This window comes from Beta vulgaris, chromosome 4 (genome assembly GCF_026745355.1).
Source record: "Beta vulgaris subsp. vulgaris cultivar EL10 chromosome 4, EL10.2, whole genome shotgun sequence".
Lineage (NCBI taxonomy): Eukaryota > Viridiplantae > Streptophyta > Magnoliopsida > Caryophyllales > Amaranthaceae > Beta > Beta vulgaris.
The window spans coordinates 17,276,999-17,349,087 of NC_079205.1; the positions used below are offsets into that span (position 1 = coordinate 17,276,999).

General features: G+C 39.6%; 2 protein-coding genes across 2 annotated transcripts in view; both read left to right on the forward strand.

The window, feature by feature from the left end:
• Window positions 1–11,055: 11,055 nt before the first annotated feature.
• LOC104891338 (uncharacterized) lies at window positions 11,056–42,561 on the forward strand. The gene is made up of 6 exons (XM_010677019.3): window positions 11,056–11,399; window positions 23,131–23,358; window positions 35,452–35,806; window positions 36,645–36,769; window positions 41,628–41,763; window positions 42,180–42,561. The coding sequence occupies exons 1-6, from the start codon at window positions 11,056–11,058 to the stop codon at window positions 42,417–42,419; spliced, it is 1,428 nt and encodes a 475-aa protein (XP_010675321.2). The 3' UTR covers window positions 42,420–42,561.
• A 22,736-nt stretch (window positions 42,562–65,297) lies between these two features.
• The window catches only part of LOC125496516 (uncharacterized), a 36,813-nt gene continuing 30,021 nt past the window's right edge, over window positions 65,298–72,089 (forward strand). Inside the window, exon 1 of the mRNA XM_048641997.1 lies at window positions 65,298–65,483. Within this exon, the coding sequence (XP_048497954.1) occupies window positions 65,298–65,483 (186 nt within the window). The remainder of the gene's footprint in view (window positions 65,484–72,089) is intronic.

The window sequence follows — 72,089 nt, forward strand, 5'->3', positions numbered from 1 at the left end:
CTGCCACATAGGGAACCTATACAAAAAGTCCTATACTCAACCACGACTGTAGTGTGTTACAACCTTCGAAGGTAAATACATCCTTCGAGAAATTCACGATGAAGCCTGCAGCAGACATCAAAGGGCTAGAATTGTTGCCGGGAAAGCTTTGAGAGCCGGGTACTACTGGCCTACTTTGAAACATGATGCCATGGAGTTGGTGAATAAATGTCCCAACAGCAAACTTCATATGCATATCCCTCGGGCCCCGACTAACCTCCTAACCATATTCAAGCAGTGCTACCATTTGACAAGTGGGGGATGGATTTAATAAGACCATTCCACACAGCCTCGGGGTAGAGAAGGTTCCTTCTAGTGGCAATGGGTAGAAGTATAACCACTGGCCTCTATCATAGACAAATAAGTAAAGAACTTCATACGGAATAACTTCATCAGCCGCTTTGGTATTCCAAGGACCCTCATTTCGAATGATGGAAGGCAGTTCAATACTGGCCCTATCCGGGATTACTGTTCCAGGTTTAGGATTCATACAAGGTTCACATAAATTTTCCGACCCAAAAAAAAGGCCAGGTAGAGGCCGCAAACAAAGTGGTGCCGAACGGGATTAAGAAGTCATTGGAAGGAGCTAAGGGGTCCTCGATTGATGATCTCCCAGGAGTACTCTGGTCTATACGGACTACAGTATAAGTGGTAATAGCACATTCACCCTTCAGTCTAATCTACGGCAGCGATGTTGTCCTTCCAATAGAAGTCGGGATACCTTCCCCAAGGATGACCTTCTATAATTACTATAAAAATGAAGAAGAGAAGAAAGTCGAGCTCGACTTACTGCCCGAGTCTAGGGGTAATGCTCTACTTAATCTACAACGCGCAACCAGGAAATTTAACCTAAATGGTGAAAGCCATGCCAATTCATGCTGGTGTGTGTGGTAAAAAAGGTCGAAGCCACAGGCCTGGCACATCTGAAAGGGAAGCTCGAGCCTAACTGGGATGAGCCTTACAAAGTCACAGAAGTGGTCAAGCCGGGAACATACCGACTAGAATTGCCCAAAGGAATTCCACTGGCCCGACCTTTGGAGACAATTTGAAGAAATACTTTATCTAATAAAGTAGAATGTAGCTTGGCCGAACATGAGCCTCTATTTGTACTTGGCCACACATGAGCCATTGCTTTTTATAAACATGGCCACACTTAAGCCAATAGTTTATTTTGTTAACCACAACTCGGGGTAGTAAATTGTACCTTATTAGAGTTGGCGGGATCTTTTGTAAACTTGGTTACGCTTGAGCCAATAGTTTATTTCGTTAGCCATAACTTGGGGAAGACAGTTGTACCCCACAGAGTTGGCATGACTTTGGAAATTATCACTACAAGAAAAGCTCCAGTCACCGACGGTCTAAAGTCGTCGTTGATCAGAAAAAAGTCGTTGGTGATATGATCAACGACGGCCAACGACGGACGTTGCAAATGTAGACGGTATTTAACACATCAACAACGGCCAAGCCGTCGGTGATGAATCACCGACGGTTTTTCACCCAATTAGCGTCAGCGCCTGCCAGCGGTCGTTATCTGTGAAATACCGACTGTTTGTAGCCTTCGCTGAATTACCGACCGTTCAAAGCCGTCGTTGCCTCAACGACAGCTCAAAGTAGACGGTGAATCGCCATCGGCTTTAAGCCGTCGCTCTTTTGTATAGCCGTCGTTAAATGATGCCTAGCCATCAGCAGCACCTTCTTTGAACAACGACTGTTTAGCCGTCGTTGCCTCAAGTTTAGCCGTCGTCATGTATTATTATTACGTTAAATTGTATTATAATATTATATATTATAATTAAACCTGAACCTGTACAATCATCCAGCACCGTAATATACTACATTAAACCTGAGCCCGCATTGCCTCCTTCGCATTCTATATGTTAAACTAAAAAAATATGTAATTTAAACATGAAATGGATTAGATTTATGTACACAAAATACATCCCGATGTCGGGAAATAAGTTATAAATGTCTATAATTAGACAAACTACCTAGATTAGTTATATGTATGCAAAATAGATCCCGTTGTCGGAAAATCAAGTCAAAATCGAGTTCCAAAAAAGCATACCTACACATTTAAAATCAAAGCTAGGTATATGCCAATATGTATACACTATAAGTTAGTAATCTAGTTGCCAAAACCAAAAAAAACTACACTGTCGTGGGTGTCTTGGTACCACCAGTCCCACTAGCAGACCCTGGGTCATCGTCTGGTCTTCGTTGTGGAGAGGGTCCTGTGTTGCAACCAGAGAACAAGTGTCCAAAATTAGACATGTTCCGCATCATTTCTTGGACGAGGGCCCGATTTGACTCTTCCAGCCGTGCTGCGAACCTTGCCTCCACTTCTTCCATCCGTGCCGCGACCTTTGCCTCCACCTGCGCCTCAAGCTGAGAAAAAATGGACGGCGCATATGGTTGTGAAGAGCCATCTCCTCGCCCTGATGCAGAGTTGTAATACAAATGATCTCCCTGACCCAACCCTTGCATCTGTTCCTCCCACCCACTGTCTCCCAATACAACAAATCCGGGTTCGGCTGTGACCCCTGAGTGGTACAATCATCCAGCTTCTTGTTGTATGTCTCCTGCATTTGGTTAAATAATGTACTCATATTCATGCATTTGCAAGCAATATGGCCTATATTGGGTTCTAACTTGCCTATATTTTGGAATTTCAATCTAAATTATAATCTAACACATTATACTAAGTATATATATCATATTTGAGTGTTTATGATTCAAACTAACTTAAAACAACTCATATTCATGCATTTTCAAGAAATATGGCCTAAAATGAGCTAAATGACCTATATTGGGTTCTAACTTGCCTATATTTTGTAATTTCAATCTAAACTACAATCTAACACATTATACCAAGTATATATATATCATATTTGAGGTGTTTATGATTCAAACTAACTTAAAACAACTCATATTCATGCATTTTCAAGAAATATGGCCTAAAATGAGCTAAATGACCTATATTGGGTTCAACTTGCCTATATTTTGTAATTTCAATCTAAACTACAATCTAACACATTATACCAAGTATATATATATCATATTTGAGGTGTTTATGATTCAAACTAATTAAAAACTCATATTCATGCATTTTCAAGAAATATGGCCTAAAATGAGCTAAATGACCTATATTTGGTTCTAACTTGCCTATATTTTGTAATTTCAATCTAAACTACAATCTAACACATTATACTAAGTATATATATCATATTTGAGGTGTTTATGATTCAAACTAACTCAAAACTACTCATATTCTTTCATTTTGCAAATAAAAAGCTCTAATGCTTAAATATATGTTTAAAGGTATGTACGAATTTGTTTTGCTTTCTTGTTTGCTGCGATTTCTCCTTTTCCAGCAACCGTTTTGAAATGAGTCTTCAAGAACAACTCGGGGGTGGTAGGGAGTACTCCTCCTCTACTCTTTTCCTGTACACATTGTTGAACAAAGGCTTTATTTTTTTACATATGCGAAAAAAATCATGAAATTCAAACTAAGTAATACATATGAAATATTCTTACCATCTTTTTAGTATGCTGTGCCGCGGAGATGGAACCCTGAAAGTGTGCGCGCTCAACTGGATTAGAAGGGAGCCACCTCTTCGGTTCTTCTTTGCCTTTTAGATTTCTCGAGGAATGCGGGCTCCTGACTTTTCTTTTTCATTGTTTCATAAATGGTTTTCCCCAACCATTTTGGCCTTTCTTTAGCTTTGTTGAGCACCCAATACCGCAAGTCTCTCAAACGATTTCAGCTTTCATTTGTATGCTTTTCTCACTTGGCCATCTAACTCAGGAGCCCATTCGTAAAGACCCTTTAACAAACATTAAAACAAGTTGTTAATAAACTAATATAATAAATTTAATTCTTCATAATTTGATTCATACATACCGTGAATGAGTTCCACCAATGCGTTCTTGTTGCATCGTCCACCTCACGTAGTTAAACCAAGGTTCTCGAAAATGACCCTGGAAAATGTCAGTGATGGACCCGCTAACTTTGTTATCATCAAACCTGAATTGAAAACAAACACTTAAATTGTCAATATCATTGAAAATATAAATATTATAATCATATATTAATTTAGAAATTTACCACAATCCAGTAGGGCTAAAACCCTTTTTGATGCACGGTTTGACCCTTCAGCTTCCTCCCTCTGGCTGCTCGGGTCTCTGGTACATGGTCACCACTGTCACGTGCCTGTGAATCATCTCGTTGTGTCTCAGAGCCAAGGTTCAGGGATTCTGGAGCTCCTGGTGACTCAAAAAGCTCCCTGCGAATCAATTGCCCACGACCTTGGCTTCCACCTAAGCCATCTCGACCTCCGCGCCCCTTAGGATTAGACATGATTACCTATATAAAACAACAAATTTATAAATCATGGTGGATAATTAATCGTTAGTCTACCATCATAACAAAATATCGTCTACCATCAAAGTGAAGAAAAATCTAGCATCATTACAAAATAACAAGTAATCTTCAACAAATCATTACAAAAGTCACGAATTTTATATAAATGGTGTTCTTAATACAAGTTATGATATACTAAAACAAATCAAAGTGGATTCCCATCCTCGCTTAGTTCATCATCACTATCGTCATCCCAAAAACCATCATCTTCATCGTCATCATCCTCGCTATCTCCAGACTCGAAACTAGACTCTTCTTCATCATCACCTGAGGGGACTTCGAAAAAATATCTTCATCATCTGCTTGAACACACTCGACATCATTACCCTCTTCATAATCGGGAATATCACTTGGATCAGAAAGAGTTGGAGTCCCAACACTTGTCTCCTGAAGGAAGTCGAAGTCAACAGGAGCATCAATCACAGACCTTGCCTTTGTCCTAAACACAGCCCACCATTGAGCACGATCTCTTTTCAAGCTTGGGTACGGTGCGAAGTATACTTGGCTAACCTGGTATGATAGCACAAAGGGATCAAACTTGGGTTATGGCAGTTGCATCTAACAAAATAACACATGGTACTCGCGAAATTATGCTCGGGAAAATTGCAAAATAAACCATTTGATCAAGTTAAAAGATGGAATACAACCTACAAGCCTTGGGAACATAACTCCCTGAGATCGAGAAACTAAATACAAGAGATTAAGCAATAATGGTCTTGACAAGGGAATGTCGGTGCTATCTTCACCAGCTCCCTCCGATTGATCGGTTGAGCCTTGTTCCTCGGGGTTAGCAACCTCAGAGGTCGAAGCATCTTCGATCGCGACCAAGGTCTCAGGGTTTCGATCCTTGGTCACCGTGACGACAAGATCTAAGGTGTCACCTTGGACTCGGGAAGCACCAGGGGTAAGAGCAGCATCACTATTTTTCTTTTACTCCTCGGCAATAAGGCGATCAAAATCAGCCTTGATACCTTTCCAGTCCAAAGAGGAGTTGGGCCCAGAAAGAATGCCCTTGAGGCCCTCCTTGGTCTCTCGAACCGCGAGGTGGTAAGAAGTAGAGGCCATTTTGCCGAGGAACGCCAACCCCTCGGAGGATCTCTCCAACTCCGTCTAATGCTTCTCCCTCACCTTTTCAAGTTTAGCCTTGGCCTTCTACAAGTTGTGCTTAGAAGACATGTCCTTCTTTAAAGCCCCGGTGAGCTGGAGTTGGAGATCCTCGACACTCTTTTGAGCGGCATTGCGCTCAATAGTGGTGGCATCAAGAGTAATCTTGTTCTGCCTGTTGAACTCCTTCAACGCGTCCATCTCCTTAATCGCTTTGCTCGCTTCCTCAAACGTGGCCTTTTGACCATTAAGCTCAGTGATGAGCTTTATAATATTGACCTCTTGATCCGAGACCTGCTTTTTCATATTGAGCCCGACAATTGATCACCAAAGTCATCGAATGGTGGTCTGCACAAAGAAGTAAAGTTAATTAATTTAGAAATAAAAGGCCAAGGTCATTCACTCGGGATAGCCAAGACTTATAAAAGGCATTGACCTCCCCGTGCCCAAGGGCCAGAAGCGCCTCATCATCGGCGACAGCATAGACTGCCTTGACAGGATTCCTCACTCTATGGTTAGTGATAGCAGTAAAAGGGACGTTGGACTCGAGCTGATCAGCTTAGGATTTTTTGGTATTGCCTACTTTGACGTCCTCAACCCTTCTCTTGCTGCCTGTAAACACGCCTGAGAAGATTTCTCTGACGCCACTTTCCCCTAAGCCTGAGCCTTCTTTGTATTCCCTCTTCAGCTTCCGGGAGTGCATATGGGCCGGGGCTTCTTAGCCCTTTGAAATCAGTATCCTGGACATTGGCAAAATTAGGATAAGATGGGAGTTGACGTACCTTTGGAGGCGGAGGGATCGACATAGCCTCCGCATCTAGCTCATCCAAGAGCTTAGCAACCAACGCAGCGCTATCAACGTATCTTTTGGCCATAGTAAGATCTAGTCGGTGTTGGGTAATAGTTGAAACAAGAAAAATGTCAAAAGGTTAGCATAAAAGCGAATTCATGCATTTGATAAAGGGAAACTACCCTTGTCACAACTACAACTCAATTTCGCTACTACCAATAACATCTTATTCCGCATCTCACAACGGGTGGGCAACCAGTTCTTGGGCACATAATTAAGGGCTCCTGTGAATGTCCTCGGTGTTGTGAAAATATATATCCCCGCCACTGCCTCCTACAAGACATCTCAGGGACTGTCTACTTCAGTCTAAAGCAAGACCCCTCACCGGGGGGAGGATGGAGATCTCATTCACCACTAGTGTAAACATGATAAAACATCTGTCTAAAACCCTTCTAATTTGAGGGGACTCACTGAGGACTTTGAAGATCGCTCTACACTGAAAGCGAAACCACTTCGGGCCATGAAGATCGGTGGGGACTAACATCAAATTGAAAATGTTGAGCCACAAGAGTACGCTTGGGGTAACACCGAGAAGGTCACAAATAGATATGAAGCCATTTATGGTCAACCAACTATTAGGGAGAAGATTGGTGAGTGTCTGTTGCTAGGCATCTGAAGGTCTTTGATGAAGGAGTGCAAAGGGAACCTAAGTCCCATCTGCATACTTTAATGATATACTAACACGCATCATGTTGGAGAAGTCAATACCGACTTTGTATGCTTCGCTCGAACTAAGATGTAAGGGTCATCAATCCAAAAATTTGTCCCAACATACTTGGCGTTCCTCTCCATATATTTCATAAATTTGGGGTCGAGATAGTAGGTGTGAGGACCACCCTCGAGATCTAAAAGGAGGGTACTCTTGCACTAATGTAGTCGGCACTTCATCCTCCGCCTCTTCGAATACCATTACAACCCCGTTCGAGAGAAGTCGGTCGAGATATCTTGCACTACAAGGCTTATGGGCTACAGAGACCTCCCAAGGGCCTAGAATCACTCCCTCGTCTTCCTCATTTAGTGAATCTAAGGGACTAGGTGAGGGAACCGCCTCGAGAATGGATGACAGATCCTCACACGGGATGCGGGTGCTATCCAGTAACCCATCAAACCTGCAAATCTCTTCTGGTAATCCATAAGGAGGTGCGACGGGAAGATTCGGATCGGACACCGGATCCATCCTAGGGACGTCTACTTAATTACCAAACAAGGTAATACATAATACGACAAAGAAAGAGCGTACCTTCTCGGGAATTCTTGATCTCGGGAATGGAGCAGACACACGGGCACTCGTGAACTCGAAATCGGATCAAGCAATAAGATGCATAAAAAATTAGAGAGAGAATGAGGAGAGAGAGTGAGAAGATCACAAATGATTAAAAAAAGGTACATAAATAAGGCTTATGTCCTTCTCTATATAGCTAAATCCCCATCTCCACGTCACGACAACCTCTACACCACCCTAAACGGGCTTCAAAAGACTGGGCCTACAGTGAGAGGACCATGGATAAAGCTTTAAACCAAAGGATCAATTTACTACAAAGGCATCAAGTCAAATAGTAACCGGTTAGCGGTCAACAGTCAATGACCAACCACATAACACCAACAAAAAAATAAGCCCAACTCAAATGAAGCCCCACCGCGAGGTTATTAGCATCTCAAAGACCCCCAAGTCAAGCACTACTTAATGTCCTCGACCTTGCCAATAGTCCCCAAATACCAAACTAAAATACAACTAAGTACTCCAAGTACCCATCTCGAGGCTGCAACCATGGAATGCTTATTAGTCCCATAAGGGGCTCATTACTTAGCCAAAAAATTGCTAAGTACCTCAATATCCAACTCGAGATTCTCATAGAAGGGCTCTTTAGCCTCCGAGTTGGTGCATCCTCCTTCTCGACCTTGCCATGGGGTTCACTAGTTAGCACAAAAATGGCTAAGTACTTCAACTTCCAACTCGGGATTCTCATAGAAGGGCTCATTAGCCCCCGAGTTGGTGCATCATCCTTATTGGCCTTGCTAGGGGGCTCACTACTTAATAAAATAATAGCTAAGTACTTCAGCTTCAACTCGAGATTCTCATAGAAGGGCTCATTAGCCTCCAAGTTGATGCATCACCCTTCTCGGCCTTGCCAGGGGGCTCACTACTTAGCAAAAAAATGGACAAGTACCGCAACACCTAACTCAATATTCTCATAGAAGGGCACATTAGCCCTCGAGTTGGTGCATCACCCTTCTCGGTCTTGCCAGGGGGCTCACTACTTAGCCAAAAAATGGATAAGTAACTCAACATCCAACTCGAGATTCTCATACAAGGGCTCTTTAGCCCCCGAGTTGGTCCATCACCTTTATTGACCTTGCAAGGGGCTCATTACTTAGCCAAAAATGGGTAAGTACCTCAACCCCAACTCAAGATTCCCGTAGAGGGGCCATTAACCCCATGAATGGGTACGTTACCCCTGTCGCTCATAAATGGATCAATACTACGCCAAATATTGGCCAAATGCCTCAAGCACCCAACTCGAAGTTGTCACGGGGGACTCAATTACCCAACCGAGTCGGTACAGAACTATCTCTATGCAATTGGATTCTTTACACCTCGATGAGGGGAAGTGGTGTTGCCTCTCAGGACTAGGTGGGCTCGATCTTAGATCCCCCGCGTCGTTTCGAAGAAATAACATCCCCCTCGTATTAATCGAGCTTAGATTTGGGGCTCACATGTCCGAACTCAGGGGAGCAGCGCGCCATCTCTCGGAATTGCGGCTAGAGCTCGTGCTTCAACTGCAGAAAGTAGGTCTTCTCCCCTTGGGATCATTGGAGGCATGTCCATGACATACACTCGGACTTGGGGGGAGGGGGTGTTATGCCCCACCTCTCGAGATTAGACGAGATACCTAGCTAAATGACGAACGATCCTCGGGGTCCTCCTAGGTCATTAGTGACCCTACAACGCCCACAAATTTCGCTGGACAACCGCCTTTGAAAGGAATTATCCTCCCTCAGCCCGTTATCCAGCATGGGGCTAACTGTTTGGACCTATGATCTGGTCCAATATTGTCATGTAAAGCCCACCTAAAAGATCAACCTATCAGGATCCAATGAGGCCCACTAGCTCTTTAGGCAAAGAATAACTTTACCATAAAAGGGAGACACCTTTCCTAAAAATAGGGTTTTCTGTCTGGAAAATCCCCAGCATTATAAAAGCACCAGACCAAATCAATGGACGGGTATTCAATTTCTCACCTACCAAACCAGAACATCTCTTTCTACAATTACTCACTTTCTCTCTCTCTCTATCTCAACTAACTTGAGCGCCGGAGGAACTTTACTGGAAACACCCCCAGGCCAGTTTTCCTTGTTTTGCATGATCTCAAGTGATAAAATCGGGATTATACTCCAACTCTGGATTTTAGTCTCTCTAATCACACATCACTTCTTTGACTAGTTTATAAGCAGAAATAGCTGCAAGTAAGCGGTGGTGGTAGTGCGAAAATGCAGACGTCGTGGTGGTACAAAGAGACAGTCGTCATGACAGTGCTAAGATGCAGCGAAGTAGGCGAGCAACCCTTGCTAAAGTAGGAGAGGAAAGAGAAACTGGTGAGGATAAGATGCACATGATGGCAAGAGCGAATCATAAGCGAAGGTGGTTGTAGTAGCAGTTTCGATTTACGAATATTAAAACGTTTTAGAATTTAGAAAGGAGTTAGCAAACTTGTTGTGAGACGAAGAAACAGGTTGTGAGATAAATTTGTGGCGATTGTGAGGCTAAGAGTATTGTGGTGGTGGTGGTGGTTTAGAGGAGACTGAAAATGAGAGATGGGAGTGGATATGTGGATGGTAGTGGAGGTTTTGTGGAGTCGGAGAAGGAGAAAACACAAAAGGAAGATAAAGGTTGGGACTTTGGGAGAGTGTCTAGAGTTTAGAGGAAAAGGGAATGCGTGAGAGAAGTGAGGAGTGTATGAAAGAGTTGGGCATTTTAAAAGCACAAATTCAATTACTGATTCGGTTATATGCGCCAACAAGATTAGTTAAGTGAGGGGAGAATTGACACGCTGGCCAAAATTGATAATTGATCCAGATATTTTGGCCCACCGGATCAGTTGAGCTTAAATGACCCGATTTGGGACACAATCGGATCAGTTTGTTTATGTCATTTATGGTTTTTCCACTATTGCATTATTGTTGTGCTTGGTTTAGGTTTTTGGAAGTTTTCTGCGTGATTTCGTGAAATTTTGTACGGTTTAATGAAGCGGGTTTATTTTATCCATTTGGTTTGTACGTGAGTATTTCTTATATCATAAGTTATGGTGTAACATGTTATACCCAAGATGAAATTTATAAACAATTGCTTAGTATCTTCACATTTAAATCATTAATTTATTGACAGTGGTAAAACACTTGTGCGTACATAACATAGAAGTATCTTGCTACATTCAATGAATTGAGTTTTTATCCATGACTTGTCTCTAGAAACGTTACCCTAGAGGCCAAGACTATTGCATGGATCATCAATTAAGGCATCTACTACGGTTCTACCTCCAAAAACGTATAGAAAATGCTCTTAATATAGTTGTTCTCGTCACCATCATTCCCAACAGTATGCAGTTTGGTTAAAATACAACTTCGGAACAAAATATACAATAACATGGGAGGGGGATTTAGAGTACTTCATCTTGTAAGGCCATTTCTTCCATTTTTACCACAAGTTGAAGGGGTAGATGAAACCATACCATTCAGAGAAAAGGTCATATACACCGTGATATCCCTCTTCATTTTCCTAGTTTGTAGCCAGCTACCGTTGTATGGCATCCATGGAAACACCGGTTCGGATCCTTTCTATTGGATGCGGCTGATTGTAGCCTCGAATCGAGGGACTGCCATGGAGCTCGGCATCACCCCCATAGTCACCTCAAGCATGGTGGTGCAATTCTTGGTTGCTTCAAATATATTTCAAGTAAATTACAGCGTGAGGGAGGATCAAGAGCTCTTGTAAGTACATAACCTCTGTCTCTAATTGCTGTTTCAGTTTGGCTTTCACGTCGCCAATAATGTACAACTTTAGCTTTTATTTCCTCCCTTTTTGATAAATTTATTCACTCCTCTTCTCACAAGAACCAAGCAAAAAGAGATTAAAAAACGAGGCGTTAAGACTTTAAGGAGAGATAAACAATCTATACGAATATATTAAAAAGCGTGTGTGAATCATACAATAAAGAAATTTAGAAATTGCATAGTATAGGTTTTGATTCCATGACCTCAAGTTTATGTACTTAAGTTTTAACCATTAGACCAAGTTGTATTTAGTGCTATCATATCAAAGTACAATATTAATAAATGAAAATTTTCTTACCCGGGACATAGCCCGGGCTTAATAACTAGTTATAAAATAAAACGTGAGTAATAAAATAAAGGGTGTTTTGTGGGGAACGACCAATTAAAATAGGCTTTTTGTAGGGAAACACTATTTAATTTTTTTTTTTTAGAGGGAAGGACCAAATAAAATACTTCCGTTGGCAACTACACACCACATTACGACTTTCAGGCGAAATTATCAACTTTCCGGCATTGACTTATATTTCTCTCCAAAACATTGATTTTTTTTTTCTCTTTTGTCTCATTCTACCTTCCTTTCTTGCTATTTAAAACCCTAATTTGCCCAATTTTTCCCAAAGTAATTGAAAGTGTTCTCCTCCTCAACTGCACTTCACTCAACCATTTCCAATAATTTCTCACCAAGGTTTAGTTTCGAATTTCTCCCCAAAGTAAATGAATTTCTTCCTTTCACTTATTATTTTTTGAAAAAAGTAACACTCCCTGTTTTCTCTCATCACCTATGAATTTCCTCATTTTATCCTCTAAATCCACAATTTAAATTTCACACTCAAATGTCACTCAAATAATACAGGTGAAAACATAGTATGACAGAGAAAGTTGAATAAACACAAATGGATCCGCTATATTACTTCATCCTCAACATTACTCTCCTTTTATTCCTTCATATATGTATAAATTCAACTTAAAATCCAACGTTTTTCACCATTTTAATTTCTGGGTATACAATTTTTTTTGACATAATATACAACTTTTCTTATGTTTTTCACTATTTGAAGAAGTGCCGATATTTCTACCCGGAGAGGGAAGAGAAGGTTGTCTTGAATGATGAAGTGGCGAGCTTGTGGTGCATAGTGGTTGTGATACGTGAGTGGTGAAGCAGCGGGTTGTGGTGGTTGGGCAGGTGCAGGGAGAAAAGAGGGTTGTTGATGATGGTGGTCGGAGGAGGGGATTGGGTGGAGGTATCGGAGAAAGAAGAAGTAAATGGGGGTATTAATGGGAGGAGAGAAGATCTGGTTGGTGAGAGGGTGAGAGGAATTAGGGTAGAATGAGATAAAATAAAAAAAATCGATGTTTTGGAAAGAAATATAAATCAATGCCGGAAGGTTGACAATTTCGCCTGAAAATCGTAATTTGGTGTTTAGTTGTCAATGGAAGTATTTTGTTTGGTCCTTCCCTCCAAAATAAATTTTTAGCGGTGTTTCCCCATAAAAAACCTATTTTTAATTGGTTGTTCCCCACAAAAAAACCCAAAAATAAAACATTTTGGTGGGTCTCTTATCCTACCAAAGAAAAAACTGAAGTGAATAAATTTTTATATAATTTAATGAAAAGGAGAATAAGTAAATTTTTGTGAAAAAAAGTGAAAATAGTCTAAGGCCGCCTTTTGAGATATAAGTTGATAAAAATCGATATTCCCTTCGTTCTCTTTTAATTTGTTCTTTCTATTTACAATCTTGATATTATTTACAATTGAATATGATCTTCTAAATTATTTCAATATATGATAAAAAAAATATAATAATGTGGGGTCTTGTTTGATTCGTCTCAATGAGTACTTTATTAATATTTAATCACTATAATTTTTACTAATACACAACGAAAGATATTAAGGTTAAAGACGTGCATTGGCAAGAGTGGAATACAAAATAGGAAGAACACAAAGAAAAAGAGGAAGTAGTATTTCACATTTGTCTTTAAAAATTCATAAACAAAATATTCCCTTGGTGTTATGTTACTTGAAACGTATATTCCGGTACCCTTACCAACATGTAACTTTAGTAATTAATATCCTCAATTTTTTATAAGTAAAAATTTAAACTTTTTGATGGAAAAGACTATTAAACTAGTCATTTGTTAATAAAGACCTAATAAAAACTTTTTTACTAAAAAGAACTTCTTATAATACTCCCTTAATTCTCTTTTAATCTTCCTATTTGAAATAAGGAGAAGAACCAATGTAACAGTAAATACTTGGTTAGATTTAGAAGAGAAAGAAAACAATAAAAAAACCGTTTTTTCACAACGTACCCCTGTGGTTTTTCAAAATTCATGGGGTACCCCTGGTTTTAAAAAAAATGCACAAGGTACCCTTATTGTTTCAATAAAATGCACCAAATGCCCTTAATGACTAATGGCGTTAAGTTTTCGTTAGTCATTAACCCTAATAAGCCTAACCCTCTAACACCTCCACACCCACCCCCAACCTAAACCCTAACCCTATCTAACTACCACCCACCCACTACATCCCCCTTCTGGCTTCTACCTTCCCCAGCCCCTCCCCTCCCCCACCACACAACCACCCTCCCCTCATCTCGCAGCCCGGACCCCGCAGCCTATCCCCGTAGCCGTCATCCCCCACCCCGCAGCCTACCCTCCACCCCGCAGCCCTTCTTCTTCATTTATTTTTCTCTCTCCTCCTTCTTCTTCATTTAATTTTTTTTTTTCAAAAACTGATTTCGAAAATGGTTTCGAAAATGGTTTTCGAAATTGATTTCAAAATTGGTTTTCGAAAATGTTTTTCGCAAAAGGTTTTCGAAAACAGTTTCGAAATGGTTTTCTTTCGAAAATAATGTTTTCAAAAATGATTTTGAAAATGTTTTCGAAAATGATTTTGAAAATGATTTCGAAATTGATTTTCGAAAATGATTTTCGAAATCAGTCTTTGAAAAAAAAAAAAGATTTTCGAAATTGCTGCTAGGGGAGGGGGATACTGCCGGCGGTGGGGGTGGGGGTGGGGAGGAGCGATGTTGTCGGGGGAGGGGGGGGGACGGGTGGGGGAGGAGAGGGGTATGCTGCCGGGGGGGGGAGGGGGATGCTGCCGGGGTGGGGGTGGGGGTGGGGGTGGGTTGGGTGGTTAGGGTTTCAAGTTATGGAGTTAGGGTTTAGTTAGTTAATTAGGGTTTAGTTAGTTAATTAGGGTTTAATTAGGGTTAGAGGAGTTAATTAACGCTAATGACTGACGGAAACTTGACACCGTTAGTCATCAAGGGTATTTGGTGCATTTAACTTAAACAATAAGGGTATCTTGTGCATTTTTTTAAAACCAGGGGTACCCCATGAATTTTGAAAAACCACAGGAGTACCTGGTGAAAAAACCCATAAAAAAATCAAATTCCATCTTTGAGAAGTGATATTTTTTAAGATTATGATATTAAGAAAAATTTGCACAAAATCACCTTAAGTTTTCACTTATTTAGAAACTCCCACCTTTACGTTTTTTTTTTCCTAAATTTTCACCTAAACTTTACAAAACCTTTATAAACTCCCACCACTTAACGGATTTTGCCAAACTCCGTTAGTGCTGGGACCCGCATCAATTATTTCTTTTGTTTTTCCCTCCAAACAACTCACTTCCCCCTTCTTACATAAAATAATTTCCCTCCAACACAAGCAACAAACGGGACAAACCTCCTTCTGATAAGATGTGGGTGAAGGATCAAAGGGTGAAAAGGGAAATTCTCTTATATAAGAAGGGGAAAATGAGTTGTTTGGAGAGAAAAACAAAAGAAATAACTGATGTGGGTCCCACCACTAACGGAGTTTGGAAAAATCCGTTAAGTGGTGGGAGTTTATAAAGGTTTTGTAAAATTTAGGTGGAAATTTAGGAAAAAAAAACATAAAGATAGGAGTTTCTAAATAAGTGAAAACTTAAGGGGGTTTTGTGCAAATTTTCCTGATATTAATGGCATTGTATTCTGTGCTCTTTTGTCTCTTCTGTTTCCTCTTAATTTCTTGCTCCTCGGTTGGGACCGGTTTACTCGGCAGCAGATGGAGCCGAACCGAGTATGCTTGGTTGAGGTGACTCAGTCTGAGTGATGGAAAGGGATCGAAAAAGCCCAAGAAGCCTTTAAAGGAGAAGAGAGAAAGTGAGTCTCCTATTAAGAAAATGTCTTGTGATGGAAGCCATGGTTATGAGGTTTGGAGGAGAGAGAAAATGCAATACAGGAAATGGATCCAAGAGAGTCCAAGTCAATTGATGGAAGTTAGAATCTATCAAATTCAACTGATTGAAAAAACGTGATAACTATTCCGCATAAATTTTGGATATATGAAGATGAATTGATCAAGTCTTTTGTTTAAAGAAGATAGAGAGAGGACAGTAAGAAGGATCTTCAAGTCCTTTATTATATGGTCGCCAACAACATGTAAAAAAAACGTTCACTTTTTCTTGAGATTTTTTCTCATCATCACCATCATCTCTATTCTATATGGGTAGAGGGATAAGACACCAAAATATTAGAAATCCCATTTTATCCTCATAACATCCCTATTCTAACTACTTACTTTAATGAAAAAATAAAAAATAAAACTACCTAATTAATTTAAAAAATAAAAAATATTACACAAAGAAAACCATCAACAATTCAAATATTCCTAATTTATTAGAAATAATTAATAATTAATTTAATTTTCTTCATCTCCTAAAAGAAATTAATTTTCTACGTATCTTCGCACGCATCGCGTGCATATAAAAACTAGTATTAATCATACTAAAACCAGTAAGTAATGAAAAACTCGATAAATTAAATAAACAGAGGATACAAAATAAAATAAATGTTTTGACACAAAATAAAGAGGGGACTTAATCGGATTCATAAAATGAGTAAATCACAAAAAAAATTTCTCATAAAAAATTGAAGATCTGATTAAATTGAGAAGAGATAAAGACTTTTCATTGAAAATTTTTAGGGTTCTTCAGATTTCCAGAAAAAAAAAAGACTACATCCAGTCATCAACGAGAGACGAGAGGAGACAGAGTATTGAAGAGATAGAAGAAATCTACTAAATCAAGGAGTTAAGTACACAGGAGGGTACTGAACTTTGAGAAAAGTTTCAGTTAAGGTACTGAACTTTCAAAAGTTCCAGTTAAGGTACTCAAATTGGATGGTGACTTTTGTTTGTACCGTTATCACCCCAAAAATAAAAGAAAAATATGACATGGCATTAATTAAACAGAAAAAGGTGACATGACATTAATTATAAAAATTCCAAACTCTTTTCTCTCTCCTCTAATTCCTCCCCCTCTTTTCTCTCTCCTCTGATTCCTCACCCTCTTTTTACTTTTTGCTACTTTTTCTTTTCTTAAGTTTCTCAGATGATTATTAGAAAAGTGTTGCTCTAAATTTCAGCACGCATTATTCCTAAGGTTTGCTTGAATTTTTTTTTTTGCTATTATTCTTCCATTCTTTTAGAAAAAAGTTTGAGTTGTTGTGGAATTATAAATATTTTCTTTGACTATTTGAGAACTTTTTTCTACTCAGATTTACCATTATCAAGGCAGATTTATACTATTTTTGTTTTTAGAATTTCAAGGCAAACTTCATTAATTATTTGTTCTGAAACCATCACATTATTAACTTATCTTCTAAATTAGTTATTCATTCATTTATCTCCCATTGTTCTATTTGCTTCAATTTCCTGGGTATTTCCTCATAATTGCTTGCTGATATATTTTTTTATTATTCTAAAACAATTTATACTCTTTATGTTTCAGAAAATTTGCTTCAAATTATCATAAGGGTTGAGCGGGAAATTGAAAGCTTGAAACTTTACCTTATCTTTGGCAGAAAATAAATCATGGGTATTGCTGAAAAAAAGCAAAAAAACCCAAGAATTTTGCATTATGTGTAAAGTTGAAGATGGTGAAGTAATTAGAGAAGAAAAGGTGTTAATGGTGGACGTGAAAAAGAATGGAAGATAGATATAAGTTGGAAAATCTACTGGGTGATGCCAAAAAGTTGATAGATTAAGATTATCAATGGCAAATCGATCTAGAAGTAAAGCAATGGATGATTAGAGGATTAAGTTTGATAATTTTGTGGGTTTGTTTGATAAAAGAAAAATGTGACATGGATCCTTTGTGTCGCGGTACAGGCTGGACCTTCACCTAGAAACCATACTATAGTCATCACTGTTGATTTCTAATCCCATCAAAACAATCAAACAATCACAACCATCATCTTATTCCTATTTCCTATGTTTGCATCACCATTCACCAATAACAATACTGCAATGGTTGAACTTTGAGGAATAATAGAGGAGGAGAGAGAAAAGAGGGGGAGGAATTAGAGGAGAGAGAAAAGAGTTTGGAATTTTTATAATTAATGTCATGTCACCTTTTTCAGTTTAATTAATGCCATGTCATATTTTTCTTTTATTTTTGGGGCTGATAACGGTACAAACCAAAGTTTAGTACCTTAAGTTAACAGACATCCAATTTGAGTACCTTAACTGGAACTTTTGAAAGTTCAATACCTTAACTGAAACTTTTCTCAAAGTTCAGTACCCTCCTGTGTACTTAACTCCTAAATCAAGAGATTATTTTATGGAGATGAGTTATGAGGAGAGAGAATAAATCAATTAAAACATTAAATAAAGTGGTCTTAAGTAGTTGTAAATAAGGGAAATGACTGAAATTAAAAAAAAGTTGTATGAGGGTAATTTTGTCCAAAATGTAGGCTTTATAAGGGAAGATTCAAAACAAGAAGAACAATAAGGAATTCAGGAAGAACAAAAGAGAACGAAGGAAGTACTTTTCTTTGTTACTTGAGAGCAGCTTAACGTTTTCGAGTCATAAAGTCAATTTTTTGGGATTGACTTTTCTTGCCATTCCTTTCTCATTAAATGGGACCAAACTATTTTTTTTTTCTTTTTCTATCTTAGGCTATGTTCAGTTCACCTTCACAACAAGAATGTTAGGGTTTAGCGTCCGACAAAATCGGACGGTAAAAATGCGGAATCGGACGCTAAACATATTAGCGTCCGATAACGGACGCTAAATAGCTGATGCAAAACACCTGGTCGCTAATGGCAAGATTAGCGTCCGAGAAACGGACGCTAAAATATAGCGACCGCTTTTCGACAACTAGCGTCCGATTTTACTGCTGACGCCAACTAGCGTCCGTCGTGGCTGGCGGACGGTATTTAGCGTCCGTTTTATGAAGCGGACGCTAGTTAGCGTCGGCTTCAGCGGACGGTAAATTACGTCCTCTGTCAAAGGCGGACGCTAGTTAGCGTGAGACGGTCGCTAATTCCTCGCCTATTCTGTAGGTCCAATAAGTTTTTGCGGACGTTAATCTCCAAATGGCGGACGCTAATTCCTTTTTTTTTTTTTTAAATAATTGTAATTTAATAGTTTTTAACCTGTTTCGTTTTCCAATCAAATATATACTCAAACTGTCCGCTAATGCGCCAAATTCTGCACTAATGACCTGTTTGCATTAAATATAACTTCATAAATACACTAATATAAATTCATACATACATACATACATAAAAATAAGTTAACGCTTTTAACTAAATTATAGTTTTCACGTTCCGAAATATAAACAAGATAGTGCAAGCTAATGTAGGATCCTAAGTCGCACACGCATCACCACCGCCGGTGGGGGTCTCGAGGCCCGGGAGGGGGAATGAACCACCACACTGGCTCATCATCTGGCTGTATGTCTCCATAGTGGCCCTCATCTGCGTCAGGTACTCATCATACACCCTGCGATCCTCCTCTCTCTCCCTTTGCCTGGCGATGCGTTCCTCTTCTATCACCTTCTGCATCCGCTCACGTTCTCTTTGCATCTCGGCTCTCTCTTCCTCAAACTTCGAAGACAACTGAGAATACATGGAAGGAGTGCAACTGGAGGACGAACTACCTCCTCCCCTCGAAGACCTCTCAAAATAGAGGTCTGCACTCGTCCCCAAACCAGGAACCCACCCTTTCTTTCTGCCACCAACATGCATGACATCTAAGTTGTGACGGATAATCAAATCTTTCCAATATGGAAGCTCCCACAAAATATTCTGTTTCAACCAACCATTTTTATCTTTCTTCAATCGGTTCAGCGCCTCGGGACCATCAGTTGCTTTAGGTAAGTCCTTCACGCACTGCCACAGTTCCTCTCCAGACATTATGTGAGGAGCTACGCCATTCTCAACCTTATTCTTACAAAAAGCAGTTTTATTCCTTCGAAATGGGTGGTCAGAATGAAGAAATTGTCGATGACAATCGAACCATGTCACTTTACCCCCATGTTCAAGCCAGAATGCCTTGCTTTTCTCCATGCAATAAGGACATGCCTTCTTTCCAGCAGCAGACCATCCGGACAACATACCATACGCAGGAAAGTCACTAATTGTCCAAAGCAACGATGCTCGAAGGTTGAAATTTTGCTTCCTTGAAACATCATAGGTCGTAGCCCCAATATGCCACAACTGCTTCAACTCTTCAACTAGAGGCTGCATAAACACATCCAAGTTTCCTTTGGGATTTTTAGGTCCCGGAACGAGCAAAGAAAGAAACATGAATGGTTTCTTCATGCACATGGATGGAGGCAAATTGTATGGTGTGAGGATAACTGGCCAGCATGAATATTGCCCTCCAAACTTACCATATGGAGAAAATCCATCGGTGCACAGCCCGAGTCTAACATTTCGAGCCTCGCGGCGAAATCGGGAAAGGTTCTATCAAAGTGTTTCCATGCTTCACTGTCACTTGGATGTGCTAAGGTACCCTGCATTCGAGGATTGTCGGCATGCCATGTCATTTTCTCAGAGATATTCTTAGTTGCAAACAACCTCTGCAACCTCGGTGTGATTGGAAAGTACATTAACACTTTTGCAGGAATAAGTTTGCCCTTAGAAGTTTTCTTGTACCGATCACTACCGCATACACTACATTTCTCTAAGTGAGCATCGCCCTTCCAAAACAACATACAACCTTTAGGACATGCATGTATCCTCTCATGAGGAAGCTCCAAACCCTTTAGAACTTTCTTTGTGTCGTAGAAAGTTCTTCCCATGTTGTTGTTCTGGGGTATCACCTCATTCAATAAACTAAGAAAACCATCAACACACCTGTGTGGTAGGTTATACTCACACTTTAAACTTGTGATTCTAGAAGCCATCTCCAGCACGGACATCTTGCTCCCTTCATACAAGGGATTCTCGGCCGCCTTAAGAAGGTCAAAAAACTTCTTTGCTTCACCATTTGGTTCTTCTTCAACTGAGTTTGAACCGGCAAGCATGGCATGATCTTCAGTATTCCCTAAAGCATCCACAACCATATCCACATATGGATTTGACTGAGCAGAAGATGAGGAGGACCCCGTAGCACGTTCACCATGACATAACCACTCAAAGTAATTCGGTTTAAAACCCTTACTGTACAAATGTACTTTGACCGTGTCCACATCCAAATAACGCAAGTTATTACACCTCATGCATGGACATTTTATCTTATCACCGTCATTTAAATGAGGATGTTGTAAACAAAACTCAATGAACTTATCAACTCCTTTCACATACTCAGTTCTAAGGGCACGCCCATCAAGTCTTTCATACATCCAGCTACGTTCCTTCCTTTTCATAATTTAAAACTCTACATACAACTAGCAAGTATCAATTCACTATATTCACTACTTGTTAATGGAAGTACGTATACTAAATATACACTAAGTTTATTATACTAAACAATCAATTCAATTCAATACAACTAAATATAAGTGTAATAAACTAATCACTCAATTTATCTAAAGCATGTAACATTAATAACATTAATTCACTAATTATTATGAATAAATTAAACAAGTTGATGAACAACACCAATACTAAACATGTTCTTTTATCAACAACACTTAACATATTTAATTATCCACAACACTTAACATATTTAATTATCAACAACAACAACACTTAACATGTTCAATTATCAACAACAAATTCACTAAACAACAACAACAATACAATTAAAAACAACAACAACAATACAATTAAAAACAACAACAAATTCACTAAACAACAACAATACAATTAAAACCAACATCAAATTCATCAAACAACAACAACAATACAATTAAAAACAACAACAATCATCACACACAACACAACAACTATCAACTATGAACAACAATTATACCCAAAACCCTAATTAACAACAAGAAATTCAAGCAAAAAATCAACAAAATTAAAGTATAAATCCATACCTTAAACAACTGTAGAAGGGAGAGAAAAGAAGCGGCGGCACGGCGGCGGCTCGGCGGCTTCGGCGGCAGCTCGGCGGCGGCTCGGCGGCGGCTAATAAGCCCTATAAGAGAGATGCGGCACTTGAAGAGAGAGCCACGCGAAGAGAGAGAAAGTCGCTAGAAGAGAGAGAGTCGCCGGCAAAGTCAAGCGTCGCCGGCAAAGTCACGCGTCGCCGGCAAAGTGTCGAGTCGCCGGCGAAGAGAGAGAAATAGCGTGGCGAAAATGAAAGAGAGAGAGAAAGCAGTTTTCGAAAATTTCGAATTGCGGTCGAAAATTTCTGGGGAGGGGTCGTTGCGTGTTTGGTTTATCCGCCGAAATAGCGTCCGCTTTTGGACTTTACCGTCCGCCAGACGGACGCTATTTAGCGTCTGTCGTAAAACCAGACGCTGACTGGACGTGGCGGACGGTATTTTGCGTCTGCGAACAAATCGGACGCTATATCGGACGCTATTTACCGTCTGACTTGATTTCGGACGCGATTTCCGCGGATATCGTCTGTTTTGTTAGACGGACGCGAAGGTCAGACGCTAAAGACGCGGATTGTTGTTGTGCTTATTTTTGCTTATTTCAGATCTAATCAGATCAGATCAGATCAGATCAGAAAAAATAAGTTCAGATCAGATCAGTTCAGATTTTGCTTATATTTAAAAATCATTATATCTTTCATAACATAATATTAAAAATTCTAATAATTGAATATTAATAAAGTACTCATTGAGACGAATCAAACAAGACCCCACATGACTATATTTTTTCATATATATTGAGAAAATCTAAAAGATAAGATCTTGTAATCAGATCAGATCAGATCAGAAAAAATAAGTTCAGATCAGATCAGTTCAGATCAGAAAATTTCAGGTGAACTAAACATAGCCTTAATCCCTTAACCCTACCAAACCATCTGTTCTTCCTTCCCATTTTAAGAGATAAGGATAAAAAAAATGTTGGTCTCATTTAATGAGAAAGGGAGGGGAAGAGAAGTTAATGTTGAAAAATTGACTTTTTGGCCGGAAAACATTAGTGTGATCTTAAGTAACAAATGGAAGTATTACAATAGTTCTTTTTTAACAATTTTTTTTTATTAGGTCTTTTTCAACCTAATGTCTATTTTAATAGGTCTTTATCAATAAAAAGTTCTCAAAATTTTACAAAATTTATATTTTAAAATTATATATCGAAATAAATTTAATAAAATCACACATAAGTATATTTTTGCTTACGATGAATTCGGATAACATGGGAATATGAAAGTCGAAGTATATGATTAGGGTGGGACACGTGAATAAAAAGAAAGCAGTATAAAATCCAAAAGCATACCTTTTGTTAATTTGTAGCTTGACGTGACCCTATTTATATTATCTTGTTGCAGAAATGGGGCGCAAAAGTTGCTGGGAATCCTCATAACCTTGGGCCAGGCAACTGCTTATGTGCTTAGTGGAATGTATGGGAGTTTAAGCCAACTTGGAGTTACGAATTCAGTTCTCGTAGTTCTTCAGCTTACTTGTGCGGGAATTGTTATCTTGTGCCTCGACGAAATGCTTGAGAAAGGATACGGTTTAGGCTCCGGAATTACCCTTTTCACGGCCTCCAATATTTGGTTAGATTTTCTAATTAATCTCCCACTCTTTTCCCTTTCTATTGCATAAAGTGCATATAGAATCGGTTGATTGACACAAAATGTTGCTCAAACACATTTAAATACTTGGTATTCATTGTAGACGTTCAAAATCATCAGATTGTCAAAAGAGATATTTTAAGATAAAGGGGGATATAGATAAAACCAAAAATACTTTATGTACCTTGTACCAAACAACAACTAAATTTTGCAATATAAACTTAGCCATGGTTTGGTTGAATATAAGATGCGTTAAGTTCATTTAATATTATTATAGTATATGCTTGGGGACAGTCTTTTAAGTGGCAACAACCTGGCTCGAAGAATAGGGAGACATTGTGCTAATATTGAAAATAAGCCCATATATATATATATATATATAATATATATATATATATATATATATATATATATATATATATATATATATATGAGAAATATTCAGAGAAACCATCAAATTCCGCAAGTAAACCAAATAACCAACATGTATCGAACTAAGTTTTTTTCTTAAAAATCTTTCAATACATTACAATAAAAGCATAATTTAACAAACTTGTATACATTTTGACTATTAGCTTCAAGTTTTTTATGTTTAAAGATTTTTTTCAATTTGGTGGCCCCTTTAAATTGTGGTCATGTTCCACGTTCCACTTTAGGCATGTTAAGGACGGGACCTGAGTAGCGGGACTGTGCCTGCTAACAATCAATGATAGATGGACTTGGATAACTACCCAGAATCAAGATGAGAGCAAAGTAGTAAAAGAAAAAAAAGTTGGTAAGAATATAAAAAAAGTCCCCTTCTCTATCTGAGATAGGGTTTTCATTCCAGTGAGTCTGGTCCTTGCCGTCGCGTGTACGGCCTTAAATCTCGATAACCATGGCATACGATATCATTGAACATTCAAAACTAAATATAGACGTTGAAGAGGATGAAGTAGTTGATTTAGGAGGGGTGAAATCCATTGACATAGAGGCGAAAACCTCGTTGATGTTGGTGGGTAGAGTAGTTTCGGAGCGGGCGGTAAAATTGGATGCACTCAAGCGCACTATGAATCAGATTTGGTCCCTCAACTGGAATATGATTGTTAGGAATATTGACGTTAATACTTTTGTCTTCCAATTTTTCCATTGGAAAGACAAGGAAAAAAACCCTTGCTCGGAGGCCTTGGTGTTTTGATCAAAAGCTATTGGTTCTGAACGAAATTAATGGGGACAAACAAACTTCGCAAGTGGTTCTTTACTCATCTTTGTTTTTGGTCCGCCTTTACAACTTACCCTTTAACTGTCATTTGAAGGGCGAGGTCGAAGCAATTACGGCGTGTTTAGGACCAGTTTTGGAGGTTGATTTGGATGATCTAGGGCTTGAGCGTTTTTGTAGGGCTAAGGTGATTTTGAGCATTCATAAATCCTTGCACCGAAAGTAGAAGATCAAGCGCAAAGATGGTTCGTTGGCAACTATTGAATACAAATACGAGAGACTTCCATATTTTTGTTTTTGATGTGGGGTGCTAGGCCATAGTGATAAAGATTGCAACTTGGAGTTACCAGAGGAATGTGATACTGAGTTAGGGTGGGCGGCATGGCTGAAAGACTCCCCCACTCAAAGGAAGGGCACGCAATATGGAAGAGATTAACTCTCTGAGGGTTCGAAAGAAGATCTCTTTTGTAATGAAAGGGGAGAGGGAGAATAAAAATCCCCCAATGCACAAACTTCGAGCCTTCGTGTGGGGCAGTAGGTGGCAACAAAAAGCGTTGATGACAATCATGGTGCTGTTGAGATTGTCCCTAAAGAAGGGGTACATGTAGTATAATCTCGAGGTAGATGTCGAGGGAACCCAGCATGTTGCAACTAGTGCCCAGGGTACGTACATTGAGGAGGTGACAAAAAGTGTTGATGACTATCATGATGATGGTGATTATTCCCAAAGGGAGGAGAACAATTGGCTTCAATCCCGAGGCTAGATGTTGAGGAATCCCCAAATTATGCAAGTTGTTTCCAGGACACGCACATTGAGGAGGGGACCACAATCCTAGATCACCCTTCATTACCTCTCTTCCATGTTGGCTCTAATACAGTTTCTGTTAGGAAATGTCGTGGCAAAAAGAAGAGTCCAAAGTCAAAAGGTTTGTCTTGTTCTCTCACTGACAGTAATGAAGTTTTATCAGACAAACTTAATAATTCTCCCATGTAAAGGGACATAAATAGTAATGGCATGGACATGTGTATTGATGTTCCTATTGGGAAACATAAAGTAGACTCATGGACTTAAATGAGAGAGAGATTTTAGTGATTGATTGCCGGAAGAAATCTAAATGTAATGAATCCCAGGGTCAGGGTTCGACCCAAGTAGAAGAGGTTAGATTAATTTAACCTCGCGAAGAGCAATGAAACTTTTGAGTTGGAACTGTTAGGGCTTGGACAACCCTTGGACAGTCAATGCTCTTCACTCTATTTGTTGGAGAGATAGGCCTAACATTATCAATCTGATGGAGACGATGGTTAATTCGAAGGTGCTTGAAAAAATTTGTAATAGGTGTGGTTATTTGGAGGGGATTTGTTTGAGTAGTAATGGTCACTCTGGAGGGATGAGGTTATGGTGAAACGATAGTGATATGGAGGTGAAATCTTTCTCTGCTCATCACATTCATGTGGTTATGTTGGATGATACTCAGAGTCCTATATTGGATGTTGTTGGTATATATGGGTGGCCTAAGGCAGCAAGTACGAGTTTAACATGGCAATTGATGAGATAGGCGAAGCAGCAATGCAGTGCTCTAGTGGTTTTTTTCGGTGATTTTAATGAAATAGCATGTAATGAGGAGAAGGAAGGAGGTGTGCATAGGAGTGAGAGGATGTTGGATGCTTTTAGGGTGGTGAGAGATGATTGTGCAGTTTGTGATTTGGGTTTCAAGGGGTCTCTGTTTACGTAGCAGCGGGGTAACACCCCCTCGACACTTATTCGCGAAAGATTAGACTGAATGCTAGCTAGTGAGGATTGGTGTGATCTACTTCTGTCTTGGGAGGTGCTTCACTTACCTCGATATCGCTCTAACGTATTATTGCCCGTTGTTGCTTAACATGGGGGTGAATGATACTTATCGTCGTGGGAATAAGCTTTTTAAATTTGAGGCCTTGTGGTTATCGAAGGAGGATTGTGGGAAATTTGTGAAGAAGGCTTAGAATGGTGCATATGATGGTGATGTTGTGCAATGCATTGAATGTGTCTCTCAAAAGCTCTCCCAATGGGATTTATCTACTTTCGGCATATTGAGGAAAAAAAGAAGGAAGCTTTGGCTCGCCTCAATTTAATGCAGCAATGTGTGCTAGATGCTTCCACTATTGAGCAATGCAATGCTATTTCGAGGGAGCTTGATGAGATACATAAACTTGAAGTTATTGGCATGCTAGAGTGCGAGTGAATGAAGTTAGGGCTGGTGATAAAAAACAATATGTTTCCATCACAAAGCAAGTCAAAGAAAGAAGCACAATACGATATAAGCGTTACTTGATGAGGATGGAGTGTGCAAAAAAGGCAAAGAGGAGACTGGTGTCATAGTTCATGATTATTTTGTGAGGTTGTTTGCCTCGGATCATCCTCTTGACATGCATGGAGGGGGCGCTGCTGGGGCTCTCTCATTGTGTTTCGCAGAAGATGAATGAAAATCTTGTCAAGGTTCCAACAAGTGAGGCGGTGCGGGAATCTCTATTTGCTATGCACTCGAATAAAGCTCTAGGTATTGATGGTTTTCATGCTTTATTCTTTCAGAAATTCTGCCACATTGTGGGTTCTGGGGTTGTTTCTTTCATCCAGGCTTGGTGGGTGGGTCAAGTTGATTTGAGTGCTTTGAATAAAACATGTGTTGCATTGATTCCTAAATGCACGAACCCTAGATCGATGAAGGATTTTAGACCAATTAGCCTCTGCAATGTCTTGTATAAAATCTTGTCGAAGACACTTGCAAAACCATCTCAAATGTATTCTTCCTACTATAATATCTTTAAATCAGAGTGCTTTTGTTCCCCGGAGATTGATAACTGAAAATGCTTTAGTGGCTTTTGAGATTTTCATGCGATGAAAAACAAGAATATTAGTGAAGATGGTTTCTGTGCTCTGAAACTAGATACGAGCAAGGCATATGACAAGGTTGAATGGTATTTTTTGAGAGGGTGATGCAGAAGATAGGTTTTTGTGTAGATTGGATTGAAAAAATCATGGTGTGCATTTCAAGCGTTTATTTCTCTTTTAAAATTAATGGGACTCAGGCAAGGGATCCTATCTCTCCTTATCTCTTCCTGCTTTCTGCTGACGCCTTTTCTACTCTTTTATCCAAAGCAGCGCAAGTTGATTCACTGGGCTATTATTTACAGAGGGGGCCGGGGCATATGGTATCTCACTTATTTTTAGCAAATAATAGCATCCTTTTCTCCAAAGCTTCCGTGGAAGAATGCTCTAAGGTGGTTGATATTATTAGTAAATACGAGAGAGCATCTGGTAAGATGGTAAATCTTAGCAAAACGGAGGTTATGTTTAGTAGGGGTGTGAGTAGGGAGCGTAGACAAGAGATTGTCAACATCCTAGGAGTGAAGGAAGTAGAGCGTTAGGAGAAATATTTGGGCTTGCCAACCATTACAGGAAGATCGAAAAAACCAACGTTTGCATGCATCAAAAGAGGATTTGGAAGAAATTGCAAGGATGGAAGGAGAAGTTGTTATCGAAGTCGGGAAAGGAGACTTTGATTAAAGTTGTGGCACAGGCTATTTCTTCGTATATGATGAGTGTCTTTTACTTACGTAATGGCTTGGTGGATGAGATTCATTTTTTGTTGGCACGGTTTTGGTGGGGTGCAAAAGATGGGGAACGCAAGATGCATTAGCATAATTGGAGCTCTTTATGTCTTCCGAAGGCTATGAGGGGCTTGGATTTCGTGATCTTCATTGCTTCAATCTCGCACTCCTTGCAAAGCAAGCTTGGCGACTATGCAATGAAAATGACTCTTTGTTGGACAAGCTACTCAATCTCCAGTCATGTCATCTCCTTCATGGTGTGCGTGAAACTAAATTGTGGAAGGAGGTGTGGTCCATTAATGGGCCTCCGAAGCTTCAGCAATTTGTCTGAAAGGCGTGTAAAGGAAGCCTAGGTGTGGAGCGGCTCTATGCGAGACATATGAGTGCTTCCCCTACGTGCCCAAATTGCGAAAACCCGTGTGGGTCAATAAATCATGCACTCTTTGATTGCAGTTAAACCCAAGAAATATGGTTGGTAAGTTCGTTTGCAACGTCGAAATTCCTCTTTTGTGGAACGGTAAGAATGGATAGTGAGCAAGTCTTCAAAGGAGGAGGTACGTACTATTTGCTCTCTTATGTGGGCTGCATGATTTTGTCGTAATAAAAGCGTCTTTGAGAATAAGTTGGTTGATGCCCAAGTGGTCGCGAGCCGGTTTGTGAAGCAGTTGTTGGATCATTGCAAATATGCGCAAGGGGTCTTCAATCCCAGAATGGCAGTGTGTTCATCATTTCTAGCTGGATCCCACCGTCTGAGGTGAGAATCAAAGCTAATTTTGACGCATATATCAGTCCCAATGGAGAAGTGGGATCATAGTTGGTGTTGCATGACCATTCATGCGAGATAGTTTCCCTGGATTTAAAGAGGTTGGCTGCAAGATGGGATGCTAGGTTGAACGAGTGTGTGGCTGCAAGGTACGCTTTGGACGTGGCTCTTAGGCTTGGTTTTGATAATATTTCTCTTGAAGGTGATGCTTTGATGGTTGTCAATGTTGTGAGACAACATGCTAATGGTTTGTGCTCCATGTTTCGTGTTATTGATGATGTTGCTGTTAGGATGGTATAATGTTTTGATAGTATAATGTTTTTTTTTTGTTTCTCATGTTAAACGAGCGGGTAATACTGTAGCCCATCTGTTAACTCGTTGGGAGATTCCATGTAATAACTCTGAACGTGTTTGATTGGACTCTTTTCCCCAAAGTATTCGTACTTTGGTGGATATTTATCTAATATAATCTCCCCCTGCCATCTTCTCCTCTCAAAAAAAAAGTTGGTTTGAGAGTAAGGACCGCAAACATGCGTGCATAGGAGCGCGTGACCTACTTTCTCCTACTTTTCTTATTTGGTTTAATTGCAACGTAACTATAAGCACAAAGCCTTTGTAATGTCAAATTAAAATTTTTGCGCAATAATTAAAATATTACATCAACAACTATGTATTATTTTTTACCTATAAATTAAGCCCAAATTTGATATATTTTACCACATTTCTTAGTTCTTTCCAACTTAATTTAACATAAATTATTGTAGATTCAATTAGTTAAATGATGTGTTTTTTACAAAATGATTATTAAATCAATATTATTATATAATTAATTGGTTACTTCACAAATTAATAACATTAACTGCAAAATATTAGTTTGACTACTTATATAAAAATTAATATTCTAGGCAATTAGTAGATTACTCGAACAGTAGCATAGATTTTTGTGCCAAAACTTTACTCCCTCTGTCCCAATTTATTTGCTACATTTTGCCATTAAGGTGTGTCCCAATTTATTTGCTACATTTGCAAATATTTTCATATATAGTACATAGGTCCCATACTTTATTTACAAATTTGCCATCACTCCCTCCTTGGTTTTTGTAAATATTTCCATATATAGTACATAGTCCACAATTTACCTATTTGCTTTTTTGTTAATTCTTGTTATGGCAGTGGTCCCCACTCCTCCTTGGTCTTTGTGATAAAGCAAATGTAGCAAATAATTTGGGACAAAGGGAGTATTTATTTGCTTACATTGGGCTTAGATATAATATCTCTATATTTTTACAATTTTAGACTGTTAGAGCAAAATCAATGGTTAGACCAATTTTAAGGGTCACCAATTATTTTATTACTTTCTCTTTCCTCCACCTCATTTATGTCCAACTTACCCAAAAACTCTTATTTTTTTACTCCCAATAGTTAGACTGATTTAAAGGATCATCAAACTCTCTCTCCTACTATTTACCATACCCCAAAAAATTAAAACTAAATTAACTAACCCAATATACTCTTGCCAATGTCCACCTTATATAACTTTGGCTGATAAGTTTTTGGGATGAACAGTTCATCCCAATGCCAGTTCATCTTCTTCTCTCTCCTTTTGTACTCTCTCTCCTATTTTTTATTATTACTTTTTCCCCCTCTCTCCTCATGAACTCCCAAGAGTCAAACTGGTGGGTATGCTCTTATATATGAAATTTTTTGGCTCCCAATAACAAAATTTTCAAGATCGGCTACTGTATATGCTAATTGCTAAAAAACAACTATTATTATTTTACTAGTTCAAGTATCCAGGTTCTTATATACTCCCTCCGTTTCCTAAAGATCTTCCCTCTTTCCGTTTAAGGGTGTTTCCAAAAGATCTTCCCTCTTTTGCTTTATTTCTTATTTGGCAAAACAAATTTCCCTATTTACCCTCTCATGTCACTATCATATGGTCCACCATACATTATTAATTCAATTTTACTCCCTTTCTCTCTCCTACTTTAACCCCTTTTTATTTGTTTATTTATCTTAACCCCTTTCTCTCTCCTACTTTACTCACTCCATGTCCCCACACAACTTGATTTTCCTTGATATCTGTAAGAACAGTAAGTGGGAAGATCTTTAGGAAACAGGGGGAGTACCTAATAGCTCTAAAGAAGCTGAATTGGATTGCTAGCTACTTGCTAAAAATAGCATGATGTTGGTGAGCTGTGTCTGATGATAATAGATATATACAGATAATTTTGTGAAGAAAGTATTGTGTTATTGTATATGAATATCTCTATTATATAAGGGAAAGGGGGAGCAATGGTGTCCTCTTTTGAAATGCCAATTTTGCCCCCCTTCTCTTTCTAAATTACAAAATAGTGTTTGTATTTTTGACTTTACTAAATTTAAGAGCTGCCTATATTTGGCAAACTGTATTCCTCCTTTTTTTTCCCTCAAACAGATTTACCATATCCAGTTCCCACAGCCACAGTCAAGAAAAAAAATATTCGTGCCATATATCATACAGGTTGGCGATTCGATTATGGCTTATAACTACACAATACTACGATCTTAATAAATTTTTTATAACTCAGAAGAGAAGCTCCAAACAAAAGAGGAAAAAACTAAAATAAATTTAAAACGCTAATAACTTAATAGGTCATTGATTAGATTAACAATATTCGTGCATTTCCAGAATATTATTAGTTCGCAATGACATTTTTGAAATTTTCAATGATATATCAATTTTTTCTAAAATGTTCAAATTTTGACTCTTATGCCGAAAAAATCGAGTTTCTGTTTCGAAAAAAAATTCAAGCACGCATCGCGTGCAAAAAATTCTAGTATTATATAAGATAATGCTTGTTATAGTCTCGAACTCTTATACTTCTTTATAAATGACGTATAAAAATTTATGAAAAATCAAACACGGGAAGAACAAAACATGATTTATAGAAATATTATCAAGCATATTATCACTTATTAGAGAGTAATGATAAAACACTAACTGATAATAGCTTCAAAGCCACTATCAAGGATCCTTTTGCAAAAATAAAATTAATAGAGGATTCAAACAAATAGGTGGAAAATTACACCAGTTGAATTAAAAAAATTGTCCCATTTGATATTATTCAATGGATTTTAATTTAAGATAGGGAAAAAACAAAGACATTTTAAGAACCTTTGTTTGTGAGTTTAAAACACTTGTTATTTATAAACCAACTCATTTTTATGTTTTTAAGACACTTGTTATTTATAAATCAACCCATGTTCCTATGTGTTAAAGCTTACTTTTTGTCGAAAAGTACAACTATAATTTAAAAAAAAAAGTAAAAGTTGCATCAATTATTTCCCAAAAAAGTTCAAATGGTTATTTATAAGAACCATTATTTGTGTATTTAACACACTTGTTATTTATACACCAAACCATGTTTATGTATTTGAGACAATTATTATTTACATTTGTGTCTTAAATATTACTTTTTGTCAAAAAGTACAACAATATTCTCTTAAAAAGGAAAAAATTACATCGATTAATGTGATTCGCCAGTTTTCCCAAAAAAGTTTAATTTATAAGAATCATTGTTTGTGCGTTTAATACACTTGTTATTATAAATCAATCACGGTTGATGTGTTTGAGACACCTGTTATATATAAATTAACTTATGTTTGTGTGTAAAATTATACTTATTGTTTAGAAATACAACTATAATCTCTGAGAATAAGTAAATAATAAAATTTTTATTAAACCCTCGAACAATTTTCATTTTCTAAAAGGTCCTTAATAGTGGGTTTTAAAGGCCCATCCGTTAATGTTTTATCATAGCATTGGCTCTAGGAGTGTTCATAAAAAATCGAAACCGAATACCGTACCGAAAACTGAAAAACCGGTTAAATGGGTGGTAAATGTACTGATAAAAAAAATATTTTAACAGTACGGATGCTGAACCGATTAAATTAACAGTTAAACAGTACGGTTACAGTTGTGATTTTGAGTGAACAATTAACCAAAATACCGAAATATATTTTTTTCTCTTTATAATAATTGTGAAACATTTTCAAACAATTACATCAATTCTAATATTTGTTACTAAGTTACAATAATTAGAGAAAGTATGTGATTCTTTGAAAACTCTAGTACCAATATAAACACTATAATTAGGAAATGAAATGAATTATCAATGTCAGTTATGTTTTCAAATAGATTTATTATTCGTTTTATAATACATTTTATATTAGAGTATATATAATATAAAATATATGCAATATATATATATATATATATATATATATATATATATATATATATATATATATATATATATACATTAATTTAAGTAAAACATAATAGTATAATTTAAATAATGGTTAATCGATCGTACCAAAAAAATAATTTACCGCTTATGCGGTAACTGGTCTAAACGGTCACGGTTATGGTTGACAAAAAGAGCGAATCAAAAATTTGGATTACCGAACCAAAATATTGTTTAAAGATATATCTTCTCTGGTGGCAATGTGGTATCTAGCGTGCAAATTCGCAGTGAAAATGACAAGTGACATGTTAATAGTACTTCCTCCGTTTCTTTTTACTTGCAACGGTTTGACTTTTACACTATTTACTAACTCTACTTAGTTTGTGTTTGGTGATTTATAGTTAAGGTAAAACATATTCATGTGGGATCTTGTTAGATGCGTCTAAATGTATATTTTTCAAATATATACTTTTTGTAATTTTTATTTATCGGTAATTAAACTTATTGATGGTTGAAAATATGCATTGGCAAGCGTGAATGTCAAACTGTTGCAAGTAAAAAGAAACAGAGGAAGTATTTGATTTTTCCGCTGATTCGTTTGGGCAATGACATGTACTCCATTGTCGGCTAAATAGCCACAAAATATTGATTTAATAGAAGTGGTAACCTTACTAAGTACATTGTTGACGAGATGTATTGTTCTTGTCATGATGAACCTGCTAAGGATGTTAAGAAATTGATGACGATTTATCAAAAAGTCATGATGGTTTTCGATTTGAAAATGGTTTAGTTATAAATGTAAATTCTTTTTGCTCCCTCATACTGTATTGAATAGGTAAATTTATCTATATAAATATATTAAAAAATATTCTTAAGCAAGTTAACACGTCAAATAGTACTATTCCTTTTTATTTCATGTCATCAACATAAATTTAATAAAATTCAGAAACATGCTCCGTGCAAACTTTGATCACGTGACCTCCAACTAATATAATAAAGTTCTAACCAATAAACTACGCAATATTAGAAACTAATCATACTATTATTCTAACATAAAAATATTAATAACCCGCAGCATCACCCTGGTGTTTGCCCCTCTTTCAATCACTGACAAGAGGTCATTGTCGCATATGACATAACAATTTCATGAATCTTTTGTATTACTTACATAATGTAGATGGAAAATTTTGTAAGAGGTTTCAAACCCGTGACGAATCTTTGCAAGTCATTGTCCAACCACATACAACTTCTATTTGTGACAAAATAACATCAAGTAGTATTTGCCTCTACTTAGTTATACATTTTCGCTTACGTTTCTCATAGTTGTTTTATTTGGAAACCATTAGACTCATATATGCATATACAATGTGGATATCAACTTAAAGTCTTGAAAAGTGGTATCCAAAACCTTAGATCAAATCCTATCTAATCAATTTACCCTTGTAGCTCTCTTACACCAAAAATATATCCAAATACAATAAAGTCATTATACTTGTCAATAAAAAGTTTAGTATGTAACTCTCATGAGTAGCATAAATGGATATTGCCAACCTCATATACACATTATTAACCGAATTATACTTATTAGTAACACAAGTCGTTCCATCAACTAATTATGCCTTAGAAGTGTAAAAGTATTCCACCCTTAACGTGTCCTTGTCTGGTTTGATTCATGACTTAAAAGCTATCAAGACCAAGTTTAACCACTTAACTATCGAAAAATAAGTAATTTCTATTGGACCTTTGTCCTTCTAAAGTTCATTAGGATTTTTATTGGTTGGAATTTCCAACTATCTTGGTAGAAATTTGATATGTTTATTTCCTTCCCAACAAGTTCTTTTTTCCCACAAAGAATTATGATGTCTTTCTATTGAATCCTGGATCTCTTTATTAGCTCATATATGTGTTGTGCGAATTCACAAAATATAGGTAGTGGTTGTGATTTCGATAGAAATGGAATAATCTATCTAATTGATGCATGCTATAAATTATATAAATTTTTTTTAATAGGCAAGAAGAAATTCTTTGAATGCCCTCACACAGCACCACCATCTAGAGATACTTTGCTAGGTACGATGGAAAAACTCCCCACTTGATCCAACCTCAATTTTCTATAGAAATGTTGTACTTGCGTACAACAAAAAACATGTGCATTAGGAGCCTTAGGCACGTGTTAACTATGATTTCTTTCTGGCATTAGATTTACATCGATGCCTTGATAAATTCAAATCTTTTTCATATAATTTTGAAACAAATAGACTAAACTAGCACTAATTCAATTGAATTTGTTCATGCAGTGAAAACGTGATATGGATGACATTAAGTCCTGCCACAATCAATATAGGGCGAGGACCGGAGTTCCAAGGGGCCGTTATTGCCTTGATCCATTTGCTTATAACTCGGAATAACAAAGGTCAAGCTCTTCGTGAGGCTTTCTATAGACAAAATCTTCCCAACATGACCAATTTATTAGGCACCCTTTTGATCTTCCTCATTGTTATTTATTTCCAAGGATTTCGAGTAATTGTGCCTCTAATATCAAAGAATGGTAGGGGAAAAAGAGGTCATTATCCTATCAAGCTGTTTTACACCTCCACTATGCCCATTATACTGCAATCTGCCTTTGCTACCAATATTTACTTTATTTCTCAGGTAAGCTATTTACTTTCTTGATGAAACTTTGAAATCCAACTTTAAATTAATCTATACATATATTTGGTGGAGGAAAATACGAAAGATTTAATTTTTGTTATTACTCGCACAAAATCTTAGTTGTATTATTAAGAAGAGGTGGAAGCTCAATAAAGTACCAACTCAAATTTTAAGACTTAGCCTCGAGTTTAAATCCTGATTCCAACTATATGTTAGGGCTCTGGGGGAGTCTTGGGGAGTGTTAGAGAGGTTAACTATGGATTACGAAAGGATATAATTAATATATTTTAATATGAATAAAGTTACACTGTAAAAGGATGAGTGATCATCATATTATATAATTATATATGGTATTAGTGCCTAGGATGATTACGATTAGATTATGATCAAGACTCATCTATATAAGATCCCTAACGATCTATTTATGATAAATATAAGGTTGTGCTAGATTACAATAATACCATTAAATACCAACTAATCAATATAAGCATCAAAATTATGTCACTAAAATATTTTCTTTCTACAACTAATAATATAAGAAGTGTGGGGTTTGGAGATTTTCTTACTACATTTTGAAAGGGTTGAAATTTACATATTTACGAAAAGAACTAAGGATACATATAAAATTTACATATTTTCAGCATGTTGAGTGGATCTATAGCTGTAGTTCTTGCTTATTTTGCTCTTGTAGGGTTATGATAGGACTCTAAAGAGTTGATATAGCCTTGGTGGTTGTTTGGTGGTTAGTCCTGTTTTTATTATTATTAATAACAACTTTGAATTGCCAAAAAAAAAAATGGGGCTTGACTTTTTTTTGTTTGTTTCTGTTGATAAAAAGCTTCTTGATAAAAGATACAATCAAATGTTTATAGCGAACCTCCTTGGAAAATGGAAGCAATCTAAGGTTTCTGGCATATCAATTCCAGTTGGTGGTCTAGCATACTATATCACATCTCCACCAAGGTAATCAGAATATGTAAAGGTGAATTTTTTTATTCTTGTACAAAACATAGTTTTTAATCTTTCAAATTTTTTATCGAAAATGATGAATTTTGGAAAAATCAAACCAGAGATTAGAAAATGTGATTAGCTAATCTATCTTTTAACTAGTTTTTGAGAGGAATAAAAGGAGGTGAGCTATATTGATCAGAGTACAAATTGTCCATAAGTACATACGGAGACACCTCAGCTGGACAGTGACAATCCCAGCGTTGTTGAACACCAAACAGAATAAGTCGAGCTAGGTGGTGGGCAACAACATTCCCATCTCTAAGCACATGCGACCATCTATCAGAAACAAAGTCCTTACATAAGAAAATGGCATCCTCTAACACGACATCTAAATCAGAAAAATAAATAGCACCTCTAGATAACCTGTTTACAATAGTCAAGCAATCAGTCTCAAAGATGACATCATGTAATCCATAGTTTTGAGCCAACTTAATAGCAAAGCATAATGCTTTTCCTTCTGCAACTTCAATAGGTTACCAAGCTCGAACACAACGTGTAGCGGCAAAAATCACCCGACCCTCTAAACTTCTAGCTACCACGCCCAAGCCAATCCATCTCTCTTCACTAACCGACGCATCACAATTAATCTTCACACTTCCAGTGGGAGGCGGCACCCATTTGCGAACAAGGGTTGGGGCTTTAAAAACCGTGCCACCATAAATCTTCTTGGAGTGAGTTCCATAGTATTTTGCTAAGCTCAGTGCATAAGACACGACTAAGTTATTCGGCCGGCACCAACCTTCAAAAACCATTTTATTCCTGCACTGCCACACATAATATGCAATGTAACAAAATTCAACCAGCTTTTGCTCATCCACAATGTCCCCATGCAGCCCAAAAATCCAGCCAGTCCACCCCCTCTTCCCACGGCAAAACACTGTCCAAACCCGATAGCTCTCACACCTCTTTAACATGCGAACAGGTTAGAAGAGCGTGGCTGATGGTCTCAGGGCCTTCATTACATCATGGGCACGTTTCATCATCGAGAATGTGCCGGTATTTAAGCATAGCTCGCACAGGCAACGAAGCCGAACAAATATGCCATAAAAAATGTCTAACCTTCGGTGATACTTGCAAACTCCAAACCTTCACCCATACTTGATGAAACAAATCCAGATTGTCGGATTTACCCACCATATAAGCAGTTTTGACGTAGTAGGATCCGTCCTTAGTGAAGGCCCATGCTACACTATCATCAGGGAGTCTCTCACTCAAAGGAATCGCCAAGATAGCTTCTGTGTCTTGCTCGTTAAAACTCTCATTCACAACATTGGCTTCCCAATCCATATTCCCAAAATCAATCAGATCGCAAACAAAGTTAAGACCTTCCACTTTCGCACTAGAGATGAAGCGGCTATCACCATTCAACACCCAAGGGTCGCCCCAAATGTTGATGTTAACACCCTTACGCACACGCCAAAGCACACCCTCCTTAGTAAGAGACTTTGAATCCCAAATACTTCGCCATGAATAGCTTCCTACAAGCCCCAACGAGGACTCCAAAAAGCTGCACTTTGGGTAATATTTAGCTTTCAACACTTGACTAAGAAGAGAAGTCTCGCATTGAATCAATCTCCAAGCTTGTCGACCAAGGAAAGCCTCATTAAACACAAAAAGATCACGAAAACCCATACCTCCAAGACATTTCGGATTGCACATAGTAGTCCAGCTCTTCCGATGCATTAATCTTTGATCCCCCTTTCTTCCCCACCAAAATCGATCCATCGCAGAATGGATTGAATTAACAATAGTCACCGAAAATTTGTATACGCCCATCACATAGGTTTGGATAGCCTGAATCACAGACTTCAAAAGGATTTTTTTACCAGCACGGGAGAGGAGCTTCTCCTTCCATCTTTGTAACTTCTTCCATACTTTATCCATGATTCCTGAAAAAAGATGTTGTTTAGAACGACCTGCTAGAGTCGGGATTGCCAAGTACTTGGAGTGTCTGTCCACCTGTCTCATAGCCAAGAAATCAATTAACTCATTTTTCTGTATAGAACAAACCTCTACTACCTTTACATCTATATTTCATAGAGTGAAATAGTTCTAAGGCAATAATGGCGTTATTATTAATGAGCCTACCAGGAACAAAGGCACTCTGATTGTCAGACACAACTCCCGGTAATATCATCTTTAATCTGTTAGCTAAGACTTTTGTAACAAGTTTAAAAATAACATTACACAGACTAATTGGATGGAACTCAGAAACAAGAAATGGAGAGTGAACTTTCGGGATGAGTGCAATATTAGTATAATTCAGGGCATCTGGGGGCCGAGTACCGTGAATAATACCTGAAACAGCAGAATTGACGTCATCACCAACAATGCGCCAGGTAGAATACAACATGCATCCCATCGGGACTCGGGGCCTTGTTAGGGTGCATTTGGTGAAGCGCCTCCCACACTTCCTCCTTGCTACACTTTCTACACAACTCTACATTCATCTCCTCTATAATTGTTGGATCTATAGCATCAAGTACGACGTTCATAGCCTCATCCGAAGGAGAGCTCGATGTGAAAAGCTTTTGATAATAAGACGTAACCACATTTTCAATGTCCACATCAGCATCCCTCCAAACACCGCCCCACTCATCGAAAAGACCATGAATGTAGTTTCTTCTCTTCCGTTGGCTCGCTTTATGGTGGAAATACTTGGTATTTTTGTCACCATCTTTAATATCTGAAACTCGCGATCTCAAGTACCAAAACGCTTCTTGTTTTTTGAGTAACTCGTCGAGTTTACCTTGGCACTCTAACATTACCTCACGATTAGCTTCACGTGTGGATTGCTGCAAGCTTAAAATTTGGCCTATTCCGTTCTCTAATATTGTTACTTTTGACCAGTTTGGTAACTTGTATGATGGCATGCTTTTTTTTTCTCCGGAGGGATGGAAAACATACACCGGGTGTATGTGGGCCACATACACCGGATGTATGTGTTACTACTAAAATGTATACCTTTTGTATATGTTACTATGCAATGTATATTGTTACTAAAATTTACAATCGTGAGAACCTGTTTTTGTTATTCAACTATATTTGAATTTACATAATACATAGATGATTGAAATACTATATTTCGAATTGAATTTTATTACACAAGGGATGAAAATATAACATTATTGTTCTACAAACAAATTAAATAATTGAAAACGACAAGAAAATTTAGTAGAAATCAATAGTAGAAAAATGGTGAAGATGAATAAGATGAAGCTAATATATGAATAATCTGAAGAAAAAATTACAATTGTTTTTTTTAGTTTCAAACAAAGGATTCATACAAATCTAAACAATGAAAATTTCATGAAACAGATTTTGTAAACAAAGATAAAGAATAAATTATTAAAAATAAAATTATCTGTCGAAACATTGTAAGTTTATAATATTTTTAGTAACAATATACATTTTTGTAGTAACAAATACACCCAGTGTATGTGTGTCCCACCTACACCCAGTGTATGTATAGCCTTCAATGTACAACTTCACTTCAATATCTTTTACAGTCCCATACTCACATTCTCCTTGCTATCACCAAAAATCCACAAAGGCTACACATACACTGGGTGTATGTCTTACTACTAAAATTCATACCTTGTGTATGTGTTACGAAAATGTAAATTATTACTAGAAATATTACAAACTTACAATGTTCCGACAAATAATTTGGTTTTTAATGATTTGTTCTTTATCTTTGTTTGAAAATTTTATTTTATGAAATTTTATTTTTTTAGATTTGTATGGATCCTTTGTTTAAAACTAAAAAAAAGAATTGTAATTTTTTTTCCAAATTATTCATATATTAGCTTCATCTTATTCATTTTCACCATTTTTTTACTATTGATTTCTACTAAATTTTACTGTCGTTTTCAATTATTTAATTTGTTTGTAGTTTAATAATATTATATTTTCATCCCTACCATGTAATAAATTCAATTCGAAATATAATATTTCAATCGTCTATGTATTATGTAAATTCAAATATCGTTGAATAAAAAAACAAGTTCAAATAATTGTAAATTTGTATTTTTGTAGTAATATTGTAAGTAATAACACAGACATTCAGAGTATGTGTGGTCCACATACACCGTGTGTATGTGTATCATCTCTCCCAAAAACATGTTCAATAAATTCCTTTATTTTCATAGAAGTTTATATTTGTTACTTATAGAAGTATTTTTTGAATAATGTTAACTAGCTTAATAAATTGGTCAAATCATATCACTATAATACACGATAAAATGGAACTGAATCTCGTCTTCATTCTTTGGTGTCATTTTAGTTTTCAATATACTAAATTATGAAGAAAATCATACATACTACCAACTTATAATATGGCATAATTATTTTGTAACTTATGATATGGCATAATTACTTTCATACAAATTCGGATTACGAGTGACCTATATTTGAAAAAATAGGCCAAAATTTCAACGCGGTCCGAAAATGGCCCGAAAAGCCTGCTAGGCCCGACATGAAATATCGGGCTTTGACACAAATTTTTTTGCCCGAACTCTGGCCCGACCCGACCTACAACTTTTGCCCGAAATGGACCACCTTTTTTGACCAAAGCCCGACCTGACTTGGCCCGTAATCACCTCTAACTATAAAATAATTCCACGTAAAATATTACACGTGTTCAAAAAAAATTGATTTCACATGAGGGGGTACCATACCATGATACCAGCATAGTATACTATTTTCCAGAAAAAAATTGAAACTCTATAAATGTAGAAGGAATGAGATTACATAGCCGTCATATGTTGATCATTATTTTACTTATTGTGGATGTATTTGCATAATGTAGCTTCGCTAGTGTGATTGAAGATCCTTTCCATGCACTATTCTACATCATCTTTATGTTATCAGCGTGTGCATTGTTTTCCAAGATTTGGGCTGATGGTTCTGGATTCTCTGCTGAAGATGTGGCTCAACAATTAAAGGTGTATATTTTGCAACATATGTGCATGATGTTTGAATTAATGTCACCCATAATTTAATCCGGTTGGCATGCTCGTTGATGCAGTAAATACAGAGCTTATGTTCCCATTAAGTATTATGATATGCGAATAACACAACATTATTTATGCTACCTTTTTAGATTGACATACTGTTTGATGGGAATTTGACTCATTTGACTCTTTATTTTTTCCCTAACAAAATTGCAATTTCCTTAACAAATGCTTTTTTATTCAAACAGTGGTGGTCCCTTACTTTTTCTCTCTACCTTTCTTAAAAATCCCTCACTTTCTCTATGTAGCATGTATAAAAAAACGAAGAAAGTATGCACTATTTATATAGCACAATAAATTTCAAATTTCTCGTAAGTAAGCCTTTCATTAATGTCTTTCAAATGCAGGACCAACAAATGATGATTCCAGGACATAGACAATCAAGCATATACAAAGAATTGAACAGATACATACCCACATCAGCTATATTCGGAGGCATGTGTTTAGGAGCTATCACAATTTTGGCAGACTTACTAGGTGCCATTGGTTCGGGCGCTGGTATTTTGCTAGGGGCTACTATTATTTATCAATATTGTGAGGCTTTTGAGAGGGAGAAAGCCTTTGATCCTCCTTTTTTAGGCTTCTAACTAGTTATTAGGTCCGGACTATGTTTCGGGTAAGAAAAAAAATTCATTTATTGATATAATACTTTATGATAATAACACTGAATATAACTTAGTCTAGTGGTTAAGACTTTACCATATGTACTTGAGGTCTCATGTTCAAACGAACTACTACGCAACTTTTAATTTTTTTTTATCGTACATGATATTTCAAGAACTAAAAGTCCCTACGAAGAGCGCCACCTGGCACAGTTTCTTGTTTATGCACGTCTTTTAATATATTTACTAGTTATTAGGCCCGGGTTAGGCCCCCGGTAAGAAAAAATTTCATTTATTAATATAATACTTTATAATAATAACATTAAATACAACTTAGCCTAGTTGGTTTAGACTTTAGTATATCCACTTGAGGTCTCAGGATCAAACCCTAGCCTAAGTTCTACTTAGTCAGTAAGATAATTCCCGGAGAAGGTACTACTATTATAATATATTTGAATGTATGGTAAATATGGTATATGTAAGTCTATTTTCTTGGTCCTTACTCATTTAGAGAAGTCCAAATAAGCGATAAAAATAGATTTAGATTTTTTTTTCAGGGGAAAATAATAAAAAAAAAAAAATAGATTTAGATCTATGAGGTGTTTAGTGAATTTATTTTCAAAATATTGCAACTAAGTTTTAAAAAGATGGTAATAAGAATCAAAGACATGTAGTCTTGTTCCTGATATTTTTATGGGCTCTAGGCAGAGCAGGAGAAAAGGGTCCCCATAAATGTTTCCGTATAATATTTTTATTTGAATATAAAAAAAATAAATTGATTCAATGAAAAACATCAGGAACTAAGCCCCATATCAAGCCCACAACCTTGCTAGGCCCATGATCGCTTAAGGTACGAGGATGCCCCTTGTTGGCAGCACAAATTACAATTCCCCTCCTAAACAACTTCCTATAAATAGGGAACATATTCGCATGACTCAGGGATTGAATCTCTACCACTTGAGAACTTCTCTCACTACTTTCTCTCTCCAAAGAACTATTTATTGACTTGAGTGTCGGAGGGGCATTCCTGGGTCACCCCCTAGGGTACGCTTCCTTGTTTTGCACGATTTCAGTTGATCCAAATAAGACTTGCTCGGACTAGACGGGGGAACAGTTCGAGACGACTCTCCAAATATCGTATTCCTCTTTCGAGGACCGAAACATGTTTTCGCTATCTGTGGGGATCGTGAAACAAAAAGTCACAACAGCTAAAGCAAGCCCATGTTGTTCATACATGACCCATGTCGACCACTCTATTGAGTTAGCCAACTTGCAAACAACATAGTTCGAAGAGATCGTATCATAGAGGCTTTCGAACAATCATGGATGTTACGTCCTCAAGATAGTTCCAAGAAGCCCTCTCATAGAAGCCTTCAAACACTCATTGATGTTCGATCCTCAATATAGTTTGAAGAGGTCTTCTCATAGAGGCTTTCCAACACTCACAGATGTCCTCTCCTCAACGTAATTTAAAGAAGCCCTCTCCTAGAGGGCTTCACACACTCATGGATCCTCAAAATAATTCGAAGATGTCTTCTAATACGGCCTTCGAACATTCGTAAAATCCCGACAGGACATCGCTTGAATCGAGTAAGGATCACCAATACGGTAGCTCCTCGACCTCCCAAGTCATCAACTGTAATACCCCGAACTTTAATGTCATTTTATTAGCTACTAATTATGCTTATTAGCTTAGTTACATCCTAAATTGGTTAATACTATTTTCTAAAGTAAACATATTTACCTTAGTATTACAAAAAAGTATATTTATTATGATAAACAATTTTATAATATAGTTTATGAATTTTAATAAGAAAATCCTATTTATTTTTCCTATATGATTTTTGAGTTGAAGATTTCTAACTAAGGTCCAATGTAGATGTTTGAAGCCCAAATCTACCAAAACCCTATCCTTGTTAATGAGTCAAAGCTTGACGTCTAGTCGCCAAGAGAAATTAAAACAAAAATGAAAAAAATAATAATAAAACAGGAGGAAACCCCTCTAAGGGTGCGTTCTATTCAACTTATTGGCCCTGAACTTATTGGACCTTATCTGAACTGAACTTATTGAACCTGAACTGAACTTATTGGAACTTATTAAACCTGATTGGACCTGATTCAACTTATTGGACCTGATTGAACCTGATTGGAACTCATTGGACCTTATTGGAACTTATTGACCTTAATGAAACTTATTAGACCTTATTGGCCCTGACTAAAACTTATTAGACCTGATTGAAACTTATTAGACCTTATTGGACCTGATTGAAACTTATTTGACCTTATTAGACAAAAAAATTGACTATTAGTAATATAAATATTACCCCTAACGTAAATACTACCCTTCAAAATTTATTATGAAGTAATAATTATTAAAAGTCATCCTTTTTAAAAAATAATCATTATTAATTATCTCTTATGATAATTAATTTAACAATTTTTTTTACTATTTATATATTTAACATGTTATCTCTAGTTATTTAAAGACGAATTGCAAAATATTATAATTATAATTATATTATTATTGTTAACCTTAATTATTTGACCATGATTATAATATTATTTGATAGCAATATGAATAATGAAATAATAGACAATAATACAAGTATAATACTATACATTGTGGTACTTTAATAAAAAATTCTAATAATAACATAATCAGCTAATAGTAATATGAATGATAAAATAATAGACATAATACAAATAAATAATAAAATAATAGACATAATATAAATAAATAATAAAATAATAGACACTAATACAAGTATAATACTATATAATCATTGTGGTACTTTAATTAAAATTCTAATAATAACATAATCAACTAATGGTGATATGAAATTATGAATAACAAAATAATGGACAATAAAATAAATGTTTATTAAACATTGACTATTTCGACCTTATTGGACCTTATTAGACCTGATTGGAACTTATTGGACCTTATTAGACGTGATTGGAACTTATTGCACCTGATTGGAACTTATTGGACCTTATTAGACCTTATTGGAACTTATTGCCCTTATTAGACCTTATTGTAACTTATCTGAACTTATCTGAACTTATCTGAACTTATTGGACCTGAAATTTAATTTTTTAAGTTGAATAGAATGCACCCTAAGAAGACCACGGTCAACCGACCACCTTCCCCCTACTCCCTCCTTGTTCCCTACTCTAACCTCCCCTATGTGAATCACCATTCATCGTCTACCACCTCCATTTCTGTCTCCAAACATCTGTCTATATATACACACAAGAACTAAGCTTTGAAATCAAAAATTCAAACAAAAAAAATCACAAAATTTCTTCCCCTCTCACTCCTCTTCTCAGCACCACCGAGCCACCACCACTGTGCGCACCGCCTTCTGCGCGCCACCATCCTCTGACCGACGAAATCATGTCAGCCCTCACCGGAGCCGCGACATCGTCACTCTTTTTCTTTCGCTTCCCCTCTCTCGTGCTCTGCCTATGCTTCGTTCGCTGCTGCTGCTTCTGCTTTCCGCCGTTGTCGAAGTTCCGAAGGTCGACGCCGAAGCTGGGCGATTTCCGTCGTCGACCTCCCTGTGTTGCCCTTGTTGTGTGGTACTACACCCCCTTCTCTTCTTCTTTTATTTTTCAATGATAAATCTCCTTGCAAATTTCAAACACATTGAGAAATTAGCTCTGAAATTATGATTGAGATAGTATGATGATGTTGTTGATAAATTTGGTTGTTCATGATTGATTTGTTATTGGTGGTATCTGATAGAAGTATTCTGATTCTTGAAATTCTTCTTCTCTGCATCATCATGTTTTGAGAATTATATATATGCATGTTGATTTTTGCCTTTGGAAATCTAATGAAGCTATAATATGATGTTGTTAGCCATCCGTGGTAAACTATAATTTGGTGTTTAAGATTATGTTGAGATACTCAAAAAGGTGTAGGTCCTTGGCGCAATTAAATCTCACTAGTGTTTAGAAAGGACACTGTTTCTGTCTAGAAATTAAGGGTGCTAATTCCTTTGCTTAGGGAATACCGGGTCAGATCTGAATGTCCTGAGTCCAAGGTCCGTACGCCGGAATCCTGCAAAAGTAATGGTTAGACTGCCCCGGAGGTGGTTCCGGGATCGCCTCTCCGACGCTCAAGTCAGTGATTAAGCTAGAGAGATAAAGTCTAGAGAGAGATGCTCTGGTTTGTTAGGTAAGGATTCAATACCTTCTCATTGATGAGGGAGTTGGGTATTTATAGTGCTTTGGAAATCCCAGCTGTAGGCCAGCTGGAATGCACTGACAGCTGGAGAACATTGCCATAGGTGGGCCCTCTGGGGGCTTAAGGCTTCGCTGGGCTTGAATTGTCCTTGGCTGGCTTAACCTTGGAAATAAGCCCAAACAATTAGCCCCACGCCAGGAATGGGAAATATCGAGGCCTTGCTGAAGCGTCTCCCGTTCGTGGTGGAACTTAGCTGACCCTGAGGCAGGATCAATCTGATCCTACAGGAAGAGAACGAACCGACCCGATCTCCTTAAGAGAGGGGAGGCGTGTGCCGACCCGGTCTCTTTGAGGAGGGGGGAGCACATGCCGACCCGGTCTCATAGAGGAGAGGGGAGGCGTGTGCCGACCCGGTCTCCTTGAAGAGAGGGGAGCACATGTCGACCCGGTCTCATAGAGGAGAGGGGAGGCGTGTGCCGACCCGGTTTCCTAGAGGGAAGGGGAGCGCATGCCGACCCGGTCTCCTAGAGGGAAGGGGAGGCATGTGCCGACCCGGTCCTTGAGGAGAGGGGAGGCGTTGGCCGACCCGGTATCCTTGAGGAGAAGGGGCGTGTGCTTCCCTAGTGCCCTTTGAGAGGAGAGGACGGCGTGCCGACCTGGTCTCGTCTAGAAGGAGAGGTGTGAAAAACATAAGGTCTTACCGGCATCGCTCGGATGGGGGCCAATGAGCCCCATGCCTGTCCGAGCCGGTGTCCTTTCTTGCTAAGCCAATTCGTTGGACGCGGCTCGGATGAGGGGCCAATAAGCCCCATGCTTGTCCGAGCCGATGCCTTTTCTTGCTAAGCCAATTCTTTTGACGCGGGTCGGATGAGGGGCCAATAAGCCCCATGCTTGTCCGAGCCGGTGCCTTTTCTTGCTAAGTCAATCTGGGACTTAGGAGACTGACTCAACCAAGGAGGGGAGCCTCCTTGGGCCGAGTTGGTTGGACGCGGCTCGGATGAGGGGCCAATGAGCCCCATGCTTGTCCGAGCCGGTGCCTTCTCTCGCTAAGTCAATCTGGGACTTAGGAGACTGACTCAACCAAGGAGGGGAGCCTCCTTGGGCCGAGTTGGTGGGACGCGGCTCGGATGAGGGGCCAATGAGCCCCATGCTAGTCCGAGCCGGTGCCTTCTCTCGCTAAGTCAATCTGGGACTTAGGAGACTGACTCAACAAAGGAGGGGAGCCTCCTTGGGCCGAGTTGGTTGGACGCGGCTCGGATGAGGGGCCAATGAGCCCCATGCTTGTCCGAGCCGGTACCGGGAACTTTAGGTGTGCTGGCAAAAGTGACCGAGCTTGGGATCCGAGCTCGTGAACTTGAGCTGGTGAACTTAATGGGAATTCGAGCTGACGAACTTCACTGAAACCTTGGAACTTGAAATGCCACGTGGCAATCGTGGATTATTGGGGTGCTAGAAAACATGGTGGCGATTCAACTTCCTGCGATTCATAGCACTTTGTGACCCTTGGCATTCCTTGGAGCTGTACCTTTTGAATTGTTTTGGGCCATCTGAGAGGCCCATTAAGGGGGCGAAAACGCAGGTCCCGGTCCATATTTCGACGCGGACACGGGAATCGAGGATTTTTGCCTATAAGTAGGGAGAGAGGGAGAGATTTTGTCCCTTTTACAATTATCTCTCTCTCTCTAAACTTGAGTTTTCAGCTCTCTCTCTCTCTACTTCAGAGCTCTTTCTCTCTCTAAGTCCGGGCTTCACTCTATTCGTCCGACCAGGTACGCTTTTATTTTGCTTTTTTCGCTAAGTTTTTTCTCTTTCATTTAATAAAATCGGCCGACCCCCTCTTGTTGATAAATAATGGGGAGCTCGTCCGAGTCAGTGACACCTCCTCCCTCACCTCCTTATAATTTAGCCGAGAAGTGAGGGGATGGGAATGGTATTGGTGTCAACTTTAATAAGTTGCCCGGATCCCTCGGCTGTGCCTGAGGCGCTTTCCCTCCCGAGTACTCCTTCGCAAGCCGAGGAGGAGGATGCCGAGGGTGCCATCCCTCTACCCCGGGAGGTGTCCCTGGCCTATCCCTCTTCGAGGAGTTACTTAGACAAGTATTTGTCTGATGGTGTAGTTAGGACAACTATGCCGGGAGAAGAAGGCGAAGCCTCGACGTCCGGGCGATTCGTGCATCCTGAGATAGACCCCAAGGGCGGACCGGGAGCGAAGTTTCCTCTGCCCTCATTAATAAGGGCTTTGCTAGAAGATGCCCGGGGCCAAGCAGCCAAATTCCAAATAAAGGACCCCTATTTGCTGGTCCGACCCGATGCTAGCCATACTATTTTGTCTCCTCCACCCGGGTGCACTGCCTTCTATTACAAGGCCATGGAAATGGGCTTGAGGTTCCCGCTGACCCAGTTCGAGAAGGATTTGCTGAACGCGTATAATTTGTGTCTGGGTCAGCTTTCCCCGAACTCCTGGGGCGGAATTCTGGCTGTCCAGGTGATCTGCGACATTATTGGTGTTAGGCCGACCCTCACTCTCTGGCGCCACATGTACAAGCTGTGCGAGATGCCGGCAGGGGACCATGGTCCTGGTTGGTGGTGTTTCCAGGCTCGGCGGGGCTACCGAACGGTCCTTGACCTTCCCACTTCCCAAAAACGGTTCCGCCGAGGGTTTGCTTTTGTATACCACGGAGGGGAGTGGGGTATCCCCACCGTGCCTCCATCGGCCGACCCAAACCATTGCTTGAACTTCAAGGTGCCCGAGCTATCCGATGAGGAAGCTGTGGCTGCTATTTACATGCAATTGGAGGCCAAGATAGTAGATGGCGGCGAAGTCTTTGTAGCAGGGAACTGGCTCCCGAGCTGCAAACTGTTTAAGAACGAGCACTTCCTGGCGGCGTTCGGTCTGAGTCCGAGCTTTCCTAAGGGTAATTCGGCAAGAGGGGGTCCGGTTGACTTGTTTTTTATTGCTTTATTTGCTATATTTTTCTAACTCTTTTTCCTTTTGCAGAAGCTTCTCTAGCATTTATTAAGGAAACCGACCAAGAAAGGGCCAAACGACTGACTTCCGCTGCTTTGAAAGCGGCTAGGATTAAGGCCGAAATAAAGGCCAACAAAATTAACAAACCCTCCAAGCCAAAGGTAAGCACTCTTTCATTCCGGCCTGGTTCGGGCTTACATTTCATATTCTCACCAACTATTTGGGTTTTTCTAGGACCCGTGCAACCCTAAGCCGAAGAAGCGTAAGGAACGGGACGAGGTGAGGGTCGAGCTGACCGAGAAGGCTTTGGCCAAGGCCCGGGCCGAGAAGGAGGCTTCTGCGAAGAAGGCAAGGAAGGAGCCTTCTGTCGAGGTAAACAGTCCTCGACCAACTTCCGGAGAGGGTGACACTCATGTCTCGGTTCACCCCTCGGATTTTGAACCGGTCCGGAGTCCGGTGTATGTACCGGCGTCCTCCTACCCTTCCTTGGCCGAGCAGACTCTGTCCGAGGCGCCAGTACCCTTCACTCAAATGTCCAAGACGGACAAGAAGCGGAGGATTGCTGATGCCTTGGAAATCTTATGTACCCAGACCGACCGAGATCATATCAACGAGGTCAATGGGAGGAACGAGTCGAGCGAGCTATTTCGCTCCTGGATGGACGTAAGTAAATTTCTTTTACTTTGCCTTTCACTTTGCCTTTTATTTCTTAACTTCCTCCTCCTAACTAGCTTTCGTCTTGGCAGTTTGCTATCCGAATGACCAAGGTGGCCGAGGACCGGCTTGCTTTGGTTCAAGAGGTCCAGGAGCTGAAGGATGCGGCTCGGACGCACATTGACAAGCTTTATCAAGCCGAGGAGGGTAAGCGCTTGGCCGAGCTGAAGCTGGACGAGGCGGAGGAGAAAATCCGGAAGGGCGAGGAGGCCTGGCAGAAAGAGCAAGAGGAGTGGAAGGTGGAGAGGGCCAACTTAACGACGGCCAAAGGCAATGCTGAATCGGCTAAGGCTGCTGCTGAGGCCAAAGTGACTCGGATCCAAGGCGACTTGGACAGGGTCAAATTCAAGCTTGCAACGGCCGAGGCTCAACTGAAAGAAGCCCAGGCAGCGGTCTCCCGCTCTCAGGAGGAATGGTTCAAGGCGTGGAAGGCCTCTGATGCCTGTACCGATTTTTGCGCCGACGTGGGCCAATCCTCCCACAAGATGGGCGAGGACGAGGCACTTACCAAGCTCAGGGTTGCCCTGGCCGACTCCTGCCCTTCAGCTGACTGGAACTCGGTCTGGTCCCGCTACCAGGAGCTGGCTGAGGCCGAGGCAGCCGTGTATCGAGCAAAGATGGCCGAGGAGGCGAGCTCGGATGACGAGGATGATGATGACGATGAAGAAGCCGCCGAAGAAGGCGGAAGCACCGAGCCGCCTCAGCCAGAGATCGCTGTCGAGCAACCTGTGGCCGACCCCTCCACCCAGCTGCCTTAGGATTTTTCTTTCTCTTAGCTTTCTTAGCTAGTGGCCTCTCCGATGGAGTTTTTTGTAATGTTTGGCCTTTTGTATTTTTGCCTTCATCCATGTATTTTTTGCAAACTTTTGGTTGTGTTTTGCAACTTCATTAATGGAATACAACTGCTATTTTGAATTTCACTTGTCTTTTTGCCATACAATTTATTTTTTGTTATTTGCAATATCGCAATTTATAGTGGACTGGTTAAGTTTGTTTGCAATATTTTCAAAATGGACTGGTTAAGTCTTTTCACTTCTTGGGCAAAAACCCGACTTGATACATGGACTGGTAAAGTCCGAGTTGTTACATTCGAACATAATAGGTAAATCCGACCAGGTATCGCCGGTTGTACAATATGCCCCTATTGCAAGTAACAAAAAGAAATTACACATAGATCTTTTGAGATGTCTATCGGTTCCAAGGTCGAGCCAGGGGGACCCTTCGGGAGATTCGAGCGGAATGTCCCTGGCTTGAGGACCTCTGTAACCTTATAAGGGCCATCCCAATTTGCCCCCAACTTCCCTTTGAGATGGGAGAGTCCGGTGGCTTCCACCTTTCGGACGACCCAGTCGCCAAGGCTGATTGGCCGGGGCTTCACCCGCCTGTTAAAGTGCCTTGTGATCTTTTGCTTGTACCGGATGGCTTGCAGTAAGGCATTGCCTCGTGTTTCAGGCAACAGGTCTAAGTTGATGGGTTTTTCCTCTTCGTTTTTGTCGAACTCATATAATGTCATCCGAGGTGAGGGGATTCCCACTTCGACCGGAAGGACAACCTCGCTACCATATACCAACCCAAAAGGAGAATGCCCCGTGGCTTCTTTTACTGTCGTTCTGGCCGACCAGAGAACGCCGGGTAAGTCATCTACCCATGCCCCCTTAGCAGCATCTAGGGACTTCTTGATGCCCTTAAGGACAATTTTGTTGGCCAACTCGGCTTGCCCATTGGTTTGGGGTCGGGAGACGGCTGAAAACCTTGGTTGAATGCCGAACCGGGAGCAATAATCACGGGTCGGCCCACTGTTAAACTGCCGACCATTGTCTGATACAAGGGCTCTTGGGATTCCGAAGCGAGTGATGATGTTCCTCCAAATGAACATTTGAACTTGCTTATCAGTTATTGATGCCAGCGGCTCGGCTTCTGTCCATTTGGTGAAGTAGTCGATAGCCACAATCAGGAACTTCCTTTGCCCGGAAGCTGGGGGAAAAGGTCCGAACAAGTCCATGCCCCACTTGTCGAAGGGTAGAACCGCTTGAATAGTGGTGAGGGCAGTGGCAGGTGCTCTCGGTATGTCCGAGTAAATCTGGCACGAAGTACATCGCCGGACTAAGTCCGTGGCGTCAGCCTTCAAAGTGGGCCAGTAGTATCCCGCCCTTAATGCCTTTCCGGCTATCGTTCTGCCCCCTTGATGGCTCCCGCAAGCTCCTTGGTGTATTTCCCTAAGGACATAGTTTCCTTCCTCGGGGGATATACATTTGAGAAGGGGATGGGTGAAGGACTTTTTATAGAGCTGCCTTTCATGCCAGAGGAACCAACCTGATTTATGCTTGATCCGTTCGGCTTCTTTAGGATCATCGGGTAAGGTCCCGTCTCGCAAGTACTCCAGAATTTCGCCCATCCAGTCCGAGGAGCGATTGAGTACAAGCTGTTCTTTGGCATTTATGCTAGGTTCCTTCAACACTTCCCAAGTTATAGTTCTTGGGGCCGACCCTTTATCAGAACTGGCCATCCGAGCCAGTGTGTCAGCCTGTTGGTTTTCCGAGCGAGGAATATGGGTAATCCGGAATCCGGACAACCTTCCAATGACAGCTCGAGCTTTGGCCAAGTACATTCTCATGTTGTCTTCCTTGGCCTCGTATTCTCCAGAAATCTGACCCACATGAGTTGGAGTCGGATTTCGCTATGACTGATGTTGCTCCGGCCAGGATGCATAGTTATAATCCGAGGATGAGGGTCTCATACTCGGCTTCATTGTTAGATCCGAGAAATTCGAACTTAACAGCATATTCAATTTTCTCCCCGACCGGGGCTTGATGACCAGACCTGGTCCACAGCCATTCTTTGTGGATGACCCATCAACAAGCAACTCCCACTCCTCTTGTGAACCGACCGGGGGTCGAGTTGCACACTCGGTGATGAAGTCAGCGAGTGCTTGGGCCTTGATGCCCTTCGTGGCTCAATTCGAGCCCAAAGTCTGCTAACTGGTCTGCCCAATCACCCATCCGACTCGAGTGATTTCTATTTTCAATTAGCTTCCGGAGCGGCTGTCCGGTTAGGACTTTGATGGGATGTGCTTGAAACTAAGGCTTGAGCTTCCGGCTCGCCATTACTAAGGCAAAGACCATTTTCTCGACATCGTGTACTTCGCCTCGGCCCCCTATAGGCATGGCTGATGAAGTAGACGGATGTTGCTTTCCTTCTCGCTCGGCTATTAGGACTGCGCTAAGAGCGTAGTCCGAGACAGCCAAGTAAATGAACAGGGGTTCCCCCGGCAAGGGGGAGATCAGTTTAGGCAAAGTTGCCAAGTGATTCTTGAGGGCGGTGAAGGCTTGCTCGGCTTCATCGTCCCATGCGAACTCTTTTCGCTTCAGGGCCTTGAAGAACAACAAGCTTTTATCGCCGACCGGAGAGGAACGACCGAGCGCCGCTAAGCAGCCGGTTAGGCGCTGTACTTCCCGAACGTTCCGAGGAGATTTCATCTCTAGACCGCTTTGATTTTTCCGGGTTGGCTTCGATTCCTCTTCATCCACTAGAAATCCGAGGCACTTTCCCCCTTAACTCCGAAGACACATTTTTTGGGTTAGCATCATTCGGTATTTCTTAGGGTGCTCACGTTTCTTTCAGATCGCAGGGTGATCCGACTGGGCCTTGCTTTTGACTATCATATCGTCAACATATACTTCAATGTTCCGACCCAATTGGTCGCTGAAGATTTTGTTGACGGTTCGCTGATATGTAGCCCCGGCATTTTTGAGGCCGAACGGCATCATCTTATAGCAGTAGACACCCTGAGGAGTGATAAATGCCGTATGAACCCTATCCTTCTCGGCCATGGGAATTTGATGATAGCCAGCATTTGCTCCATGAAGCTGAGAAGGGCGTGCCCTGCCGTTGAATCGACCAGCCTATCGATCTTTGGCAGAGGGTGATTGTCTTTTGGGCAGGCTTTGTTTAAGTCGGTGAAATCGACACACATTCGCCATGCCCTCGGTTTTTACCAATACCACGTTGGCCAGCCATTCCGAGTATTGACATTCTTCAATGAAACCCGCTTCGAGCAGCTTCTTGACCTCGCGCGCTGCTGCGGCATTTCTTTCAGGACCTTGGTGCCTGAGCTTTTGTTTATTGAACCCCTCTTTGATGTTAAGCTCATGGCACATGATTTTCGGGTCGAGCCCGGCATTTCTGTGGCCTCATAGGCGAAGACATCTTGGTACTCCGTGAGCACTGGATGATATCTTGCCTTGTTTGGGGTCCATGGCCTTGCCTACCCTGACGGTCCGACCGGGGTCCTGGCCGATCGCGACTTCTTCGTCATCCTCGGCTGGCTGAGGGCGTTCATATTGCTTGGGGTTTTCAGTTATGTACACCCCGAGGCTGGTTGAGGGCTGACCCCTTCATATTTTCTTTTTTTCGAGTCCTTTTGGACGTCGTTGTCCGAGTCCTTTTGGACGTCGTTATTTTGAGGCTATTCACATAGCACTCTCTTGCGCCTGTTGGTCGCCTTGAATTTTTCCTACCTTCCCGTCATCAGTCTCAAACTGCAAGAGGAGTTGGTAGGTGGAGATGGCGGCCTTGGCTTTGTTTAGCATGGGCCTCCCCATTATTATGTTGTAAGGCAAAGGGATGTCTACCACCAAGAAGTCGATCGGTAGGCTTCTCCCCTTACCCTTTTCACCCATCCGAGTGGGTAATTTTATTGATCCGACCGGGAGGACAGAGTTGCCCCCGAAGCCTATGAGCGGCTGAGCCATGGGGGTAACATCCCGTTCGGTGTACTTCAACTTTTGAGGCAGTCAAGGGTGATATATCAGCGGATGACCCCTATCCACCAAACCCTCTTACCTTGTATTGCTACCTTGAGCTCGATGACAGGGGGTCGTCGTGCGGAACATGCAACGTCCGACTGGGTTCCCCAAAGGTCATGACGGGGCATGCTCGGGGGAGCTGGACATCAAGTACCTGATGTTTGAGGTTTTGGAGGTGAGCCTTGCGTGCTCGGCCGGTTAGGCCTCCCGACGCGAATCCTCCAGCGATGACACCAATGAATCCTTCGTGTCCCCGCTGTTCGACTGACCCACCTTTTGCTTCCCTTTTCCTCGCTCGAGGCTTTAGGTAGTGGTTGAGCTTGCCCTGGTCGGCCAAACCTCCAAGGATTTCTTGAGCTCTCGCAGTCCTTGGTGGTGTGCCACATTCCTTGTGGTATCGCACCACAAGCTTTTATCCCTCCGAGACGATGATGTCCGGATGGGCGTGGCCTGGGAAGCCAATTTTTGTTCCGGATGTCAAAATAGATTTCTTTCCGGTTTTTATTGAATCGGGGGGTTGCCGTTATCGGTGAGCCGTCCCCGGCCCCCGTTCTCTATGCTTAGGCTGACCCATGTGACCCCTTCATCTTTCTCTTCTTGGTCCTTCATCCGAGTAACGACAGATGTCTGTCTTGATGAACTCTTGGGCCTGGCCATGGCTTCCGAGTAAGTCTTACTCATTCTCGGCCAGGACCATCTGAGCCGACCCGGTTGGAGCCGGACATGAGGGCGCGAAAGCTACCGTATCCTGCAAGTCGTGATTTTGAGGGACTCCTCATTGAACCTCTTATGTAGTCGAAGAGGTTCATTCTTTCTTGCTTCACCCCCTGAGATGAAGGCTGGTTTTTCTTTGCCTCTTTCCAGCTACAAACTGGTGGATAAGAGGTGTTCCAGTATGGCGAAGTCAGTGATGACCCCGCCGGGAGTTCTTGGAACCAATTGAGGGCCAGACCTTTGAGGGTGGTGGGGAAGAAACGACACCATGTGGCCTCACAACTTGTCTGAACACTCATTGAGCCTTGTAGCTAGCCATATGATCATCCGGGTCGGTTAGGCCCGCGAAGGCTCGATCAAGGGAGTTTTAATTTTTCCCGGGGTTTGGGTCCCTAGGATTTCCTGACTGAAGGGGATCAAGAACTTGAACCCTCCTCCAGTTAGCCTAGGAGGATGAGAATGAGCTAAATCCCCTTGACCCTCTCGGACATTTGCTTTCTTCTTTAGGAACTCCTGGGCGTCATAGCCTTAGCTGAGGCGCTTCTTGTTCAGAAAATCCCGGGCATCTTGGGGTTTCTGACCCGCGCCCCTTCTTGGGGATTCTGATACGTGGGTCTCCGCGTGCTGACGGGCCGACCCCTGTCGGGCAGATTTCTCCTTCTCCCGACGACTTGGGTCTCTCGCATCGGATCGTGGCCGGCTAGGCTGCTGATCCCGATTGGAACGAGAGTGGTCATCCCGTTGGTCCCTTTGAGAGCGGACCACATTGCGCTCTCTGTGCTCATGCTGATTGAGCGGGATGAGCTGGTGCTGTCTCTGCTGGAGCATGGCCATCATGCCTTTTTGAAAGGTTTCTTGGAGCTAAGCAGTAATAAGGGCAATGTCGGCCGCAAAGAACGGCTGGGGCTCGACATGCTGAATTTGCTGAGAGGCGGATCGGGGGTCCAAAGTTTGGACGGTGGGTGACCTCCGACCCGGAGAGGGGGTCTGCTCGGCCTCCTTATTATGCGCGGGTGAGTGGCCTCTCTCTGGCCGAGGGACTGGGGGTTCCCTATTATGTGCGGGCGAGTGGCCTCTTTCCGGCCGAGGGACTTGGTCAGAGGCTTGCTTGCCGCGAGTGTTTTTGGTTGGTGCCATTGTCAACTGGCGTTCGAAGCTGAATAGCTGAGAGGGTAAATCTTAATGAGTGGTGGCGAAGTAACTTTTCGTACTATCCCCACAGACGGCGCCAAACTGTTTGTGTATAGAAATTAAGGGTGTTAATTCCTTTGCTTAGGGAATACCGGGTCAGATCTGAATGTCTTGAGTCCAAAGTCCGTACGCCGGAATCCTGCAAAAGTAATTGTTAGACTGCCCCGGAGGTGGTTCCGGGATCGCCTCTCCGACGCTCAAGTCAGTGATTAAGCTAGAGAGATAAAGTCTAGAGAGAGATGCTCTGGTTTGTTAGGTAAGAATTCAATACCTTCTCATTGATGAGGGAGTTGGGTATTTATAGTGCTTTGGAAATCCCAGCTGTAGGCCAGCTGGAATGCACTGACAGCTGGAGAACATTGCCATAGGTGGGCCCTCTGGGGGCTTAAGGCTTCGCTGGGCTTCAATTGTCCCTGGCTGGCTTAACCTTGGAAATAAGCCCAAACAGACACCAAGTATAAGCGTAGGTAGGAAATTGCCTTGAATCCAATAATCAAATGTAAGTAATGTGTGTTTTGGAGATGTAATATGAGTTACAATAAATGGTGGTTTATGATGATAATACGTTCATAGGTGCTTCAAGCTAAAGTCGAATATCGATTATATGAAAATGTGGTGGTTTGAAAGTGAATGAAATCAATATGGTTAGATTAACATTTTAGAGGATCTAAAGTTTTCAACCACACAAGTTAAGCTAAGCAAAATGCATTCAAGTTGCAACTATTTCTAAAGAAGCTATATATATGTCTTTAAGTGATGTTCATGCCATACAACTTGGCATTATGTTACACTTAAGGTATATATATTAACTATATCAAGTTATTATTATATTTTGGTAAATTGGAAAGCTTGGTGTATCACTGGACTAATGTGGAGACTATTTAGATTTGAATTATGTTTAATGACGAAAGTTAGTTATGTGAACTATATCACTAATAAGCTTATTATATTGATATGAAGTAGTATGGAATAATATGTCTTTTGTTTCATAAGTTAACGCAACGTGTGAAAATATGACTCTTGTTCTTACGAATGACGCGTTATGAATTGTTTACTTTGATAATGTCCATGTATTTCGAATATGCCAAGTATACCTTTTAATCCTGAAACAATTTGAAAGTATGAGTGATTCTCAAACAATATAGAGTACGAAAAGAATGTTAAGCTATTTCTATGCTTTTGCTATGTTTCTGAAAAGTATTTAAAGTTATAGGATATCCTTACAGATTTCCAAATTGTGCAAAAGTATACCTTATGATCATTCTGAAATGAACTGAAAGTATAGGTAGTATGACTCTTATATGATATGATTACGCGGAAGCGATACATCTCTACAAAAGTTTATGACTTTGTAAAGATCTCTGCAAGACACTTAAAAGAAAACAAAACGTTAGTTATGAAAACATGTCCATGAAATCCTTATGCTCTGAGAACGCTAGCACCCGCACTCCCTTTACAACTATATTTTATGATGCTTTATACGATATTTATGCTATATTATTTAGCGTGCATGGGATATGAAATAGTTGCTATGTAAATGATGCTTATCAAATGATTTGATGCTATGTAGTATGATGATCATGATGTTATGAAAATATGATTATGATTACTTTTCATGATTATGATTATGATGATGTAATGTAATTATGGTTACTTAATGATTAAGATTCTGTTTAATGATTACGATTATGTAATGTAATTATGATTCGTAAAAGGAATGGAACATGATAAATTCAAGTGAAAGATGGTTCTTGGCAGCATTTACAGGTACCGCAAGTGTCACCTTTGTTGTGGCCACCCGACTGTTTTATGATACAGGTACCGCAAGTGTCACCTTTATTGTGGTCACCCGACGGATTACGGGTACTGCAAGTGTCACCTTTGTTGTGGCGACCCGAGGAATTACAGGCACCGTAAGTGTCACCTTTGTTGTGATCGCCCGACGAATAAATGATACTAGCAAAGTTACCAATATGATTAAGTAAGATGGAAACATAAGGATGAAGCTTATGATATGATATGATATGAAATTGTTATTTGGATGATGTTTATTATAAATTTTGGTACTATGAAGTATGATGACTTTTAGGTTATGAAAATATGATTACGACTGCAAATACATGATACAATTTAACACACTATACTATCGAGGTATGAATTGGGTGATATGAAATGACTTATGCATCAATGATATCATGAATGGTTCTTGAAGTATATGTTTAAGAATGATATATGTTATCAATTAAACGCATGTTCTCTCTTGTTATATAGAATTTGAACTTTAATTAAGCTACAATATGAGGTAGTGTATTAATAGTAGTAAGTTATATGTGTTGTTATGAGTTGCTGGCAGAAGATTAAAGCAACAATATTGCAAAGCATTATCATTTTAGCTTAAATTCCTGATAAGGAGTCGGTATACGAAAGTATCATAATGTAACGTACTAAATACTTATAGAAAGGATTAAAGATAGTTATGTAATTATTACCTTGTTGAGCTTGGTTAACGCGTAAAAGTTGTGATAAGTGAAAGATGAATGAATGAATGAAGGACTAAAGATGGATTAAGTATGCATCGATGTTATCGTTGCTATGTTGTTGTGATACGGTTATGAATAATGTGAACATGATGATTACGTGGGAGTTGTAGACACCAAAGCATGTGTTAAGAATGTTTTATGGGTGAGTACTCAGCGTTGTGCTGATGTGTGTCTCAAATATTTTGTTTTGTCGCTACTTTGGCCTATCACTTGGTGGGTGGCAGTGTTACAATAGTTTCAGGTTGAAGTTCTGGAGCACTTTTTCCAACATAGAAGCAGTCACGTGCTAAGAGTTCAGCTATGACTGTTTTACGTTTTTTTGGAGGCGAGGACGTTCCACTTTGTATTAGTCAATAATTAATGAGTTAGTTTTATATTTAGTTTTAGATGAGTAATATTGCTCCTGATTTGCTTTGGTTGTTGCTCCGCGGAAGTGTTCAGTTATGGATTTGAGAATATTTTATTTGTAATAGGTTTCTCAAGCATTTTTTCCATTTTGGGTTGTCCAATTTACAAAGTAAACTATGTCGACATTTCTAGAGAGTATTAATCTATTATTAAAGTGCTTCTTTAAAGAGTGACAAATCAGAGTAATGTCCACGTAAGTTAATGTCAAATGATGCCTTGTATTTTCCTCTAGCGAAAAGTACAGCACGTCGACTAAGCTAGGTTTTCCGCTGCTAATCTCGATTAATTAACTTAATAAGTATGTATGCAAGTCGGGGCGTTACATCAACTCCTCGTTAAGGTCGAGCAACATGCATTCATCTTTTTACAGGAATACATTCAAAGTATAAAATCCCTTCCAACAAAGCAATTGGACCCTTCTCGAACTCTTGGCACTTATTAGCTCCATGTCATGGTTGACGCAGTCCACCTGAACATAGCAAGTGTTCCAAATATCTAAAGTCCTACTTCTAGGCACCTCGCCTAGATCTAGTGAAGGATATTTCAAAGAGTCACCCAACCGAGGCTCTTCGAATTTAGTACCTTGCAAGAGTTAGAAGTACCAAGCTCTACTCTAGGCACCTCGCTTTGATCAAGCAAGGAATACTTCGAAACGCCACCCGGCTAAGGGTCCTTGAAGTTAGTACCTGACAAGAGTTCCAGGTACCAAGCCATTGCACCAAGGAATCGCTCATGACCTTCCTTGAAGTCCATGGGGCTTATCATCCCCCGATACCTTTGATGAGGTACCAATTCATCTCGAGGAGGTTCCATGCATCTCCCTCGAAATCCTTGGGAACACTAGCCTCATATTCATCTCGAGGATGTTCTATGTACGTTCATAAGCTCTTGGGGCCATTAGCTCCCAATTCATCTCGAGAAGGTTCCATGCACCTCCTTCGCGTTGCTTGGGCTCACTAGCCCCCTATTCATCTCAAGGAGGTCCCATACACCTCCCTCTACCAAATCATCTAGATGAGGTTCCATGTATGTCCTTTGAGCTCTTGGGACTCGTTAGCTCTTGGGGCTCACCATCCCCCGGTTCATATTTTGGGCTCGTTAACCTTAAATCATGCATGATGAAGTGCACTACTTGGTACACCTTGACACATCAATGGCTCAAACAAAGTCTTTGGTGCTACAATCTAGGCCTATACTTTCATAAGAAACGAATGTCATGGAAGAGAATTTCCGCCTAAACAATCAATTAGAAAGACGTTACAATTTTGCATATGTATGGCTATTGTTTAAGCCACCATAAGGAAAATATACCCAGCCTCATTAGCACATGTTAAATGTGTGAGGACACCCCCGGGGGTTTGCGCTTTGTTCTTCAAAAAAGCTTCCTGAGCGATAATGTTGGATCTTAGTTATAAGCAAACATACCCAACCATGGAATTTTTCTCTTGTTCCTGACTTAAGAACTGGATTGCGTCTTACACGTGGCCACCTTTTTAAGCAAAGGTACGAAGCTTAGGATCAATCTCTTAGTCATGGATTCTTTCAAACTAAACCTAAACCTGACCAATAGTTTCAAACATAGAACTGAACTTTAGGTTAGAACTTTTGCATCCATGTTATATGAAATCTGCATAAGCTTGCAATTCTTTCCTGTAATTATCCTGTCAAATTGTCATGCGTCGTTCCTAAAAATCGCGTCGAAACAAAATCGTCAATCGACCAAAACTTCGCCTAAATCCCCGAAAACCATGTTGGGGGAGTAGTGCATCAAGCACATTAAATTGCACCTGGCGCCCCACTCCTGCGCCAGATGCACGACTCTGTGCAGCACGCAGTCTGTGTATTGCACGCTTCTATTTGATTTATTCGTCGTGGTTGTCGATCCTATGTTCGGTCTGTCTGCATTCGTGTAAAAGAAATGGTCATTTTAGGAGTCTCAGCTAATTCAAAAAATCTGTATTTTCATGCATGGTCGAGTCTGTCCTAAAAAGTGTATCTAAAGTGGTCATTGTAGAATTAAAGTTGTCATGCATGTCTATCTCTTCCCACTTTCTCTCTGCTGCTCAATTAATATGTCTTATCAATCCTACCCTACCATATTTAATCAATTTCGAAAAAATTACATTTTTTCAAAATCAATCCTACGCTATATTATATTCCACTCTTTTTGGAAAAGCATTTACTAAACACCATAATACATGAGATTCAAAAAATATATATTTTCAAAATTAATCCATCATCTTTTCCTAACAAAAGATAAAAACAAGGGGCTCTTTTCAAAAACGAATTTCGAAACTTTCTAAGCCCATTCCAAACACCTTCATACAATCCAAGCAACTCCATTCAATCCATTTGCATTCATTCTAGGCCCATATGCATTCATTCTAGGCCCATATGCATTAGAATCCATTTTGCATTCATCCTAGGCCCATATAATTCAAGTCCATATATTCACTAGCATTATAGTCCATCTTAGGCCCATATAAGTCAAGCACATGTCAAAATCTAGGTCCATTTGCATCTTTAGATGAACCTTAGTCTATGTCAAGCCTAGTCGAAGTCTAATCCAACTCTATTACAATTCAATGTCAAGCCATGTGCATTTTCAAGTTTAATTTCGAACCAATACATGACTAAGTCCAAAATTAGGTCCATATAAGGACCAACTCATTTCCTAAGTCTAATCAAGTCTATTTCCAAACCTATATAGGACGAAGTACAAACCATTAAGCCTTAGCGAAGCTAGCATCCCTTTAAGAGCATAACGACACCCATTGACTTAGCGAAGCTAGTATCCCTTAAAACCATAATGACACCCTTTGACTTAGCGAAGCTAGTCACCCTTAAAACGATAACGACACACTTTAACTTAGCGAAGCTAGTCACCCTTAAGTCCATAATGGCACCCTTTGTCTTAGCGATGCTATTCACCCTTAAGACCTTAACAACACCCTTTGACTTAGCTAAGCTAGTCACCCTTAAGACCATAATGGCACCCTTTGACTTAGCTAAGCTAGTCACATTAAGCCCATAACAACACCCTTTGACCCAGCGAAGCTAATTACCCTGAAGACCATAATGGCACCCTTTGACTTAACCTAGTCACCCTTAATACCATAACGACACCCATTGACCTAGCGGAGCTAATCACCCATGAATCCATCAAGGCAATCCATTACGTCTAGTGAAACTAGCATAAAACCCCAATAATTCAGGCAAGTCTGCTTGCATAGTCTAGTACAGTCTAATCCATGTCTGCATTTGCATATAGTTAAGCATGTGTCTCCATCATGGTCAAACCCATACTAGTCCCATAATCATACCTGGCCATTTCTAATTATTTCCCATTTCCACTTTCATCTTCATCTCTCATCTCTCATTTCTATTTCTCCATCTCTCATTTCCATTTCTCATTTTGAAAGCATCATTTCTAAAAATTTACAAGGTCCATTCGATTTTTGTTCAGGACAAGTCGTGAGATTATAACCTGGTAATGCTCGATAGAGAGGCAACAAGGTCAACCTACTCCCGTAATCGTCAAGCGCATCGTAACATATTCAGAAAAATCTTTCGAAACTTCTGAATCCTCATCCGAGATAGGAGACACTAATGAACAGCTCAGTGTCATCATGGCTCAACTCCAACTGATGAATTCTCGTCTTGAGGAACAAGACAAAGAGATTAATACAGTGAGAGAGAAACTAACTAAAGAAGAAGGGTATGACGACACTCCACCACTACCAACTCCAATCATACCCAACACGGATTTGAGGTTCAAAAAACATGAGTAGTTAATCCAGTAAATTCATGCACTTGAGAGTCAGGATCATAGCCATGACATCATTGATCTTTAATTGAGGGACAAGTTCCCTAAAAAGATAACATTGGGTGACCTCCCAAAATTCAAGGGGGTCGACGACCTAGATGATCATTTGAGATCTTTCTCCATCTTTATGGCTCTCGAGGGTATGAGCAAGGACATGTTTGCTTATGTCTTTCCCTTGACCTTAGATGCACATCCATTCAAGTGGTTCAGATCACTGAATAAGACCAAGCTGAATGACTGGGCTATATTAGAGAAGAGTTCCACAAACAGTACATATACAATTAGGGATGGGCAAGGGTCGGGTCTGGCCGGACCCTAGACCCATACCCTAATTTTTTTGACAGACCCAGACCCGGACCCAGACCCTAAGGGTCTGAAAAAACTGGACCCTGACCCAGACCCTTAGGGTCTGTAGGGTCTGGAGGGTCTAGAGGGTCCAAGCCTAAATTTTCTTTATTTTGCCAAATTTTCAGCAATATTAATATCATTAATCAACTAAAAAAAATACCCATAAATAAGAAAAATACAAAATACAATACAAATCAGTAAGAACTTCGAAGAGTGAAATTAACAATTTCATACAAAAAATGTTCGAAAAAAAAAGAAAAGGATCGAAGAATCAGAGAGAAATAAAAAGAAAACTGAAAAAATTAAAGAGAAATACCTGAGCAGCGTGAAACCGCCGGGAAGTCGAAGGAAACCGCAGGCGAAGTCGAAGGAAACCGCCGGCGAAGTAGAAGGAAACCGGTGACAAACTAACAGTGGATGAGTGCCGACGAGTGGAGGGCTGGAGGCGTGAGGCGTGACTGCGTGTTTGGTCTTTTGGTGTTAAACTAAATAACGTAACTGCATCTCACTCTTTTGGGTTTAGGGTTTCAAAAAAAATTAGCTTTTTTTTTAAAAAAAAAAGGTTAAAATCTATATATTACATATGTTTAGGGTCTAGGGTCGGGTCTGGGTCTACAACATCCGGACCCGGACCCGCAAAAAATAATTGGACCCAGACCCGGACCCGGACCCTAAGGGTCTGAAAAAGTTAGACCTAGACCCTTAAATTAAGGTCGGGTCCAACAGGGTCCGGGTAGGGTCTTGGACCCATGCCCATCCCTATATACAATACTCAGCTTCCTATTGGCCTGTGTGAGTTGGAGTTAACTAAACAAAACTTCAATGAAGACTTTGTAACCTTCCTTAACAGATGGAGGAAAATAATTGCATAAATGATTAACAAGCTATCTCAAGAGGATTAAGTCCTATTGGTGATCCGTAACCTGCCGGCCAAGTACGGGGATCATATTAAATTCTAACCCATAGAGTCTTTCACAAAGCTCTATAAGGTAGGCTTGCTGATTGAGGAAGAGGTACAAGCCAACAAGAATAAGAGTTCCAACAATAATAACTCTTTCAAGAAGAGTAATAACAACCCTTCTAGCTCTAACATCAATGCCCAACTTACTGAAAAGAGAGGTTATCAAGGGTCTAAAAGGACATTCACTCCATTGGGAATGACCATCGAAGAATCCTTCACTAGGCTTCATGCAAAAGGAGCACTTCAACCTCTTATACCTATTCCAAACCCTGCTCTTGAGAAAAGATCCAGTAAATGGAATCCTAATGCCTACTGCAAGTATAATCAAGGAAATGGGCCTATGGTTGAAGACGGTAGATTGCCAATTCCGCCTGCAGCAAAAGTCAGCAACAACGGCAACCCCTTGGGCAGTGCCTAAATAATACTGGGGCTTAGTCATTTAGCGTTAGTTTTCTAAGTTGAGTCAGAGAGTCCCTCCCCTAGCTTCTTCATTTTCTTTTCCGTCGAGTCTATGTGCTTTAGGACGACTTCCATCATTTTATTTATGCTTCTAATTCAATGAATAAACTTATATCACCTAATGAAATTGACTAATCATAATAAAAAAAAGAGATCTAAATTTTTTTTTAAAAAAAAAGAGGACATACTTTTGATCATCAGGAGTTATTCTCGTCTTCCCTCCATCATCCTTAAACCATCATCTCCAATGAAAGCTCCACAAATAACCTTGAAACCTTCCAATATCATAAACCAATAACTTGTGTGCAAGGCTTACTATATCAAAATAAATCAATGCCAGGCAAAAACAAGAAAAAAAGTGAAAAAAATCCAAAGTGCAAAAAAAAAAAAGATCAAAAGCAAAACGCACAAAAGTGCAAAAAGAAAAAGCCTAAGGCAAAAAGAAATAAAATTCAAGCTAGGGGGCTTTCACACAAGTTCTACCCCTTATTCAAGTCCTTCAACGCCATCAAACCTTAACTACATAATCCAAATCCATGATCCTCCAGTAGCCCAACCAATTAATCCTTCATCTCAAGCCTTAAACCTCTCAACCTTTCATCAACCCTGACTCCTTTTTCAAGGTCTGTCCAAGCCCGCTAGGCTGAAAACCCAAAAGACCAGCCTAGTCAAAAGTTAGGGCACAAAAAACATATATATAATAAAAAAGAAAGCAGATGGGGAAGTATGAATGGTCTGATTGTACAAGAATACGTAGTAATCCTTATGTCAAGGTCCGACTGGTACAATAAAATAAATTAGTCATGGTTTAATGAATTGATTTTCTAGAATTTAGGAGCATAGTCTCTTTATAGATCCCAACATAGACTCGAGTCTAAACCTAGCCTCGTTAAAGCCTTTTCCCACCTACATTCATTTGTGTAACAAATTTAAACCTTTTTATTTTTCAATCAAAACTTTCCTTTTCTCCGAGGATTTTCCGACAATTCCATGGTTTCTAGCGATATTTGACTTTGCCTAAATCATCTGCCCAAAGGAAGAATCTCCGAATACAACTTTCAACGTTAAAGACAGATCAACTACATTACAAATTTACAATATCAGATCAAGTATATTACGTGACAAGCTCACCCAAAGTGGGGGCTTCCTTATGTGGTGGTGCCTCCAAGTCAAACTCTCGAAAATTTGTAATCTACAGACCCCAATTATTTACTAGAAATGATTTTCAAAAATCATTCTATCTAATTCTGATCATTTTATCATTCTACACATCTTCTAGCCTTGCAAAATCCTGACCTTGCATTGCAGCCTTGCAGAAGTCTGACCTTGCATTGCATATATTCTACTCTTGCATAACCCTGACCTTGCATGACGTGTCATCCCTTAGATTTGCATAACCTTAATCCTTGCATAGCGTCTCATGCATTCTTAGAGAGTCTAAGTTTGCATTATTGCATCATTATGTGCTTTGTCTGAGTTGTTTGCACCTATCTACTAACATCTTCTTCTGTAAGTAATCAGATTGCTTGTAGTTATTGTCCTGCATTTTAACTTTGTTTTACAGAGACATGTGTTTATATAGTTTTCTCCTTTGTACTATATTTACATGTAATGCTTCTGCTCACATAAAATAACTCAACCTTTACATCGTATCTGAGCAAGCTTTCCCCAAACTCTAAATTGAATTTTTTGCCCCTCCCATTCACCATGCCGTCCACCACTATCCCCAATGCTGTCGAACCCGACCACCCTCTCACAAAAGACACAAGTGCTTGCCTTGAGGACAATTTCTCTCTTAACTGCCCAAGAATATGAACAAAACAAGTGCATCCAAACACTCGCAAATGCCTATAGGATGGTGCTGCCCCAGTAAGAAGTTCGTGAGGTGCCGCTGTAGCTTCTTTCCTCTCTCTTCTCCCCAAAAACCAGTTCCAAATTGCAGAGTGTTTAGAATCGTTCTATGTCCCGACACCATATACTTTGACTTTCGATATCCTGAACCTCAGTCAAAGTGGGTGCTTCTATAGACACAAAATCGTGACTCCCTATTTAAGGATCCGATGAAGAAACATATCGTGGTCTTAATTATTCCGACCCCAGGGAAGAGCAATCTAAAAAGCCATTCAAAACCATTTAAAAAAGTGTTAAAGTCCTATTTTAACGCCCACTCAATTATTCATGATAATTAATTGTATTTTGAGCTCAATCCTTTGAAAAGCCTAATTGATTATTGTATTCACACATATTTTCATAATCAGATTTTATCCCATAAAATCAGATTTCCGAAGTTAAAAGATAACAGAAAATCTTTAAAACACATTAAAAAAAACGGTCAAAATGTGTCAAAAATAAGGCGGTGCGCTGACCGCACCAACGTGTGCTGAGTGCAGGCGATTGTACTGAGCGCACAGACCAGCACCGAGCGTAGACACGTAGACTGCGACATAATCTTATCGCAAGCACCCAAAACTACCATGTAGACTTATATGTCATATAAAGTCCTGCGTTAAGCGCATCTCTCTACATGAGACGCGACTTTTCTTTCTTATCTTTTTCAAAATGCGTAACACGTGTACCCTTCTATAAGGCATGCCGCATCATGTGTGTGACACATCATCCCGCATCATATGCGTGACACGTCATGTCCTAAGCTTAAATGAGCATCCGTTGAAAATATACGGCCCCCACAATCAAATGAGCGCAAGGCCTGTTCACTCACTAGTGGAAAAAATCTTATATGTTACTTGGTAACAAATTCAGTTTTTGTAAATCCACATCCGAAAATCAACATAAAAAATGGGAGGGAAAGCTGGGAGAACAATCTGATGCGGCCCTTTTATGGACCTGATCAGATTTCAGGAAATGATGCGGGTTTTTTTTTAATCTGATTCGGTTCAGAGGACCACATTAGATTTTTGTTATTTTTTCGCTCAAAATAACCCGCGTTTCTAACCTTTGGCCCAATACGCTGAATTCCTTCGGCCCAACACGCACGCTTTTGTCCCAGCACGCTGAAATGTAACCAACCAATTCGACCTAGTTGGATGCTTTGTTGATATAAGGCTCCTAACCCTAACTCCCCTCCTCACTCTTCTCTCCTCCTAACCCTAACACTCTCCTCTCTCTCATCAGATACACTCAGACACGCCATCACTCTCACGCCACCACTCTAACCCCTCATCAACCTAACTCTAACACTCTTCCCTCTCATCACGCTAAAATCCTTAATCGAATCCTAAACAATTGAATCCAGAAGCGCCTCAATTACAATTCTTCCCTCTCTCATATGTCGAACGCTTCAATCAAATCCACAATCGAAGCCACACCATTAAAGAAACGAAGCGCCATTAAAGAAAATCAAAGAACGAAGCGCCATTAAAGAAAATAGAAGGAAGAAGCGCCATTAAAGAAAATCAAAGAAGCACGAAATGAATTTAGACCTTACACTGGTGATTTTTCGTTTAATTTCTGTAGTTTTTTCATTAATATCTCTAGTTTTTTGGTTTAATTTCTTCTTTTTTTTTCATTTATATTCTTGTTTTTTTAGTATTTTCGTTCAATTTATTTTCGTTTAATTTCGTTTTATTCTGTTATTAGTTTTTTTTGTAATTTATTTTTGTTTTTATTATGTTATTAATTTTATTTGTAAGTTATTTTATTTTTTATTCTGTTAAAATTTTATTTTTAATTTATTTTTGTTTTTATTCTATTATTATTTTTATTTGTAACTTATTTTTGTTTTATTTGTATTTTCTATTAGATTTTTGTTTATTTTTTTGGTTTGTTTTTGTATTTATTTGATTTATTAATTAGGTTTCGGTTTTATTTGTAATTTTTTTAAATCAGTTTTATTTGTATTTTTTTTGGCAATCATATAAATATTGTAACATGTTTCATTAGTTTTATTTTTGTAACTTTTTTGTTGTTGTTGGTGTAACATGTTTATGTTATGTTTGGTCGGTTCTTGCCAAATACTTGTTGGCTTGCTGGGGCCTAGGATTGGGAACTTTATTTTTAAAAAAAATTAAGAGCTAACTGTTATGGTTGTTTCTAAAAAACAGTTTGTTTCACAAGTTACTGATCCGGTTTTCACAAAATACCGAATCAGTAAGTTGTGAAACTGATGCGGTAACCGGATCGATCAGTAAATATTTTAGATCTACTGCGAGCCCATCCGATGCGGACCAAAATCGTACCGATAAGCCCGATTTTGACCGCATGGGATGGGCTTTTTTCCACTAGTGACTTAGCAAATTGATAACAAGACCTTCTATTATTAAACTTGAAGTTGAAAATCTTGTATTCCTAGAATGGATCCAAGGAGACATTTGCGGACCAATACACCTATCATGTGGACCATTTAGATATTTTATGGTTTTGATTGACGCATCAACACATTACGCTCACGTTAGTCTCCTATCAACAACGAATGACGCTTTTACAAAACTGCTCACAAATTACGCGTTTAAGGGCTCATTTGCCATACTATCCTAAAAAAATCCAACTTGATAATGCCGGAAAATTCACATCCTGCACTTTTAATGACTGTTGTATGTCAATTGGGATAAATGTGGAGTATTCAATAGCCCATGTTCATACACAAAATGGCCTAACAGAAGCATTCATAAAGCGATTGCATTTAGTTGCGAGCCCCTTGCTCATGCAATCAAACTCCCATCTTCTACATGGGGACCTGCTATATTACATGTTGTGGCTTTACTACGACTAAGGTCGAGCGCCAAGCATGATCTATCCCCACTACAGTTAGTGGTTGACAAGGAACCAAGCTTTGCTCAATTTTTGGGCGTGCATTTTACGTTACAATAGCACCACCACGACATACTAAGTTAGGCCCACATAGAAGGTTGGGAATCTATGTTAGAATTGAATCACTGGCGACCTTTTCATTGCTCGGTTCGCCGATTGTCACTTTGAGGAGACAGTTTTCCCAACCTTATGGGAGATAAAGTAGGTCCATGCTGGAATGAAATATCTTGAAATGCCAAAAGAATATCATATCTTGGTCAAAGATCAAATATGTGTGAGCAAGAAGTGTAGAATATCATACATATGCAAAATATTGATAATCAATTGCCAGATGCATTAACTGATTTAAGGAGAGTGATAAAATCACATAAATCTGTTGCGAATTCTCCTGCAAGGGTTCGAATCCCAGGAGAAAAAACGAAAACTTTCAAATGAATCTGCAACACGCAAAAAACATGGAAGACCACTCGGAGCCAAAGATTTGAATACCGAGAAACTCTAGAAGAAAAGAAATAAGTAATGACAAAATTTACAATTTTTTCTAAACTGGAAGAACTTTCAAATGGTGAAACGTCATGAAGCCCCAAAGATAAACTCACAGAATCAGATGCTACATCTATGAGAGAGCGTGAAAACACAAGTGTCGACAATCATGAGATCTCAATAAATTTTGTCAATTCTAGAAAGCAATAGGACAAGTAAAAACTCCAATTGATGAAATATTTGCATGTTCAATTGCAACATAACTCATGACTGATTTTGAGGACACCAAACTAAGATCAGTGGGTGAATGTTGACGGAGGATTGATTGGCCTAAATAGAAAGAGGTCATCGGGTAGAATTAAAATTTCATACAAAACGAGAAGTGTTCGGCCTCATATACCGGACCCTAAAGGGAGTAAAATCCGTTTGGTACAAATGGGTGTTCGTACGAAAAAGAAATGAGAAAAATGAATCGGTGCTATACAAAGCCAGGCTTATAGCCTATGGTTTCTCCCATATACATGGAATTGACTATGAGAAAACGTACTAACTAGTGATAAATGACACGACACTGAGATTTCTTATAAGTCTATATGCATGAAAAGGACTACAAATGCGCCTCATGGATACCGTGGCAACATATCTTAATTGGTCACTTCACATTGATATCTACAAGAGAGTCCCAGAAGAACTTGACTACCTAAACCCTTGAGGTCAAAACCTCGGAATCTACATTCCATAAAATTGAAAAAATCGCTCTACGGCTTGAAACAAGGCAGATGTGGTATTATAGTCTCGGTGAATACCTCCTGAATCGAGCCTATAAGAATGATCAAATTTGTCCATGTGTCTTTATCAAACAAATCAAATTTGGTTTGTTATGATTGCGGTATAAGTTGACGACTTAAACATCGTCAGGACACCCAATGAAATCGAAGAAACTGCTAGATGCGTGATAAGGAATTTGAGATGAAACATCTCAATAAGACCAAATTATGTCTCGGTTTACAAATTGAACACCTAAATGATTAGATCCTATCTCACCAATCCAATTATGCCGAGAAAATGCAAAAAAGGTTCTACATGGACAAATCACATCCATTAAGTTCATTTATGGTTGTTCGTTGCTTAAAAATTGATATAGATCCTTTTCATCCTCGAGATGAAGGCGTCAATGTACTCGGTTCCGAAGTACCATACCTAAGTGTCATTGGAGCCTTATTGTATTTAGCCATCTGTTATTTTCCTAGGAACACTACAAGAGGGGGGTTGAATTGTA

What these genes read in the sequence shown, in the direction of transcription:
- LOC104891338 (XM_010677019.3), top strand. Translation starts at nt 11,056, where the DNA reads ATGGGAGGGGGATTTAGAGTACTTCATCTTGTAAGGCCATTTCTTCCA. An exon ending in ATATTTACTTTATTTCTCAG is followed by an intron (nt 35,807 to 36,644) that starts GTAAGCTATTTA and finishes GTTGATAAAAAG; the next exon opens with CTTCTTGATAAAAGATACAA. An exon ending in TATATCACATCTCCACCAAG is followed by an intron (nt 36,770 to 41,627) that starts GTAATCAGAATA and finishes TGCATAATGTAG; the next exon opens with CTTCGCTAGTGTGATTGAAG.